The sequence below is a fragment of the Hibiscus syriacus genome, unplaced genomic scaffold, assembly GCF_006381635.1.
Source record: "Hibiscus syriacus cultivar Baekdansim isolate YM2019G1 unplaced genomic scaffold, ASM638163v2 tig00110847_pilon, whole genome shotgun sequence".
Classification (NCBI taxonomy): domain Eukaryota; kingdom Viridiplantae; phylum Streptophyta; class Magnoliopsida; order Malvales; family Malvaceae; genus Hibiscus; species Hibiscus syriacus.
Window position 1 is genome coordinate 334,787 of NW_024062888.1, and position 63,898 is coordinate 398,684.

General features: G+C 34.8%; 4 protein-coding genes, 2 long non-coding RNA genes and 1 pseudogene across 6 annotated transcripts; 4 read left to right on the top strand and 3 right to left on the bottom strand.

Annotated features, from left to right (window-relative positions):
• Nucleotides 1-10,831: 10,831 nt before the first annotated feature.
• On the top strand, nucleotides 10,832-12,225 carry LOC120143407 (transcription factor JUNGBRUNNEN 1-like). The gene is made up of 3 exons (XM_039157736.1): nucleotides 10,832-11,101; nucleotides 11,316-11,638; nucleotides 11,840-12,225. The coding sequence occupies exons 1-3, from the start codon at nucleotides 10,885-10,887 to the stop codon at nucleotides 12,221-12,223; spliced, it is 924 nt and encodes a 307-aa protein (XP_039013667.1). The 5' UTR covers nucleotides 10,832-10,884; the 3' UTR covers nucleotides 12,224-12,225.
• A 6,855-nt stretch (nucleotides 12,226-19,080) lies between these two features.
• LOC120143426 lies at nucleotides 19,081-32,427 on the top strand. The gene is made up of 3 exons (XR_005517934.1): nucleotides 19,081-19,129; nucleotides 19,349-19,426; nucleotides 32,281-32,427. It is a non-coding gene; the product is annotated as an uncharacterized LOC120143426 (long non-coding RNA).
• Nucleotides 32,428-32,539: 112 nt separating this feature from the next.
• LOC120143427 lies at nucleotides 32,540-33,600 on the top strand. The gene is made up of 3 exons (XR_005517935.1): nucleotides 32,540-32,613; nucleotides 32,690-32,833; nucleotides 32,920-33,600. It is a non-coding gene; the product is annotated as an uncharacterized LOC120143427 (long non-coding RNA).
• Nucleotides 33,601-33,853: 253 nt separating this feature from the next.
• Nucleotides 33,854-34,399, top strand: LOC120143357 (receptor-like protein 45). Its single transcript, XM_039157700.1, has one exon. It carries the CDS (start codon nucleotides 33,854-33,856, stop codon nucleotides 34,397-34,399), a length of 546 nt encoding a protein of 181 aa, XP_039013631.1.
• Nucleotides 34,400-36,975: 2,576 nt separating this feature from the next.
• Nucleotides 36,976-44,707, bottom strand: LOC120143358 (annotated as a pseudogene).
• A 1,294-nt stretch (nucleotides 44,708-46,001) lies between these two features.
• Nucleotides 46,002-47,627, bottom strand: LOC120143346 (probable glutathione S-transferase). Its single transcript, XM_039157692.1, has 2 exons — nucleotides 47,281-47,627; nucleotides 46,002-46,716 (listed from the first exon to the last, which is right to left on the bottom strand). The coding sequence occupies exons 1-2, from the start codon at nucleotides 47,596-47,598 to the stop codon at nucleotides 46,369-46,371; spliced, it is 666 nt and encodes a 221-aa protein (XP_039013623.1). The 5' UTR covers nucleotides 47,599-47,627; the 3' UTR covers nucleotides 46,002-46,368.
• Nucleotides 47,628-48,215: 588 nt separating this feature from the next.
• LOC120143468 (ubiquitin carboxyl-terminal hydrolase 25-like) lies at nucleotides 48,216-56,140 on the bottom strand. The gene is made up of 8 exons (XM_039157782.1): nucleotides 55,395-56,140; nucleotides 54,252-54,327; nucleotides 54,043-54,135; nucleotides 53,164-53,250; nucleotides 52,050-53,089; nucleotides 51,579-51,707; nucleotides 48,554-48,680; nucleotides 48,216-48,439 (listed from the first exon to the last, which is right to left on the bottom strand). Exons 1-7 carry the CDS (start codon nucleotides 56,048-56,050, stop codon nucleotides 48,557-48,559), a joined length of 2,205 nt encoding a protein of 734 aa, XP_039013713.1. The 5' UTR covers nucleotides 56,051-56,140; the 3' UTR covers nucleotides 48,216-48,439; nucleotides 48,554-48,556.
• Between the last annotated feature and the right edge of the window lie 7,758 nt (nucleotides 56,141-63,898).

Sequence of the window (63,898 nt, forward strand, 5' to 3'; positions counted from 1 at the left end):
TGCCGATTGTCCTTATATTGAAAAGGCCGAGGGGCTGAGATTACCACCTTGGCTGGTGTTGTTACTGTCATACTTGCCTTAGGGGTAATTATCAAAGGACTAACCTACCAAATCTTCTCTCTGATGATTCTCCAATGGCACAAACATCTGCTTCCAAGGACTCTTGAATTTCATCGTAAAACTCCAGCTCCTTCCGATCCATCATGAGCTGGACTAACAATCTGAACTCTGGGCAATCTTGCACTTTATGCCCTTCTTTGTTGTGGTAACAACAATGGTTACCGTCTTCATTTTTTTTCGTATCTGGATATGGTGCAAGAAATCCTGCCTTTACCATTTGGCTCCATACCCAAGCCAAAGGAGATTTAATTTCCGAAACACTTGATTTAATTCTCCTGTCCCCTTCAGTAGTAATGGCATTGATTCCTGTCTCCTGATGATTGGGCAAGGGATTCTGGGCGACGTTTGGTGCTCCGGAGTTGAAAGTGATCCAATTCTTGTTCTGCATTCGTTGCACAAGTCTCTTGAATGCGATACAACTTTCAATCGAATGCCCCTGCACACCGCCATGGTATTCGCAGTGAGCGCTCTCGTCATACCATTTCAGGTAAGGGGGACTTATTGGATTCATAGGATAAGGCGACACTGCATGAGTGTCGAAGAGCTGTTGGTATAATTCTTTATATGTCATGGGAATGGGTTCGAACTGCTCCCTTTCCCTTTCCCTTCTTGGTTCTCTCTGATTCTGTCTAGAAGTACCGGATGGCACAGCTGCTGTGGAATTTGAGCTTGAGATCGTAACCCCCTTGCTGACGTTGTAGGTGTTTACATTGTTGATCTCTCGCTCTTTGTTTTTCACGGGAGGTTTTTTACTGGAGGCTCCTCCCTCAATCTTTCCTTGTTTAATGGCCAACTCGATCATTTCACCGGCCATGACTAAATCTGAGAAACTTCCCGACGTGATTGCTACCAAGTGCCCGAAGTAAGGTGCCTTCAAGGTCTGTACAAACAACTTTCTAGTTTCCTTTTCATCCAAGGGTGGATGAACTTGCACAGATAAATCCCTCCATCTCTGTGCGTACTGTCGGAAACTCTCATTGTGTTTCTTCTCTAGGCTTTGTAACATAACCCAGTCTGGTCTCATATCGTTGATATGCTTATACTGCTCCAAGAAACACTTGGCTAGGTCTTTCCACGTCTTGATATTAGTTCGACTAAGCTGGTTGTACCACCGAATAGCTGAACCGGACAGGCTCTCCTGAAAGTAATGGATCAGGAGTTGGTCATTCCCGCCATATCCTATCATCTTTCGACAAAACATAGTAATATGGGCTGAAGGGCAGCTGTTCCCGTCGAACTTCTCAAACTCAGGAACTTTAAACTTTGGTGGAAGCACCAAGTCTGGAACTAGGCTCAGCTCCATTGCGTCCACTCCATAATAATCATGGTCTCCCTGGACCATCTTTATTTGATCTTCTAATATTTTTATCTTTTCTTCCATCTATTTGGCTTTATCTTCCTCATCAAAGTCTGGGACATGATAATCATTCGGATGATCGTCAGGGATGATCGTAGAAGTTTGTATCTTCACAGCAGGTGCAACTTTCGCTTTGGTAACGAATGAGTCCCCGGTAGTGCTGCTTTCCCTTTAGTAGCAGATACGTCCCCGGGTAATATTCCGTGTGAGATAACCACTTGCGGGGTTGGTGGTATGGCCACCCCCTCGGAAGAAGTGCCCCCTGATGCACTAGCTTGTTGTAGACCCGACAACTTGGCTACGATTTGGTCAACCAAGGACTCATGATTTTTCTTTATGGACTCCAGAGTACTTTCACTGTTCTGAGTCATCTTATCTTCTAATTCCTTTTGAAGTCTTGCAATGTTCTCTTCGATTTTCTCCATTCTGGCTTCCATTTGTCTCTTTTTTGCTCGAGTATTGTGCGGGTGATGTGTATCTGATGCTTGCGGTGGTAAGCTCGGTGTCTGAGACATGTTCTGTTAGTTAATACGAATGTAAAAACATGGAAAATATAAAATAAACAAACATGGAATATAAAATGTAAGAAATGCAATGTATGATGTATGCAATTGGAGGCATTGATCCAGAAAAGTGTTCATTATTATAAATAATCCTTATTCAGACAAAAATGTTTTATCTTTTTAGAGATATAAAAACAAATTAAAGGTACATTCGGACTAAATCCTCTAGACCCCGAACGGCTTCCAGTAGGTTGACGAGTCTTCTGCCTTCATCTGTTACTGGTTGAATGCCTTGTCGAACCACTCCAGCTTCCCTTGCTAGGTCGTGAAGATGACGGGCTGCTTTTTGCACTTGATCCAGGAAATCTCGGATGGTTGCATCTCTGGCCCTCACCCTTCGCTATGCTTGCTCCCAACGGAAACGCCATTGTAATCCTCCATCGAAGGGCACTATCTGAAGCTCGTTTGCTCGCCTCTTGAACCCATCTACAACAGCTTCCAACTCAGCTATCATCTTGCCATTTTTCTCATGCTGTTTTTCTAAGTCAGCTACCTGAACTCTCAAGCGCTGGTTCTGATATTGACTATCCGCCAAGCGTCTTTGGGCAGTCTTCATCTGTTCCTTCCAAGCTTTCTCATCAGGCTCCTCGAACTTCCTTTTCAGGCTATGAGCTTCGTCTTTCCAGTATTCGGAAGTAACTTTTAACTTGGAGTTATCTTTGACTTTATCTTGATACCCCTTTCTCAGGGCTTCGAGCTCAAAGCGGGCCATTTTCTGTTCTCTTTCCAGTTTATTTGCTCGACCTTTCTGAGAGTCAGCATCAAGCTTCCACTGATAACGTTCAGCTTCAAGTTCCCTTATCCTCTGCTTTAGCTCATTATTCACAGCTTCAAACTCGGTCTTGGCTATCTCGAGTTCAGAAGGGACACGCATGAGATGTTCCTCTATGGTACGGGTGTCTTCATAGTCTGGTATCGAAATATTGTCATTTTTCCTTAACCTTCGCCACTCTACATAATCAGGAGTAAGCATGCTTCTGGCAGCTACAAAATCCATCCGGAATACTTTCCTCCATGAATCAGCTACTTCCTTGATCATCTTCTTATAGCTGTCACCGTGATACTCAAACTCTGATCTAGCTAGTCCATATGTTGTTGGGACAAACTGACGTGCCCCATACTGTCTAAGTGCTAACAATGGGGCATACCCAACTGCACCCCAAAGTCCAAGTAAGGTCACAGTGTCGGAGTCACCACATCGAAAAAGAACATCACTGAGGAATAACCAGGGGGCTCTCCAGACAATATCTCGGTCCTGAAGATGTGTAAAGACCTTCATCCATTTTTCCTTCGAAGCGCCTTCATGCCATTTCAAGGTGATGAATTCACCTAGAGGTGAATAGGTGGTGTTGAAACGGCGGTAGGCAACCCCGTTAGTCTTCCAGAAGTGGCTGTGAATCCAGACCTGAAGGAGCTGAATACACCCGGTAAATCTTTCTCCGCCAGTTCTTCGGTAATGATTGAGAGATCGAAAGGTCTCAGCCAAGATGGCTGGTGCTGGATTGACTCTTCTCGAGAGTTGTTCGAATAGCTCCACTACGGTGGCATCGATGTATCCCAAGGTCTTTGGGAATATAATTAGACCATACAGACCTAATGCAAGCAGGTCTATTTTCTTCCACTCATCGGGATGGTGCTTCATTAGTTGTTTGATATGAAGCCAAGCGATTCCTTCTCCACTACCCTTACATCGAGCTCGGTCAGTTACCCATTTTTCATCAACTCCGGCAACCTTAGCTAGTGCATTTTTGAAAGGTTGACTTTTAATGTGCTTAAGGTAGGCCCGCTCGAGTTTGATGTTTTCACAATGCAGCAGTGTAGTGTACTCTTCTATGGTGGGCACCATGTCTTCCCGGTTAAAGGTGAAGCAACTGTATCCCGGGTTCCAGAATTGAACCAAGGCTCTAATTAGGGGCTCATCAATCTTAACATGAAGCAAAAGTGCAACATCACCGTACCGTTGGCTGAACTTCTGTTTCACCTCATTCTTCCAACTGTCCCAGATGTTCCGGAGCTCTTGTACGTCATTCTGCTTTAGGCTGATCGAGGCGTAGCTAACCAGCTCTGACACATAGCTGTCTTGAAGACTGTCTCCCTTTTCCTTCTGAGTCTTCTCGGACCATAGCCGTACCTCAGGGTTTTTAATCTCTTGTATTACAACACCTTTATCCATTAATTCAGATTATTTTGTGCGTAATGAACGTCTTTTTAGGGATCAATGTCCTCTTGCTATGATGCAAATGCTAAAAAACAAACACAAAGGCAAATAGTTAGTAAAATAAAAATAAATGGAAATAAATAAAAATAACAAGAAATAAATGGCAAGAAAAAACATAAGGAAAAACAAATGGTTAGGAAAGAAATGTCCTAGGTTTTGGAATGTGGTTTTGGGGCAGGCTCTATTTCTTCGAAGTCTCCTGGTTTAGGTTCTAAAAAACGGTACCCGAGTTCTCCTTGCTGGTGCCCCCTTGGGCTTACCAGACCCTTAGTCCTAAACCCATCACAGGCTTGTGTGGACTAAGTTAAACTCGAGGGGACACATTCCCTTATGTCTATGCGGAGAATAAATTCACACGAAGACATAAGGTATATGAATCCCGAAGGCTACTTGCTAGGCATATGCGGTGAATAAATTCACACGAATGCGTCGCTTTCACCCCCACTTAAAATGGGTTCGGAGCTCGGGTTTAGAGCCTTAGATGAAAAAAAGACTTTAAGGAATGAAATCATTGAGAAAACGGTTAGTACAACTATTTACTCGAAAAAATATAATCAAAAGTAAGCAATAAGGATCGAAATGTTACCTTAAAATTTAAACTTACCCTTTTCGTTAAAAAGACAACTGAAAATTACCTTAGCCTGACTCACTTGAGAGTCCCCAGCGGAGTCGCCAAGCTGTCGCAACCGTCTTTCGGTTGGGCCCCAGAATTGGGCTTCGACTTAGATTAAATGTATTGGAGTCGCCACCGACCATTTATTTTATTAAAAATGAGTTGATCGGATACCTTATTTCTTACCTGATCTGCGTTGTACCAGAAACGTGTCGGGTTCGGGAGTCGGTTACGGTCAAGGAAGGATTAGCACCCTTGAACCACTCTTTCGGTACTACGTAATTTCCAGTTGTCTTTATCAAGAAAGTTGTAATTTTAAATTAAAAGGTAAAATTTGATCCTAAATTACTTACCACTGATTAATTGAATGAAGACCATTAAGAAGAAAACGTTACGTTTGGAGTGGTGAAAATAAATAAGATATAACAACCACAAATCCAATGATACAAATAAGAGGAGACAATACAAATAATCTAATGATAAATAAGATAAATAAAGGAAAAGAAATAATAAAAAAATATACTAAATAAATGTATATATACATATATGCATGAATAAAAAAAACATACAAACAAAGAAATGAAAATTATATAAAAACAAAGGAATACAAATAAAACATGTATTAAATAAAAAGGAAACGCAATAGAATAAAAATAAATAAAGTAAATGAAAAAATATAAAGAATATACATATAATAATAAAAGAAAATATATATATATATATATATGTTTATATACGCTATCAATAATACCTAAAATAATAAAAATAATGATGGTTATATATATATATATATATATATATAAATATAAAATAAAATAAAAATGTACATAAGATATATATATATATATAAGGGAATAAAATATAATAATAATGAAAATATAGTATATAATAATAGTAGGGATTAAATTGAAAACGAAATAAACTCAAGGGTCAATTTACAAGGATTTCAGGTTCAATAATCGATTCAGAGGACCAAATTAAATGTTTTTGAAACTGGAGAACCAAAACGCAAATCTCTCGCTTCTTGCAAAAACACGCGGGTCCGAGGAGTTCATCGGGTCGGGTCGTAAGGCTGGAACGGGCTTGATATATGACTCAAACAAAATTTTTTTAGTTTCATTTCTTTCCTCAGAAATCAAAAGCCCCCCCTCCTATTTCATTTCTCTCTCGCCTGTTCTTCATATATGAAGAACACGGCGGATTTCCAGAATCCGGTAACCATACACCGCCTCGCCGCCGCCGTTGAACGGCGACGACCATCGTTCATCGGCGGCAAAACCTAAAAAAAATGGTTTTTCCGAAAGCCCTTCTCTCCCTCGACACGAAAAACACCACCATTTTCTAAAATAAGCCTCGTAGGGGTGCAGATCTAGAAAAGAAATTTTCGTATACCCCTACTCCGGTCATCGGCTTTTAATGTTTTTCTTTGGGGTTTTCAAGCACAAAACGCGAGTAACTACACATGCAAGAAACCAAGGACGAACAAAACGAGGTAAAAACGCTACCTTTATTTCCTTTCAAACGTTGTACAAAGATTCGGCTTGCTTCCCTATATTTGCTATAGATGTGTGGTGTTTGTGTACCAGTCTCCTCCCTTATTTCTTTCCTCTAGATCTCTATTTATAATACAACAAATACCCTATCTTAGAATTTTAATCCGAGTAAAACTCAGCTTGGTTGTTAAAGTCCTAAACTAACACGCTGTCTTGCTTGTTGTTTATGGTTGGCTTCGTGTGCTTTCCTTGCGCCGAGGGGATCGGGAACTGGTACCGAGATAACCGGGGATAGGCTCCTGGTGAGACGTGGGACACGAGGATTCTCGCAAGGGGACAGTTGTGGCGCTGAAATGTGTGAAGGTTAAAACCCTATAATAGGGTCTATTGTGGACCGTTGGATCTCATCTAGATCCAACGGTCGAGGCGTTTGGCGGCTGGGACAAGAGGGAGGCAAGCTAGGGTTTCCAGAAAACCCTATTCCTATGCGTGGTGGGCTGCACTCCAGCGATTTGTTGGGCCTGCAAACGTTTTTTTATTTGTGAAACGGACCTGTGACATGTAAACTAAATGTATGTAAATGTAATAAACTATTATATAATATAATCTATAATGTAAGTATATTATGTAATGTAACGACATTAAAGGATATATATTATATAACGGGACAAAATTTAGTGTCTTCAACAATAACAAAACCGGTAAAGTGCCCAATAATAACAAAACGTATAAATAATAATGTTTTCGGTAATTTTTTACTGGTTTTGTTATTTAAATAATAACAAAATCGGTAGCATCTTTTTTTAGCCGTATATTAAGACTGTCGAACGTGATCATTTTCCAGTCGTCCTCTGGAATTTTAAAATTACCATTTGTTTTAGATTTTTTTCTATTTATTTTCTATTGAAAAAAAAATATTTTCGTCCCCTTGAAATTTTATAAATATGTTCCCTTCTAAAATTTTAAAGTTTTGCCCCTAACATAAAATTATGCATCCATCCTTAAATGTACAAACTTTGTGCCCTAACGACATTTTCTTTCAAAGAGAAAATAAACTTTCCGTTTTGTTCTCGGGAAAGTGACAGATAAAGTTGCAAACGGAGATATTAGTTGTATCTTTAATCGTTTTCTATGATGAATTTTGATAAAAATAACTCGTATATCTCTCATAATTTCAATCTGACAAAACAATTCTTATTATAAAAATTTTAAATATCTCATTTTAAAAAATAACACGTGGTCTACTTTTTTTTTTTAAGACTGAGTTAAAAAAACATAGAAGATATAGATTTAAGTGTATTTAATTGTATAAATGATTAATAAAAGTTTTAGTTTGGTTAAAAAAATGAAAGACGTCAAGTAAATGTTTTAAGAAATTCCTACCATTGTATTAACTAATTATCAAAATTAAAATAATCATATTGATATAAGATTGTTTTTTTATTAGTTTGGGATGAATAGAAAAGATAGTATATGTTCAAAAGATTCTTTAATTATTTAACAATGAATATTCTTATATATCGATAAATGTCGTGTTTGAATCCAAAACCTCAAAAAATAATAATAATCTCTTAATCACTAAGATCGCTTAAGTCGTACGATGTATGTTTAATTTGATACTATTGATGGCTTTGTTTTGTATATGAATTTTCCATTAATGCATACTTTCTTTTTCCCAGTTCTCATACGGCGCGTAAAAAGATGAAATAATATAATAAGAATTATGCTATTTATTAATATCAATAAGAATAACTAAAATCATAAATCACCGGAACATGTGATTTTGAATTTGAACTGTAAGTCGAAGTTTGAACAAAATTCAAAGTCCCCTGTACATATAATTTATAACTTTCAGGCGAGATTTGGGTTTCTAATATCAGTGCCTTCGATGGGCCTGGGCAGGATGGGCACCTGCCCAGGGCCCACAATTAAAAAATTATCATTTGAAATTAATCATTTTTATAATTATAGATTTAATTATATTTTTTTGGGTATAATGTTAGAAATGCCCCTAAAATTTGATTAAATAATGACTCTGATCCTTATTCTTTTTAGAGCAATTCGGCCCCTATCGTATCATTTTGAGGCAAAAGGTCCCCTTTGTAGATGAAAATCATTATTTAACAAACGGTTAACGTTCTAAAATAAGGGTCTTTTTATCCTAAAATGAAATATCAGGGGCCAAAATGATCTGAAAAAAATAATGTGTAAAGTAACTATTCTATCAAACATTAAGTACCTTTTTGTCTTAAAATAAAACATTAGGAACCAAAAGGTTAAAAAACGAATTAAATGACCATTTTGATAAACGTTGAGGACTAATTTTAACATTATGTATATTTATTATTAGAGGTCTAATTTTTAAGTTTGCCCTAGGGCTACAAGAATCTCAGAAACGGGCCTTTGTAAGATTATATAACTTTATTCAGGCGAGAAGTTAATACACAAATTTAAGGACTTTCACGAATGAAAGTCAAATAATAAAGGCCTTATTTAAACACAAAAACTTAATATTGGATTTTATAAGAATTACAGGGTAGAGAAGTACCCCCCAACAAAACAGGGAGGGTGCCGGCAAGTCAAGTCTTTGGTACAAATATTTTATAGGCGTCTCATCTTACTTAAATGGGTATACCCTCTTTGAATTCCCTTGGATATGGGAACTTGTCTTTATTTTTTTCTATTATATTAATACTCTCTTGAGCTCAAATATCTGCACTTTTTATAACGTAAACTAGGTATAAATATAGAATTCAGATTGAACATGTTTTGATTTGATCTGATTTTATAAGATTAGATTTTCTTTTAGACCTAATCTTTCGATAAATAAGGCTAGATTAAAACGAGTTTGAATTAAGAGTGAAAAATCTTCGATCCAATCCGAGACAATTAAAAAGTTTATAAAACTAATTTATGCATCATGTCATCGATCGGTTGTCACTATAAATTTCCCTTTCTTTCTTTTTTTCAAAATCAAATCCGACTAATTCTAAGTTTGCAAAAAAAGACTTGCTCCACCTTCAATTGCATATGTGAAAATAGACGATTAAAGGCGGAAACGAGGACGAATCGGCTTTTTCAAAGAGGGCTTCAAGCCAATTTTGAACATAAACATGTACCCTTTTTCATGTTCCGAAGACTTGTAGTTTTCTTATGTGTTTTCTTTGTCAATATAAAGGGCCACCTCACACACCATTGAATGTTCCGAAAGACTTGCCTTAGGGTTGGGATGTGACCTACTAAATCAATATCTTTTAATATTTTAGAATTTAAATTTTAAAATCTTATGTTCGTACCAACACGTATCTATGATATGTAACAGATGTATTTTGTAGATAAGTTTTTATATATTTTTTTCATTTTGATCTCTGTAATATAAAACTATCACTTGAAGACGTCGATAACTGTTAACGACTTCAACAATATCATCGATAATTATCAATGATATACATGATAGTACGAGATTAATCGTTCAAAATATTTCTTAACTATTAATAATGCAGACACATCCTGCAAACACAACTACTTGAACCTAGGTCTTTTAGGGAGAACAACAACGACGAATTTAGAAATATTTTTTAACGTGGACACATATATATCGAAAATATACAATAGAACCGCTATAAATTAATACTCGATAAATTGATAACCTTTATAAAATAATAATTTTTCTTGATGTCGACTTGGGTCCAATGTCTAAATTAATAATTTCGATAAATTAATAAGATAATAATTTTATGGTCCCTTTAATATTATAAATTAACAATTTTATAAAATTACAAATATAACTAGGACAACTTAGTAAAATATGATATTATTATTGTTTGCTTCTTAAAATCTAAATCTATTTAACTAGTGACATCGTACATGTCCATCATTTAATTAGTTAATACAACGCATATATTTTATGTATGAAGAATAATGTAAATTTGTTGAATCGAAAAATCTATTTAAATTAACAAAATTACGCGATCTCGATTAATAAATAGATATTTTATTGTACATTTTTAATATGAGATGAATATAAATAAAATGAATAACTAATAAAAAAATCGAATCGAGACACTTATCTACCTCAAAACACACCTAGCAATACTTCATTTTACCACGTCTCTTCAATCAATGAATTCAATATACAAGATTATTTCACCAAAATTATTGATATTTTACCGATAAAAGGTATAATTCCACCATAAAAGCAAATAAATTTATCTTATTAATTAGATATTTGCCCTAACATGTATTTGAAACTTGTAAGAAAGACTCTTTCTAAAAGCTGATTTGGCTCTCTGTTTTTGCCCAAAGTCAATAGTTTGACTTGACCTTAACAACAATAATTAATATTCAGAATGACTCCAAAATGGACATTATTTAAGAAGGTTCCACAATATTCAAAGCTAGCTTTCGCTGTATCGTTTGCCGATTCATGCACTTCACCCAACAAACTCAATCAAAATCCATTTTGATTCTTCAAAACCTATGCTCTACTTAGCATCAACAGAGCTTGAAGAAAAGATTGAATGAAGATGATGAACGACGTCGTCCAAGCTTCTTCTGCTGATCATAACAAGGAAGAAGAAGAAGAAGATGATGTTCCACTTCCTGGGTTTCGGTTTCATCCTACAGATGAAGAGCTCTTAGGGTTTTATCTCCGACGAAAAGTCGACAATAAACCCCTCAGAATCGAGCTTATCGCACAGATCGATATCTACAAATTCGATCCATGGGATCTCCCAAGTACGTTTTAATCTAGGTCTTTGATTTTTCAATATGGGAAATCGGTTCGGGTTTTGTTTTGAAAGATTGATAAACAAAAAAAATTCTAGGGTTTTCTTTATATCTGTTTGTTTCCTGTGAAAAATACTTCAAACTTCAAAATATTTGTGCAAACTTTATTCATCTGGAAGCTAATAATTACTCTCTTTATTATGTCTGATGACTAATGAAGCAGAAACCAGCAGTTCCGTGGGAGACGGTGAATCGTACTTCTTCTGCAGACGAGGAAGAAAGTACAAAAACAGCATTAGACCAAACAGAGTGACGGGGTCCGGATTTTGGAAAGCTACCGGCATCGACAAGCCTGTTTATTCGCACCGAGATCGTCGAGGATCGTCCGGTCATCCCCAAGCCTGCATCGGGCTAAAGAAAACGTTAGTGTACTACCGTGGAACTGCAGGGAAAGGCACAAAAACCGATTGGATGATGCATGAGTTTCGCCTTCCCAACGACGCCGACGCCGGTCTTTCCGATCCCTACTCTCCTCCACTAGAAGCTGTGAGAAACAAAAAAGCATTACCTTTACTATTCTCGGAACATATTGTTTTTCACACACACCATATAAATCCAGTTGTTTGAATCCGAAACCTCCAAAAATAATAGCATCTCCCGCATTGTTATCTTTATTATCACGTATGGTTTTATAAATCTTTCATGGTACAAACTTGTCTGATATATTCTTTGTTGCCATCATTGCAGGAAGTGTGGACTATTTGTCGCATATTCAAGCGGAACGCATCGCAAAGGAAATACACACCGGACTGGAGAGAAATTGCAGCGAAACGCAGTTCGACTGCCACGCCGAGAGCTCAAATCCGCAGTCCGGGATCCGACATTCACGAGAATTACATAGCCTTCGGCTCTTCGGTTGCTCGAAGCTTTGATGAGAAGCCGGTTTTCGGAGCTATCAGTGGAAGAAACCAATGGCATGCAGAGCAATTGAGCAGCTTGGCTCAAGCTTCATCAATGGTATCATCTTCGAGCCATCCAGATTGTCCAGAAAATAATGATTTCTTCACTCATGCAAACTGGGATGAGCTCAAGCCAGTTGTAGAGTTTGCTCTTGATCCCTTTAGTGTGTAAATAATGGGCTTTATAGTTTGTATTTTTTTGAAACAATTTATAGGTTGTATTTAAATTAACTTTAATTTTATTGTATTATTAGTTTAAATTATTAAATATCGATATATACCCAGGTTTGGTATTGATTCTTGATAGTTGGTATATATACTTGTAGGAATATTAAGGTTAATTCTATTCTTTTTACCTTATGAAAATATATTTCTGAGATTCCATCGTAAAAAACATATTTAAACCTAAAACTGAAACCTTCCATATAAAAGAAGTTATATAATATTACTGTGGAAGTAGTGGAACTGGTAAAAAGTTAAGCTAGTAATTAAACAATAAGACTAGGCCCCTTAAAGATCTTCTTAATGTTCCTAAACCCCATGGATTGCGCCGTGGCTTTCTCAATTTTGGATGGTGAATTATAGAAATCGACATTAATTCACATTTGCATAAGATTATAACTCATGGCTTGTTTTAATTACTAGCAGTTGCACAGTATGATGATTAAGCGTTCATTGTCAAATAGTTGAGAGTATTTAGAACAAATATTACTTTGTAATCACCTTAGCTTTAGGCTTGTAAATGAATTGAACTAACACGAACGAGGGTATGTTTATGTTCGTTCGTTTAACTTTAACCGAACAAATGAACGAACACAAATATAAACGAACAAAAAATTTCTTGTTTGTGTTCGTTCGTTAAGGAATGTAGCTTGTTCATGTTCGTTCATTTAAATGATAAACAAACACAAATGAATGAACATAAATGAATGGTTATAAACGAACACAAACAAATGAACGTAAACAAACATAAACGAATACAATAAACAAACATAAATTAACATAAACCACAACAACAATAATCATGTAAACGAACATAAATGAATTTATTTTACAACAAGATCTCGAAGTCTTGAAAAAGATTTATTCCGAGGCACTGACTAAGTCTTCTCCGATGATTCAGTGAAGAGCTAGTGTTAGACAACAATGAACAAAGACCAAATAACATAAGGCGTGAGTGATAAGATTGAGATTTGAAATTAGATTTCTTTTCTTTTTTCATAATAGTTTTAGGATTATATTTTATTTAATTGTTTTGGACTTTTTTATTTGTATTTAAAATTAATTGAATTTTAAAATATTAAGGGTATCAGATTAAAATTTATTGGGCATTAAAATTTTAAATAGGTCTAGAGAGATTGGCCTAAACATGAATGAACAAACTTAAACAAACATACACGAATGAATATAAATAAACGAACATTAACAACATAAATAAATGAACATAAACAAACATATTATCGGACGTTCACAAACGTAAATAAACGAACGAGCCATCTGTTCGTGTTCGTTCAATTAATTATATGAACACAAAATCTTGTTTATGTTCGTTCGTTTAATAAATAAGCGAACATAAACGATCTTCCCACTGAACGATTCACGAACGATAATATTATTGTGGTGGATAACAATAATATATTTAAAGGTGGATAACAATTTAGACTTAGTTAACTCATAGCCCACCCTATGATGGTTTATATATATATATATATATATATATATATATATATATATATATATATATATATATATATATATATATATATTTTTTTAAAAACATGTAATTATATTGTTATTATATTTTAAACTAAAAACTTTTATATATACATATATAATAGTCATTTTATATACCTTTTAATCCTATTTATATTAGCTCAATCAATAATAATTTTCTGAATAAGAGTGATTGGAATGTGATTTTTTGAAATATGAGAATCCAATTATAAATTTAGTCATACCACAGTGACATATAGTATAATTTACTCAAAAACTAGTGTTCCAATAATTAAGAACAATGGATTGTACTACACGAACAGTAGTTTGTTTAGCCACCGGAGAAAAAGTTTTGATGCCGTCGAGTCCAGATCGTCGTCCATACCCTTCTTCAACTAGTATGGATTTTAACTTCAATATGAGGCCATTAGAGTCATATTTGAGACGAAAAAACCCACTCACTTCCTATAGCATTTTATATGTTGATTCCATTAAAATTTTTGCTGTATTTTTATTAATAATTAAATTTTATCCCGCTAAAATTTTATATGTTTGTCTCTTAAAATATTGCAAATTACTCTCTTTTGAAGAAATAAGAGAAGTAGTTTGGATCGGCGTTTGTTTCGAAATAGCCAAGGCAGGATCGATGAGGATTAAGCAGTTTTAAGCTTGGTGAAGAAAAAGTTTGCAGGGGAGTGGTCCATCTTATTAGGTGTTGCATCTCCTTGTTGATAATATTGTTTGATTCTCTATTCAGTAGATAGGAGAGTGTTTAGGAAGTTTATTTGTTTTGCAATCCTGGTGATTTTCGTTTGCTGGGTGGATAGTTTGGAGGGAAATCTTCGATTTGGTTGTTTTGGGCGTGTTGTCCTTGTTTATCGGATAGGATGCACTCTTGTCCTCCATTTAAGTTTAGAGAGGTTTTTAACGAGTTATCTTGTTTTGGTTTGTTTTAATGTTTATTCTAATAAAAATCACTTTTACCGAACAAAAAATAATATTGTGAATTCATCCCTTAATATACAAAATTTTACTGCTAAAATGTGTTTGAGGGGTTGGGTTGCTACACACCTTTGTTGGTTTGTGTATCGAAAAACCCATGGAAGAGCAAAGCTAAAAAATTATTGTTTATTTCATGCTGGTGCATTGAACAAGCATCCCTATTTATTCAAGATTTTCAATTCTCATCATGTAAATTAAAGGAAAGGAAAAGAATAAAGATAAAATAATAAAGGTGGAATACACTATACTTATTTGCTGAACTTCCATGGCGTTAAGGGGATCTAGGATAGTTGAAGAATTCCATGATTGAATGATATATGAGGTTAATGGATGAAAATCATTTCCTAACACTAATATAATTTAAACTCCAGCGTGTTAAACTTACGTTTCTGATTAAATTTGTAGATTACAAATTGATTAAGAAGGGTAGTTTGTTAATACAAGTTAATTTACGCATATATGGAGGTTAGGATCCACTTACGATTGTAAAATTAAGAGTTTTACATCTTTTAGATCGAGGGAAATTAAAGACCGATGTTAACTCTTTATTTTTTTTCTAGTGAATGTCTTTTCATTTCATATTGTTAATCACAGCCTTTGATTTCTCTCATTCAATAATCATACCCCTATATATCTAGTGTTAAAATCCACTTACATTGCGTAAAAACTTTTTAATTTTATACCTTTCTAAAACCATTTAATTAAAGAAAATATGAAATTATTTTAAGATAAAAAGAAATTAAAAAAATGAAGAATAATAGAGAAGATAAAAGTTTCATGGTTTAGGTTCTGTTTGTAATATTTTATAAAAATAATACAAAACGGGTAACTTTTCAAATCAAAATTCAATTTGAGATAAATTTTATGTACACGTAAATCATATTGAATTTGAAAATAAACAAAAACAATAATAGTTTAATAGACTTGGGATAATGGCGTTTTTACTAAACAATCACCCTCAAATGTATAGAAACTTCCTCCAGCATAATAGTGCACTCCTTACACGAAAGATGAAATATGTGTATATGGTCTTCACCTTTTAATTAGTGTAGAAATAAGGTTGGGTTCAAGGTTACAATGTCCTTCATATTTCGCTATGTAACCGAAACCAGCATCGACTATACACGACCAGACATAACTCGGTATCTCTAACTTAGAGTTACAAATAAATGGATCTAATATATGATCATTCCCCTAATTAAATAAATAGTATACAAATTAAAATATAAACTAATACTAAAAAATAAATAAGTAAAACATTCACAATAATTAAAATAACACAGTTTAAAATTGTTATTGTATCGTCAAAATGACTCGAGATATGATTATTATCCAATGTTTTTAAAATCGGACCGAACATTGAACCGGTGAAGATACTGGTTCACTGGCTCAACCGGGTTCAACCGCGGTTGAACCGGATTTTATATAAAATAATATTTTTTTTTAATTTTACATAATATTCAAAGCAATATTAATATATATGTAACACTTTTTTTTAAGTTTACAATATTAAAAGGTATAAAAATATCACAAGTCATAACATATATAAATTAAAAACCATAAAATCAAGTGAAACAAAATGATTCAAATCAACTACAACATAATATTTAAGGTAAAACATATTAAATAATAAATATAATTATATAACTATAATCAAAAAAATAAAATTGGGGCTTAAAAAAATCATAACAAATGATGTCATTTGGTTTAATATTTTTTAAAAAAAAACAATCCCACATGGTTAAGAAATATAGAAGAGCATCCCAAAAGTTTAAAAAGTAAAAATATGAGAACAAAACAATCCCACATGGCTAAGAAACATAGAAGAACATCCCAACTTACTTCTATAAATAATAGAGATAATATGACATTCAAAATCATGGAGCCTTTTGGTGAGCACAGAGCGAATTATTCTTTCGCTTCAATTGAGCTCAAATTTTAGGCTTCAATCAAACTTCTAAGTTTTTTTTTGAGTTTGAGCGTTTTCGAGTTCAAGTTTTAATATTATATTTCGAGTTCGAGTTGAACTTGATAATTTTAGCTCGTGAGTTTTTTAGTCGAGTTGAGCTTACTTTTAAAGTTTTCGAGTTCGAGTCGAGCTCAACAACATTCGAATTTGACTTGGCTCGTTGAACAAATGATGTCGTTTGGTTTAATTTTTTTTAAAAAGAAAAAAAGTGAATCGGCGGTTCAAACTGATTTTGCCGGTTTTTAGCCGATTCACCCCGGTTCTACCGGTTTTCAGCCGGTTCATTGCCAGCCCGATTTTGTGAGGTAATCGGACCGGGACAGGCCATCGGTTCACGGTTCAACCGGTTGAACCGGCCAATCCGATCCGGTTTTGATAACTTTGTTATTAACTAAACACAGTTATCGTCCTTCCATTTTATAACTGCAAAAAGGTAAAAAAAATAGTATGGTAAAATATAATAAAATAATAAACTATTAAATGATTATAATATAATAAAAAATTTACCTTCTAAAAATGATAATAAAACTTACTTAAAGCTTGATAAAATGATTGATAAAAAGAAAAAAAAAATTGTATAGTTTGAGGGTTGTATGAGGAAGGTATTTATAGGGGAGGGGGACATACAATATTAAAGGGATAAGTGATAATTAATGGGAGAGGGACATACGGTTGAGCGGTAATAAATGGGATATTGATAGGAGGTGCGCCTCATGATCCACGTCTTCCCCCAAGTATCAGATTTTCCCGCGAAGATATGCTTCATGAGCCGCACCTTTTCACTGTGGCGCCAGTTCGGATATAACCCCATGAAAACGCGCTTCTTGATTTACGCCTTCCGTCCACCTGTCAGAAATGATGTTAAATCGATAATATTTAAAAAAAATGATATTTAACAAGTAATTATTTACGGTGATTTTTGGATAAAATTTAGGCTCAAAAATCATAAGTCAATGATATCTGACTTTAGTGCCAAACGGTGGATATAAGGCTTTGAAATAAGCTTGAGAGTGAGGAGAAAGCCAATTCCCGCAAAATCATGCTATTATAGACCCACGGTAGGACCCGGTCCAAAATTGCGACTTGGCCTCTTTCCATTTGTTTCCTCTTTCAAAGTTACCGAAAAGTATAGAAAAATTGTACTTCCAATACTCAACTTTGAATTTATGTCATGTTGCAATCTATTTTCAACATTTATAATTACTGATTTGTTGCATTGACTGGACTTGATCTTTTTTCCTATCTAAAAAATAATTTAATGTTTTAATTATTTTAAATATTTATTTTAATTCATCATAGAACCAATTTTTTCCCTTATATATGTGCTTCCAAGGCTCACACAATTCTTCTAATAAAAAACCACCAAAAATATTTCTAACATCAGTAAGATAATTTCTACTTGTAACACTACGAATTTACATGAAAAACGAATAGAAAACTTGAAAGGGAGTTCTTCGAGCTTAAACACACTCAAAATCTCAAGTGAACTCGAGAATATTATTTAAGAGGATGATAAGCTCATATTAAAGCTCATGATCCATAAATCATGAATTTTTACTTTGAATTTTCATATTGAAAAAGAAAATGAAGAAAGGTAAAGCCTTTCTCTAATCCCCTTGCTTAGATGAAGGAAGAAAAAGAAATAAGTTTGGAGATAAGAAGAAGAGTGTTTGAGGAAGAGTAGAGAGAAAAATGCCCTCAACGCCCACGTCTAAATCAACCAAAATTTTTCTATATTAACTATGATTTTACTCAATAGGAAAATCATACTTTGGGTTCATCTCCATCCATCTTAAGTTTTTTTTTTTTTTTGGTCTACAGCTAAATAAAGTTCATGTTCAAGTCGTTCATCGAATGGGAAGGCTGCGATGCAGACCATCTGTTCCCTTCATGGATCGACGATCCCCTCAGCGACTGTTGTGGCTGGGAGCGAGTCACCTGCAACTCTTCAACCGCTCGTGTAATCCGACTCTCCCTCGATAATACGGCCATGTACCGGAGATCGTCTCGACTCTGTTTGGTATGTAGACCTCGCCCTGTTTCAGCCCTCTGTCAACCTCAATACTCTAGACTTGTCCTTCAATGCCACTGGTGGCTGGATACAAAATCACGGTGTGTATCTATATCTGAACTCACTTAAAACCGAGCTAAGAGTCACGAGTTAATGGAACACTGATTTTTTTTTAATTTGACATGATAGGAGGGTTTGAAAACTACTTGAGACTTGAACAACTTGAGGTGTTGGATGTTTCTTACAACAATCTGAACAAGAGCAGCTTAAAACTATTGAGTGCACTTACTTCCCTTAATCTCAGAGGGAAGAAGAGTTATTTGTCGTGTGGCAAGGAGAATTGTATCCAACCCATGAGGCACGACAAAACATTCCTGTCCAAGGTAGGTTAAGTATATAAATGTAAAATAAAATCATATAGCGTCCAATTAAATATTCATTTCGAGTCATAAAGAATATTTTAAGTCAAAAAATATTCCTAACATTTTATTAAATAATTAATTTTATTTCTATTCTTTTTAAAATATTTTCCTTCTTAACATTTCATTTTGAAAAAAAAAAACTGTACTTTTCTAATTCTTCATGTCACGTGTCCAATGCAGAATTATCCGTTTTCGAAAAGCTGGGAAATCTGGATTTAAGTTTAAACAGGGTCGGAGGCAGCCCACTGACAGCACAAAGTAAGCAATCATAACATTTTATTATTATTATGGATATATCGTTAATGGTATATTAACTCACTTGATATTATTATTAGATTATTATTATAAAAATATAATTTTTATTATTTTTGTGTTTATGATTGTGAGGTAGAGTCATGATTAAATATAGACATAGTTGAAAATTGATTTCAATAATGCACCGAAAGTGTATTAGTTGGCAACAACGATAAAGTGCATTAGTTGACAGTAATGATTCAATTAAAGTTGACAACAATAATGTTGAAAAGTGGGATGGAAAAATTATACTTTTAGTCTCTATACTTTAGGATATTTATAAGATTAGTCTTTAAGCTTCAACTATAAATACTTAACCCATTTAGCTTCAAAACCATCCCAAATCATTCTAGCTTTTTCTCAATACTAGAGAATTTAGAGAGTTTTCTTAAGAGTTATTTTCTCATTTTTATCAAGAGAGAACTATCATTGTTTTCTCCTTGTTAGATCGAGAGAAGTTATAATTCATATTTTCCCATAGTGAAATTCTTCTACCATTACCCGTGGTTTTTACCCTATATTATTTAGAGGTTTTCCACGTAAAATTTGTGTCTTCTTTATCTTTATTTTCTCAAATTATCAGTTGCGATTTTGCTCTATCCGATAGTCGTATTCCGCAACAATTGGTATCAAGAGCCATATTAGAGTGTGTAATATCTACTTATTGTCTTTTTGGTTGCCACCAAAAGGTGGATCCTCCAACATAAGAAAGTAAGAAGGTATTACTCATTCTTTGAAGGTTCCAGAGAACTATTCACAATAGTGAAATAGTGGGAGCTATCCGTATTAGAAGCTATCCGTATTAGAAGTTATTGCAACGAAATTTGATATTAAAAAGTTCAATGGGAGAAATTTCTCATTGTGAAAATTGAAGATGAATATCATCCTGAGGAAAGACGGTTGTCTAGCAGCTATCAGTGAAAGGCCAGTAGATTTCACAGATGACAACAAATGGATAGAAATGGATGAGAATGTTATGGCAAACTTTCATCTAGCATTAGCAGATGAAGTGTTATAAAGCATCGAGGAGAAGAAAACAGCTAAGGAGATATAAGATCATCTCACCAAACTGTACGAGGCTACATCATTGCACAATAAAATTTTCCTTAAGAGGAAATTGTACACTCTCCGTATGCCAGAATCTACTTCAGAGACGGAACACTTAAACACACTGAACACTTTATTTTCTCAGCTTATATCCTTAAGCTGTAAAGTATGAGAACAAGAACGTGATGAACTTCTACTTCAAAGTCTACCGGATTCGTATGATCAACTCATCATCAACTTGACAAACAGTAATGTCACCAGTCTAGTCTTCGATGACGTTGCAGCTGTTGTTCTACAAGAAGAAAATCGGCACAAGAACAAGGAAGACAGACAAGTAAATCTACAACAAGTAGAAGCAGTGACAACAATGAGAGGTAGATCAACAGAACGTGGCTAAAGCAGCAGTCACAAACATGGTAGATCAAAGTCAATAAGCAAGAAGAATTTAAAGTGCTACAACTGTGGAAAGAAGGGTCACTTGAAGAAGGATTATTGGAGTCTAAATAAAAACTCCAATCCACAAGTCAATACCACAAACACTTCAGATAATGAAGATGATCTATGTTGTGAAGCGTCAACCACCGTGGAAGGTAGAAAGAGATTTGGAGATATATGGCTCATTGATTCAGGAGCAACATATCACATAACCTCAAGAAGAGAATTGTTTCATCATTATGAATCTGTCTCAGGAGGATCTGTGTATAGTTGCAATGATCATGCCTTAGAGATCGTTGGCGTGGGAACCATCAAATTGAAGATGTATAATGAAACAATAAAGTTGTTCGAGATGTGCGGCACATGAAAAGCCTAAAGAAAAATTTATTATCCTATGGATTGTTGGATAATAATGCAAGCATGATTGAAACACGAAAAAGAATCATGAAGGTATTCCGTGGAGCGCTTGTGATGATGAAAGGCGAAACGATAGCAGCAAACTTGTACATGCTGAAGGGAAAGACTTTACTAGAAGCAGAAGCCTCTGTTGCCTCATGTAGTTCAGATTATACAATGTTATGGCATCAAAAACTTTCACACATGTCAGAACAAGGAATCAAAGTCCTTGTGGAGCAAAAGTTACTTCCAGGCTTAACAAATGTATCACTTACTTTGTGTGAGCATTGCATAACAAGTAAGCAACACCGGTTGAATTTCAACAATTCAAATTCTACAAGCAAAAGTGTTCTAGAATTGGTTCATTCTGACGTATGGCAAGCACCATTTATATCCCTAGGCGGAGCAAAATATTTTGTCTCATTTATTGATGACTACTCCAGGAGATGTCGGGTGTATCCTATTAAGAAGAAGTCAGATGTGTTTTCCACTTTCAAAAACTTCAAAGCGCGGGTGGAACTTAATTTTGGAAATAAAATCAAGTGTTACAGAACAGATAATGGAGGAGAATACACAAGCGAAGAATTTAATGACTTTTGCATGAAATAAGGCATCAAAAGACAGTTCACAGTGACGAACACTCCTCAATAAAATGGAGTGGCAGAACGGATGAACAGAACATTGTTAGAAAGAACAAGAGCAATGTTGAGAGCTGCAGGCCTATAAAAATCATTTTGGGCAGAAGCAGTCAATACCGTCTGTTATTTGGTGAATCGAGCTCCATCAACTACAATAGAGCTGAAGATACCAATGGAGATGTGAACTGGTAAACCATCTGATTATTCAAACCTCCATGTATTTGAAAGTATTGTGTACGTGATGTACAACTCCTAAGAAATTTCAAAATTGGATCCAAAATTCAGGAAATGCAAATTCTTGGGGTATGCTGATGGAGTAAAGGGGTATCACTTGTGGGATCCCACTGCCCACAAAGTGATCATCAGCAGGGATACTATCTTTGCAGAAGACAAACTATAAAGAAAAGAAGACGATGATAGCGCTGAAAAGTCAGAGACTACACAGATACATGTGGAAAAGGAGTTTGAACAAGGAAATTCTTCGGAAGCACAACTAGCATATGATGAACAAGAACCAGAGAATTCTGAAGCTCCAACAACTCGTCAATTATATCGTGTGAGAAGAAGTCTCAATTGGCACTCAGATTATGTTATAGAATGCAATATTTCATACTACCTTTTAACAGAAAACGGTGAGCCATCAACATACCGGGAGGTAATAAACATCTCAGATGTTTCACTGTGGATGATGGCGATGCAAGAAGAAATTGAAGCACTTCATAAAAATAATACATGGGACCTTGTGCTACTACCAGAAGGAAGTAAGCCAATTGATAACAAATGAGTCTTCAAAATCAAGCGAAATGGTGATGATCAAGTTGAGAGGTATCGTGCAAGACTGGTGGTACATGATATGCTCAAAAAGAAGGTATTGATTTCAATGAAATCTTTTCTCTTGTGGTTTGACTAACAACAGTTCGAGTAGTATTGGTAATGTATGCTACATTGAACTTATATCTAGATAAGCTAGATGTTAAAGCAACTTTTCTTCATAGAAATCTTGAAGAATAGATTTATATGCTCCAACCTAAAGGTTTTGAAGAAGAATAAAAGAAGAACTTGGTTTGCAGATTGAACAAATCTCTAGACATGATGAACTCTCCAGAGAGTTCTGAAGCTAAAACAACTCGTCAATCAGATTGTGTGAGAAGCCGTCCCAATTGGCACTCAGATTATGTTATAGAAGGTAATATTGCATATTGCCTTTTATCAGAGGATGGTGAGCCATCAACATACCAGAAGACAATAAACAGCTCAGATGCTTCACTGTGGATGATGGCGATGCAAAAAGAAATTGAAGCCCTTTATAAAAATAATACATGTGACGTTGTGCCATTACCACAAGGAAGGAAGCCAATTGGTAACTTCAAAATCAAGCGAAATGGTGACGATCAAGTTGAGAGGTATCGTGCAAGACTGGTGGTCAAAGGACATGCTCCAGCCTGAAGGTTTTGAAGAAGAAGAAAAGAAGAACTTGGTTTGCAGGTTGAATAAATCTCTGTATGGTTGACTAATTCAGATCGGGTACTACAGAGGCGAGGGTTACCCTCCCAACCCAGTTTGCTTCATACACAATCGCCAAGATTCGAACCCCTGACCTTGCTTAAGGTATCTAGTGTCTCATCCTACTAGATCAACCGGTTGTTGGTATTATATTATCATTATTTAGTTCGCCCCATACTTGATTAAATATCTAATAAATTCTTATATTTCTTAATTTAAATACTTATTTTCACATTAACTAAAATACTATTATATTAAAATATATCGAATATAAAATAATTTTACAGGGTTCGAACCCCTTTAGTTTATAAGGAAGCTCCACCCCTAATGATTGGAAGGTAGTTATAATTTAGATATTACACCTAAAAAGAAATATTTGCGAAAAAGTTGTTATTTTTAGGGTAAATAAAATGACGAGGCAGTCTAGCCTAATAAACTTACTCCACCACATTTTTCTCTGTCCAGAGGTTATAAATTGTTCCTAAAGGTGCGACTATTTTGTGGGTTCTTGAATCTCCTTCTCGTCCTAGCTTGGTCATCTCATCAGTAATTCTGTTCCCCTCACGAAGGGTGTGTGCTGCTTGAATATCCCAATATTTCCTTATCACATCAGCTACGTAATATCATACCGTTGATTCAAGATCTTTTTAGCCAGTAGCTTGTAGGTGCTTTTAGACTTTCTTGTTGTCAGCCTCAATGATCATTTTTTTAATCCGAGTTCCCATGCAATTTTCATTCCTTCCAGGACTCCCCAAAGCTCCGCCTCTAGAACTGAGCATGTTATGATAGCCTTGTGAAAACCCATTATCCATTCTCCTTTTTCATCTCTAATCACTCCTCCACAAGCTGTTACTCTGTTTGGTCTGTTGGATATATAAACTGCAAAACTACACCGTTAGCACTGACTGAAAATATAAACAGTAATTAAAAGGAACAGATTCGTAAACCGTGTCATGGTATAACCACTGCCTTAGAAACGAATTCGCCCCGATATGTGTAATCGCTGTAGTAGGCGGACTGTCCCCCGAGGTTAACACGGTCGCTCTGAATTCCGTATACCCAAAATCGGAGTGGACTGCCGGTGGTATTGCTCTTCTTATCGAAAAGCACACAGAGAGAATATTTAGAAAACACTTGGAGAGTGAATTCTGAATGTTGAGACTAAGTTGAGAAGCTGAATATAGCTCTCTATTTATAGGCTAGAAATAGGTTAAAATCGTTCATAAAATTTCAGGATTAAATCTCTTCTTTGTAACAGCTGAAATGTCTAGATGAACCTGACTCAGTAATAGTCCAGGTTCATTGCATCATTATTCAGCTGTTATAACTCCCGAAATTAGATCATATAACCCTTGGAATTAAATCAAATAACTCCTGTAACTCTTGATATTAACAGCTTGTCCCCTTTGTACAAAGCTGGAAATCAGTCCAAATACATCTTAACGTTTTTGATTTAATTTAGGAAAAGCTGTTTAATTTCTGATAACTCTCATAAACCAGCTGTTATCATTTAAATTTAAACAGTCCTCAGCAACCTATAAATATCAGTTAAAATCTTTCACATTTTTCCATTTGTTTCTTTCAAAGAGAAATTCCTCAAGAATTTTCTTTAAAAAGATAGTATCAACGCGGACGTGTCGAAGACACGTATTACCACGACCAGGACCACGAGCCGAGCCGTGCCGTACCGAGCCGAGCCGAGATGGACGACGGCGGTGCGCGAGAGTCCCCCTTGTTCTCTTTCACTCAACAAGGAAGTGGGAAATCCAAACCATATATACCCATTCTCAATAGTATTTCCAATACTATATAGGATTGAGTATTACCAACATTCCCCCACTAATGCGAAAGAATTCTTCTGAAACTCAAAAACAAACTTTCCAGAAGAGCAATAGCGAGATTAGTTGCTTAAGCACTAGTGAACGTATCTAGAACTAGTACATAGTGATAATAAGCAATCCTTCTCTTAGATAAGTGAAACTAGTCTGGAACTTTCTAAGATGGGGGTAAACTCATAACACACAACTAACCCCTTCATCCACCTGAGTCCTCGATGTGTAAGATATATATATATATATACAAAAGTATATATTTGGCCATCTTACCTCAGGATTCTAGTAAGTGTGCTAGAAAAATGGCCCAACATTTTTCATAGAAGGCAGCTAACCCTTCTCACTTATATAGGTTATTTCATCAAGTTTATCTCGATATAAACCACCCTTAACAGGGATATGAAATAATTAAGAGCTTTTATAAAAGCTCAACCTCACAAAGAGTATGGTGACTTTCTTCAAGTTCATTATAAATGAACCACCCAAACTCTGGGCTAAGAAGTCTTTAAGAATAAATATTCAACCTCATTTATCGGAAATTCAATAAGTCCTTCTCACTAGAACCATCCAAATACTTGGATTTGAATTTATTAAGAGTTTAACAAACTCAACATTTCTGTTGGTAAGTTAATTATTTCCTTCTCACTTAGGAATACCCACTCAAATTGGGTTATGAACTTATTAAGAATAGATATTAAGCCAAAATTGGTAAATTCATCAAGTCTTTCTCACTAAGACCACCCAAAGCCTGGGATATAAATTTATTAAGAGCACTTAAGCTCATCCTGGGCATGAACATTATTCGTCATAGGGATAGGAAGTAGGAATGTGCACTATGAGTTTTTCCATGGTTTTATTTGACCACATGGAACTTAGATAACTAAGTTGGGTATCCACCATGAATTCCTCAACCAATGGGCTTGAGACCCATCCCCCTCGACGAATCTAGGACCAGCTTCCGACTTAACCCTTTGGTAAGCGGATCTGCTAGGTTCCTTTCCGACTTCACATACTCTAAAGAGAGCACTCCATTCTTTATTAAGTGTCTAATTGATTCATGTCTTATGCGAATGTGTCTTTTCTTACCATTGTAAGCTTGGTTCTTAGCCACACATATCGCAGCTTGTGAATCACACAACAATGAAACTGGAGGAGTCGGTCTTCCCCACAACAGAATATCTGCTAACAAGCTTCTGAGCCGCTCGGCTTCTTGCCCAGCTAGGTCAAGAGCTATAAACTCTGACTCCATGGTAGAACGAGCAATACAAGTCTGCTTTGATGATTTCCACGATATTGCTGCTCCACCCAAAGTAAAAACATACCCGCTCGTAGAGCTTACCTCATCATTATCATAAACCCAGTTGGCATCTCAATATCCTTCTAGTACCGCAGGAAAGCCAACAAACTCAAATTTCCAATCCAAAGTACCCTTAAGATACTTCAGTAAGCGTTTAAGAGCAATCCAGTGCTCACCACTCGGATTATGAGTATATATACTCAGTCTACTCACAGCATAAGCAATATAAGGCCGAGTATAGTTCATTAAGAACATTAAGCTCCCAATTAATTTAGCATAGTCAATTTGGGAAACGCTACTTCCTTTATTCTTAACTAGATGTATGCTAGGGTCATAAGGATTTCGAACAGGGACGACATCAAAACTGTCAAATTTATTTAGCACTTTCTCTATATAATGTGCTTGACATAAAGAAAATCCCTTCTCAATTTTGGTAACTTTGACTCCTAAGATTACATCTACTTCTCCCAAATCTGTCATCTCAAACTTAGTGGACAAGAAATTTTTAACTTTGTTAATGGACTCAATGTTAGAACTGAAAATCAACATGTCATCAACATAAAGACTTATGATAACACATTCAGTGTCAAACATCTTCGAATACACACAAACATCCGAACCATTCATAACAAAACCAAAACTAAGAATAGTTTTATGAAATTTCTCATACCACTGTTTAGGAGCCCGCTTAAGTCCATAGAGTGACTTTTTGAGTCTATAGACTTTGCCTTCCATACCAGGTGCTTTAAAACCTAGTGGTTGCTCCATGTAAATCTCCTCATCTAGATCTCCATTCAAGAAAGCAGTCTTAACATCCATTTGATGTACCTGCAACTTATGAATAGAGGCTAGTGCAAATAATGCACGAATCGTTGAGATTTTTGTAACGGGAGAGTATGTATCAAAGTAGTCTAAACCAAACCTTTGAGTGAACCCTTTGACGACTAACCTTGCCTTGTACCGCTGAATCGAACCATCTGGCCTTATTTTCTTCCGGAAGACCCATTTGTTGGAGATTGGTTTGAATCCCTTAGGCAAGTTAACTAATTCCCAAGTATGATTAGACATTATCGATTCTAGTTCATCATTAACATCGCTTTTCCAAAAACTAGCAGATCTTATAGTTTCTTCAAAAGTTTTAGGATCCTCATCTAATAGAAAATTTTGAGCTATAGGATCTGAAATGGAGTCTAAATCATTTATTTCAGAAATAAAGGAAGTAATAAAGTCTGGTCCAAAAGAGGTTTCAACTCTTTCCCTTTTACTTCTTCTAGGCTCAAAATCAATTTGTTTAGAAGACCTAGTAGGATTACTAGAAGAAGTTGATGGAATATATTCTATTTGTGTTTCAATATTTATTCTCGGTTCCTTTAAAGGAAAAGTATTTTCAAAGAAAACAACATCCCTTGACTCACAAATAGAATAGTCTTGTAAAAGCGTGAATCTGTATGCAGTACTACTCGTAGGATACCCTATAAACATTGCATCAACGGTTTTAGGTCCGATGGTGGACTTCTTAAAGTATGGCAAACCCACTTTAGCCAGACACCCCCCACACTTTCAGGTATTGTAAATTAGGAGCGTATCCTTTCCACAATTCATATGGGGTAGAATCTAATTTCTTATGAGGAACTCGATTCAAGATATGAGTTGACGATAGAATGGCTTTCCCCCACATGTTATCAGATAACCCTGAACTTATTAGTAAAGAATTCATCATCTCTTTTAAAGTTCTATTTTTCCTTTCAGCTACATCATTCTGTTGAGGAAAATAGGGGGCTGAAGTTTCATGAATTATGCCATTCTTTTCACAAATATCTTTTAAGAAATTAGATCCATACTCACCACCTCTATCAGATCTAACCCGTTTGATTCTCCTATCTAATTGGTTTTCAACTTCTGTCTTATAAATAAGAAAAAAGTTTTCAACTTCATCTTTAGTCCTCAGGAGATAAACTTTTGTATATCTTGAATAATCATCTAAAAAAAGTTATGAAGTAGTGTTTTCCTCCTTTACTTTCAGTGTTTCTAAAATCTGCTAGATCAGTATGAATAAGTTCTAACAACTCAGTCTTTCTATTAGAAACAGTCTTAAAGTGAGGTCTAGTATGCTTAGCTTCTACACAAATCTCACATTTGTTAAAGCTAGTTGTGTCTAGTTTAGGCAAAACATTCATATTTATTAATTTCTTTAAAGAATGAATATTCACGTGTCCTAATCTAGCATGCCACATATCAATGGATTCAACAATATAAGCAGAAGTGGTAGCTTTATTTTCATTAAATTGAGTTTCTATGACAAATAAACCATTGCTTAAAAACCCTTTCCCAACATAATCACCATTTCAGGAAAGTACAAGTTTATCTGCCTCAAAAACTAACTTAATGTCTGCCTTATTCAGAAGCCCACCACTTATCAAATTTCTATGCAAGGCATGTACATACAGAACATTATTTAAAGCCAGAGTTTTACCAGATGTCAGCTTGAGTAAAACCTTACCTTTGCCTAACACTTCAGAGTTGCTAGAGTTCCCCATGTACACACGTTCACATGCGTTTCCATCCTCGAATTCGGTGAAAAATTCATTCCTTGCGCAGAAATGCTTTGAAGCGCCAGTGTCAACAACCCATTCCGAACTGTTTTCCATCAGATTGACTTCTGAGACCACCGCAACAATGATCTCACCATCTTCTTCTACAACGTGTATCTGTGGCTTGTTTTCATTCTGGCGGTCTGAGCGGTGTTGGCATTGGTAAACTTTGTGGCCGGGTAAACCGCAGACATAGTACTTGAGCGTCTTTCCTTCAGGTTTGTCCTTTTCTGACTTCTTGAAGTTGGTAACCTTCTGAGGTTTCGTCTTTTTGTCTTGATTCCCACATTTCATGATCTTCTTAAATTTAGACTCAACCAAGTTAGCTCTAAAAGATAAATTACTCATAGAATTAGTAAGCTTATCTTTTAAACGGTTGGCTTCTTTAATCTTCATATGGCCCACGAGCTCTTCAAGCGAAAATTTTCTCTTTTTATGCTTAAGAGAGGTTCGGTAGTCAGACTAGGACTTGGGCAGCTTCTTAATGAGAACATTGGCTTGCAACACCTTGCACATTTGCATCCCTTCGGCGATGATGTCAGCGACTAGGTTCTCATAGTCATAGACTTGATCCATTATCGGCTTGTCATCAGTCATCTAGAATTTGAGCCATTCGCCGACAATGTACTTCTTGATGCCAACATCGTCTGCACCATACTTTTTATCGAGAGTATCCCATATTGCCTTGGCACTCCTTTCTCTAAGGAACATATCAAATAATTTATTTGACATGTGACTGAGCAGATGTCCTCACACCGTTTTGTTGTCTTTCTCGTATTTCTCGTAGGTAGTGAGCGCAACAGCGGCAGTTGCTAGGGCATCATCATTGAGGACCGCATCAGCATCATTACCGGTAACTGGGGTTGGCGGTATGGTAGGTGGTGGCTTGAGCAACACGTAGTCAAGATCAAGTAGCTCGAAGAATATCAGGATTCTTTGGGACCACCTTCTATAATTCTTTCCATCAAGTGCATCAAGCTTGGAAAGATCGGGTATCAATTTGCTCAAAGGTGTTGACATGATTGCAGTATATAGAATTCATTTCTAAATTGTTGGATATATAAACTACAAAACTACACCGTTAGTACTGACTGAAAATATAAACAGTAATTAAAAGAAACAGATTCGTAAACCGTGTCGTGGTATAACCACTATCTTAGAAACGAATTCGCCCCGATGTGTGTAATCGTTGTAGTAGGCGGACCGTCCCCCGAGGTTAACACGGTCGCTCCGAATTCCGTACACCCGAAATCGGAGTGGACTGCCGGTGGTATTGCTCTTCTTATCGGAAAGCACACAGAGAGAATATTTAGAAAACTCTTGGAGAGTGAATTCTGAATGTTGAGACTAAGTTGAGAAGCTGAATATAGCTCTCTATTTATAGGCTAGAAATAGGGTTAAAATCGTCCATAAAATTTCAGGATTAAATCTCTTCTTTGTAACAGCTGAAACGTCTAGATGAACTTGACTCAGTAATAGTCTAGATTCATTGCATCATTATTCAGCTGTTATAACTCCCGGAATTATATCATATAACCCCTGGAATTAAATCAAATAACTCCTGTAACTCCTAATATTAACAGCTTGTCCCCTTTGTACAAAGCTAGAAATCAGTCCAAATACATCCTAACGTTTTTTATTTAATTTAGGAAAAGCTGTTTAATTTCTGATAACTCTCATAAACCAGCTGTTATAATTTAAATTTAAACAATCCAGATGTGTCGAAGACATGTATTACCACGACCACGACCACGAGAAGTGTCGTGCCGAGTCGAGACGAACGGCGGTGGTGGCGGTGCGCGAGAGTCCCCCTTGTTCTCTTTGACTCAACAAGAAAGTGGAAAATCCAAACCATAAATACTCATTCCCAATAGTATTTCCAATACTACGTGGGATTGAGCATTACCAACATGGTCTACTCACGGATCCATCCGAGTTAAGCTTTAGCCAGCCTGGTGGTAGGGGTTTCCATATGATCTCTGATCGATCTTATCAAAAGAATGTATGAAAAATTTTCACTATCTAAACATCAAAGTAATAATTCATAAATGCAAAACACTAATAAACAAATAGTAAATCAATAGATTAATAAATTAGTAATAATTATTGATTAATAATTTACCATCTTTTTGTTATATGATAAAAAATAGTAATTATTATTTAGATTTTTTAATGAAATAATTTTTAAGTTAACTACTAAAACATTATAAAAATTAACGAAATACTTGTGAATTTATCGAATCAAATTAGATTTTACTCGCTTTAACTCATTAAAGTTTGTAGCTGAGTTCGAGTTCAAATTAAATCAACTTTAATCGAGCATTAACCAAAATTTACTTAATCAAATTCAAACACCTCACAAAATGCTCAACTCACTAATCACATGTGTCAATATTTCACTACTTTTTGGTCCACATTTGTTTATAGACTTGGCAACTTTTTTATTTTTAGTAAGGTATTACAATTTAAGTCTCATATCGTTAAATTATTAAAAAGAATCTAAATTTAGAGATTAATGTGGGCTAACAAAATTTTTTAGATATTAAATTAAAAAATATCAATTTCAAAGAATAAATAACTTTTAGCAAGTTCTCAAGTTCGAGTGCTTGTGTATGTAGAACATCCCTGCTGGGAGATTCACTCACCAAAACCATATGTGCAACGCGGGTTGGTATGGATTAATCAAGGCGATACTTTAAAACCGGAAGGACAACCAAAATAATATATATATATATATATATATATATAAATTTAATATCATAGAAAAAATTTATAATTCATAACTTTTAAAAACAACAAACTTTATTTCAATTTTAAACTATTAAAATTAAATAATTTAAACTGCAATTATTATTTAAAAAATCTTAAAATGAATAAATGATCAATTTGAAAGATTTAATATATTTCTGTTTATATATATTTCTGTTTATATATATATATATTTGTAATTCATCTCTACTCATGAGGTGAACGTGGATTTGATAACATGTTAAAAGAAAGAACGAATTAATTAAAAACTATCTTCTAATGATTAAGATATTAAGCTGCTCAATTGTTTTATCATTTTATGTGTGATTAGATTCTAAAATCTGTCTAAGCTTAAGAAGCTCAAGTACCTAAATCTGAGCCAGAATGCCATGAATAAAGAAAGTTTGAAGTTCTTGGGCCTACTTCCCTCCCTCCTCTACCTTGACCTATCGCTCAACAACATTGAAGGTCCCCTCACTGATATAGGTACGTCTGCACTTCCTTTTACACTTTAATTCGTAAAATAAAATTCGACCCGTCTCGATATTTGATGCTAGTTTTGACCCTGAACTATTTCGGTTCGTCGATGCAGTTGGCTAATCTAAAAACCTGGAGGTGCTTAACTTGTATTGGAATTACCTCTATGGAACTTTGCCCGTCCAAGGTATTCTAAGCCTAATGAATCTTTGGTATGCAATTTTTGTAGTAAGTGCTGCACAAATTTACGTTTCCTTTGGCAGAGCTGATGGGGTTTAGTAGTTTGGAGATACTAGATTTTAGCTACAATAACTTTGAAGGCTCCATCCCTCCAAGTATAGGGAACCTATCCACCCTCAAGGCCTTCTCCGTTGCTCATAATTTACTCGAGGGTTCTTTGCCGTCCGGTACGAGTTTCTCGACAGACTTATTGTTTTTTATTAATGTTACGGTCGATTGAGTCCTAACTCGATTGGTTTTCTCTTTGTCACAGGTTTGTGTGAATTGAAGAGACTACAAGAGTTGGATCTCAGCCAAAATCACTCTGGAGGAACCATTCCTCCTGTCCTATTTAATATCTATTGAGTTGTTAGATGCATCAGATAACAATTTTAATGGAACATTTTCAACGTCTTTGGTGCACAACCTCACGGCGGTATCTTGATTTTTGTTACAACGATTTCGAGGGTTTATTCTCGCTGAGTTCGATCGAAAATCACTCCGAGCTCCAAGTGTTTCAATTGATAAGCAACAATGGCAGGTTGCAGATTGGTACTGGGAGTCCTCCAGGGTGGTTTCCTTCGTTCCAATTGAAGGTTTTGGCACTATCCAACTGTAGTCTGAACAGTCATACCAATGTTGTTCCTAGCTTTCTTCGCCACCAGTTCGATTTGCGCATAGTTGAGTTGTGCGAAAGTTTTCCTGGTTGGTTACTCGAAAACAATACCAACCTTGCAACTCTGTTGCTAAGGAACAACTCTTTCTTCGGGGAATTTCAGTTACCTCCATTCGTTTTGATCAACACTGTTATGGTGGATGTATCGAGCAATCGAATTCATGGTCTTCCGATGAATATCGGAAAAATCGTTCCACATCTGGAGTATCTGGATTTATCCAGAAATGCTTTCGATCAAGACCTATTGCCCTCCATTGGTGACATGAGAAATTTGCAAGTTCTGGACTTGTCTTATAATAATTTCTCCGGAGAAATTCCCGAAGAACTGATCGCTGGCTGCGGTGATTTACGCGTTCTGATATTATCTGGTAACGAACTTCATGGACAGATTTTTCCCCAGCTCTACAACTTGAGTCAATTAAGAGTGCTGCAGTTGAATGACAATTACTTCAGTGTGAATATGTCGAATGTGTGACCAGAAGGAAGGCTACTAGGCAGACTTTATTTGTTGGACATTGGTTACAACTTCATGATGGGGAATATCGGTAGCTGGATCGGTAATGTGACATATCTGGACATACTCGTGATGCGGAACAATTATTTAGAGGGTCGGTTCGAGTGTGAAGCCGTTTCGCGTTCTTTGTATTATTTAGACCTGTCTCATAATCACTTTTCCGGTCCATTGCCTATATGCTCTCGGTTGCAGTATTTACACTTACAAGGGAACAGATTCAATGGATCAATATCAGATGCGTTTCTCAACACTTCACAACTTTTGGTGTTGAACCTCAAAGATAACGACCTTTCCGGGAACGTTCCCGATATGATCGGCTCGCTGAGTAGCTTGAGGGTTCTGCTGTTGAGCCAGAATCGCCTGACCGGTTTGATTCCAGAGGAATTATGTCGATTGAAACAAATAAGCATGATGGATCTTTCCATCAACTCCTTCTTCGGGTCAATTCCCTCCTGTTTCCGGATATCGGCTTCGGAAAGATCGAGCCTCGGTATTTCGATATTTCACATGAAAAAGTTTCTAATGAATGGGATTACACCACATATTTCAGATATGGAACTTTAAAGAAGGAATACAAGCTACATAGCACTGCTGAACAATCTGTTACACTTGTGGAAGTTGATTTCTTGACAAAACATAGATCAAGCACCTACAAAGGCAGCATTCTAAGTTTCATGTCGGGCTTAGATCTGTCATGTAACAATCTCTCCGGTCGGATCCCGAATGTGATCGGAAATCTATGCTGGATCCACACGCTGAACTTGTCCTACAACATGTTCACTGGACCGATCCCGAAATCTTTCTCCAATCTCACCCAAATCAAAAGCTTAGACCTCTCCCACAATGCTTTGAGTGGAGAAATCCCTTCGTCGCTGATCAATCTCTACTTCCTCGAAGTGTTCAGCGTGGTGTGCAACAACCTGTCGAGTAGAATTCCGGATTCAAAAGCTCAGTTCGGGACGTTTGATCGCAGCTGTTACGAAGGTAATCGATTTCTGTGCGGACAGCCATTGAACCAGAACTGCAGCACCGAATCACCACATCCCTCCGATAAAATCCGTGGATCAAAGTATGGAGAAATGGTATGGCATTGATGCTATAGTCTTCTACGTGACTTTTAGCATAACATACATCATTTTCTTTCTTACGTCCATTAGATTTTTTTCATTCGTTTATAGCGCAATAGTTTCAATTAGAATTTTTTTTTGTCCCTTTCTTCAGCCTATAAATAGGGAGGCTCCCTAAGCATCTCAACTCACACTTAACACTCATAAAACCTCTCAATCAAAAGCTTTCTAAGCTTCTTTTTCTCTATTGTTATCAGAAGAGCAATACCACTGGCAGTCCACTTCGATTTCGAGTCCACTTCGATTTCGGGTGTACGAATCTCGTAGTGACCATGTTAATCTCGAGGGACGATCTGTCTATTGCAGCGATTACACATATCGAGACGAACTTGTTTCTTTGACAATGATTTTCACCATGACACGGTGTCGGTTGTTCACTTGCTGATTATAATTTTTATTTGTCATGTCAGTGCTATTAGTGTGATTTTGTAGTATTCATTTCCTACCATGCTAATATGAAGTTTGCATTCATATTTTCCGCGAACGTGTGATCCTCGGTCGGCATAGAATGAGATTGTTAAATCAGAATTAATGGAGGAGTTCATCCGAATGGATTTGGTGCAATGTGATCACATGCAGAGATTGGGTATGTGCTACATGGAGACAAACATGGCTATGTCTGCAGGAAGCTGGTAGTTTAGTTTAATAGTTTTTCCCATTTTATATTCAACAAAAAGAAATTATAATACCAAAATCCAAAATTAGGTAACATAAAAACTACATTAATTCCAGTCCTTCAAACAAAACAAGTACCAAATCACCATCCCAACTAAGTGTCCCCGTTTATTTCAAAACATAGTTAATAACAACCAAACAACCAATTGGTTTAGTGGGATGCAATGTTTTCAAAACCGGACCGGACATTGAACCGGTGAAGGTACTGGTTCACTGGTTCAACCGAGTTCAACCGCGGTTGAACCGGATTTTATATAAAATAATATATTTTTTTAATTTTACATAATATTCAAAGCAATATTAATATATATGTAACACTTTTTTTAAGTTTACAATATTAAAAGGTATAAAAATATTACAAGACATAACATGTATAAATGAAAAATCATAAAATCAAGTGAAACAAAATGATTCAAATCAACTACAACATAATATTTAAGGCAAAACATATTAAATAATAAATATAATTATATAACTATAATCAAAAAAATAAAATTGGGGTTTAAAAAAATCATAACAAATGATGTCATTTGGTTTAATTGTTTAAAAAAAAAACAATCTCACATGGCTAAGAAACATAGAAGAGTATCCCAAAAGTTTAAAGAGAAAATATGAGAACAAAACAATCTCACATGGCTAAGAAACATAGAAGAGCATCCCAACTTACTTCTATAAATAATAGAGGTAATTTGACATTCAAAATCATGGAGCCTTTTGGTGAGCACAAAGCGAACTATTCTTTCGCTTCAATTGAGCTCAAATTTTAGGCTTCAATCGAACTTCTAAATTTTTTTTTGAGTTCGAGCCTTTTCGATTTAAAGTTTTAATATTATATTTCGAGTTGATAATTTTTAGCTCATGAGTTTTTGAGTCGAGTTGAGTTTACTTTTAAAGTTTTCGAGTTCGAGTCGAGCTCAGTAATACTCGAATTTGACTCGGCTCGTTGAACAAACGACGTTGTTTGGTTTAATTTTTTTTTAAAGAAAAAAAGTGAACTGGCGGTTCAAATCGGTTTTCCCGGTTTTCAGCCGGTTCACCCCGGCTTTCCCGGTTTTCAGCCGGTTCTTTATCGGTTCTGTGCTAATCCGGTTTTGGGAGTTAACCGGACCGGACAGGCTACCGGTTCACGGTTCAACCAGTCGAACCGGTCGGTCCGGTTTTAATAACATTGGTGGGATGAGATATTAGGTCCCTTAAGCAAGGTCAGGGGTTCGAATCTTGGCGATTGCGAATGAAGCAGACTGGGTTGGGAGGGTCGCCCTCGCCTCTGCAGTGTCCGATCTAGATTAATCGGTCAATAGATCATATACCAGTGATTAATTCTTTGTTTCCAAGCTCTCATTCCAGCAGTTTCAAGCCCTCGACGAACACTTTCTTTGCTGCTTCTTGCCCTTCTCCCTTTGCTGTCCATACTTTCCAGCTCTCAGGACCACAAATCTTCATTCCATTCACCAAAAGGCACAAGTAACTACCGTTTTATTATTTGATTCAATGATTTGTGCGTGGAATATGGTTATCTAATTTTTTTTATAATCATGGATGATACTTGTTCAAAATAATGGTTAGGCCTGTAAACGAACCAAACGCACACGAACGGAGGTATGCTCATGTTCGTTCATTTAATAAATAAACGAACAGGAACATAAACGAACAATTTTTTTTGTTCATGTTCGTTTATTAAAGAATATAACTTGTTCATGTTCGTTCATTTAATAAATAAACGAACATAAACAAACACAAACATAAACGAACACGAACATAAATTAACACAAACATAAACGAACATAATATTGAGCTCGAGTATTGTTGAGCTCGACTCGAACTCGAAAACTTTCAAAGTCAGCTCGACTCGATTCGAAAACTCGCGAGATTAAAATTATCAAGCTCGACTCGAACTCGAAATATAATATTGAAACTCGAAAACTCGCGAGCTTAAAATTATCAAGCTCGACTCGAACTCAAAATATAATATTAAAACTCGACTTGAACTCGAAAAGACTCGAACTCAAAAAAAAAATTAAGAGCTCGATTAAAACTCGAGACTCGAGCGATTGAAGCTTGATTCTGAGCTCGATTCAAGCTCGACATTGCCCCAAGCGCAAAGATGCTTAAACCTATTCTCCCCCATCTTCTTTTATATAAGTTACCAACCCCGAGCTGCTTGTTTGCTACTGATGTGGGATTGCATAACGTTCCTCCACTTTCTTTCTTCCTCCCTCCTTCAACAACAGTCGAGATGAACACAAATTGTGTTTCATGTGATTACCGACCTTAATCCTTGGGGATCAAACAAACATGTCCTTAGCTTCGTGCTATGTAGAAGTTGAAAATTGGGAGATGAGAGAAGTAGGTTGGTTTATTGTTCACACCAACTCATACATCAAAAACCATTCTTTCTCGGCTGGCTAAACTTCCATAACCGGATGGCGCACAAAATTTGTTTGATGAAACGCGTTAAAGAACATCTCAACCTATGGAATAAGGCCTCACCATTATTGGGTTATTGAGTTCAAAATAAGGTGACTTGAGTTGCTGGTTGATCACTATTTACTTGTAAATTCGAATACTCCATTATATATGAAAGAAAAGAAGATTATTTGAGTAGAAGAAAAGGTGAGAAAAGGTGCTTAATATTTAACATCCCTTCCGGAATCCATCACCTTTGGACTTGGTTTCGAAAGCAACCGGTTTCTGGGACTCCTCTTTGCTCATCGGATAACCAGCTAGTGGTGCAGTCACAGGGTTTCGACGCAGTGGATGTTGACGGTGTTGGGTATGCAGCTTATGGATCGTTCAAAAAGAACTAAACCATGTTAATATTGTTGGGTTTTCCAAATAAAATTGGGTTAATTATGGAATTGGTCATCAGAATATCAGATTAATTAATATTTTTAAGATACTTACAAATTGGTTACCAAAATTGATTTAAGAAGATTGAGTTAAACATAATTGAATGAACATAAACGAACATAACCGAACGAACATAAACGAACATAACCGAACGTTCACGAACGTAAATGAACGAACGAAACCTATGTTCATGTTCGTTCATTTAATTAAACGAACACAAAATCTTGTTCATGTTCGTTCATTTAATAAATAAACGCACATAAACAAACTTCCCGGTACACGATTCATGAACGGTTCGCTGAACGTTCAGTTCATTTACAAGCCTAATAATGGTCATTACGCTATATAACGGTGGCGACGAAATTTGAAATCGCTATTACTAAAAATAGAAGTGTAAAGTAGAATCACACAAATAATAGTTACGGCCGCAATTTGACAAATAGCAATCATTTACCGCAATAACAAACCATTATTCCCGCTACTCTTCTATTATTCTATTTGTTTTAAAAAAATCAACTTCTTTTTTAGAAAAAATAATAGGGTTTTATATTATGATCAAACTTTTAGATATTTAACAGACCATTATTCCCACTATTATTTTATTATTCTATTTATTTTTTAAAAAATCAACTTCTTTTTTAGAAAAAATAATAGGATTTTATATTATGATCCAACTTCTAGGTTAGCAGGCCTAGCGGAATCCGAGGATTCACGGCGTGTCTCCGGTGGCTTCAAGCTTCTTTTGTTCTATTACTTCTGCTCTTCTGGGTTTTGATTTCCTTTTGTCTTCTAAGTGTCCCAAGCCATATGAATTGGAGGAATCTCTTCGGCTGTACTGAGGGCCATCACCTGGATTTCTTTCCTCCTAGGGTTCGCGATGGTATCACTTTCGTCCAGCCTCCCCCTGAAGTGCTTGAATCTGGAATTTCAGAGTGGAATTCTTCTCTCGTGGGCCAATTCCTTGGAGTAGCTCCTAGCTTTGCTTCAATGAAACGAATCGTGGAAAATTTATGGAATAAACCCTTATCCGGGAGAATCGTTCAGGTAAGTTTTGCTGGACAAAACCTCTATGTTTTCTCTTTCGCGTCTGTTTTTGATAGGGACTATATTTTAGAGAATGGGCCATGGCATATATTGAACAAACCTTTGATTCTTAGGAGGTGGGAACCGAACCTTAAACAATTGAATTTTAATTTATCTAAAATCCATGTCTGGATTCACCTCTTTAATGTTCCACTTGAACTCTTCGGTCTGAGTTATTTTGCGAGTGCCATAGGCTCCCCCCTCTCTATGGACTCGATCACAGCTGCGAAATCTCATCTCGAATTTGCCAAAGTTTATGTTGAAATAGGGGTTTTTGATGTTATTCCAAACTTCATTGAAGTAGTTCTCAACGATGGTCATTCTGTTTTGGTAAAGGTTGAGGTCCCCTGGTTTCCACCTCGTTGTCGTTCTTGTAAAATCTTTGGTCACTCAGATAAGGGCTGCAAGGAAATGAAAATTCAAGCCCCTGCAAAAACTCAAATTTGGAGAAAAAAAGATGGTTTTTCCAAAGAGGTTGAACCAGCCGTTGGGGGTATCGAAATGCTGCAAGACAAAGAGAATCCTATTCCCCAAAACTTGTCTGACCCCAAGAAAGCTGTCGAACTTAATGTTTCTACTAGTAATTAGATTGATATGGAACCGATTAAGCCTTCTATTGGGACTCTTGACAGTTTTGAATTACCCATTTCTATTACAACTGTTAACGTTGATAACCCTCAGGCAATCACTGATTCTATTCCCTCTTCAACTGACAAAGGATAAAACACTCCTGAGGTGTCTAAAAGATGTAGAGGTAGACCCTCCAAAGTTAAAACCACTGCTTCTTTTTCTGCCTCTTCGAACAGATTCAAAATTCTTACTGGAGCAGATGAAAACATTCCTGCACTTGAAGGCCATACTCGTAAACCTCGTTCATCTTCTTTAGGAGTCTCTGCCATTGTACATTAATTAAAATCCAAAAAGAAAGAAAAAATAGGTTTCACTAAGAATAGTACTGCAGGAAGCAGAGGGGTTACCCCCGATACCCCTTCCCAATGATCATTGGATTTTGGAATGTTAGAGGACTGAATTGTCCTCAAAAACAAGGAAGTGTTCTTAAAAGGGCTCTTCAAAATAAAATTGATGTTCTTTGTTTTCTTGAGACTAGAGTCAAAGTGGATAAAGCTGAAAGTATTCTAAGTAGGAAATTCATTGGTTGGAAAGCTTGTTTCAATTACGACCACGCTGTTAATGGTAGAATTTGGATTTTATGGAAAACTGATCTTGATTTTTCAATCTATCATTCTTCTTATCAGTGTATTTCCATCAAGGGCTTTCACTCTGGCACTCCTCTGTTCATTACTGCGGTGTATGGCAGTAATGATGATATTGTGAGAAGATCCCTTTGGCAGCAGATTTAGAAGGGAATATTGGTCAAAACCCTTGGATCTTAGGGGGAGACTTCAATGTTACTTTGCAACCCCACGAGAGCTCTGACACTGAGATTCTAGGTCTAATCATTTCTTCTGATATGAGAGACTTCCAAGATGTCTATTATGAGTTGGATTTCATTGACCACCCGTTTTTTGGCCCTAATTTCACTTGGAGCAACAAACAGAGGTCCTCTTTCCTTGCTAGAAAACTCGACAGAGTCCTTATTAATCCGTATTGGGTAAATTCCTTCAACTCTTCCCACGTTGAATTCCTCGCCCCTGGTGTCTTTGATCACTGCTTGGCGTTGGTCTGACTTTTCAAAGATCTCCAAATTAATAGACCCAAGCCTTTCAAGTTCTTTAATTTTTGGACTCAAAATTCTGAATTCTTACGTGTGGTACAACAGTCTTGGAACAGCCCTGCCCATGGTAACCCGATGCTGATCCTCTTTTCTAAATTAAAGCGCCTGAAAAACAACCTTAGAAGCCTCAATCACTCTTGCTATAGTAACCTTACTGCCTGTGTTAACCAAAAGAAATATGAGCTTGAATTCCAGCAGATTAAATCCTTAAGAGGTGAGGATACTATTGAGAAGGTTATCAATCTTCAATCAGAGCTTAAGATCTTAGAAGATGCTGAGTGTACGTTCTTAAGACAAAAGACCAAGGTTTTATGGCTTAGGAAGGGGGATAAGTCCTCTAGATTTTTGCATTCTGCTATTAATCGTAACCATAAGCGAAATACCATTCGAATTCTGACTGATGAACAAGGAAATCGGCTGGAATCATTTGACTCCATGTCTAATGAGGTGATCAATTACTTTTCTAAGCTCTTTGGCACGAATGATCCTGAGGTGAATACTCCTAACCCAATTGTTCTAAAAAAACATCCTTCAAGTCTCTTTGTCTGTTGACAGACTTGAAAACCTTGTTAAGAAAGTCTCTAATGAGGAAATTAAAGATGTTTTCTTCTGTCAGGGAAATGACAAAGCTCCTGGTCCGGATGGTTACTCTCCTTTATTCTTCAAAAAGGCATGGCCTATCATCAGTCAGGATGTCTATTCGGACATGAAACAATTCTTCCAAGATTTCTCCCTTCTTCCAGCTTTCAATGCAACGATCATTGCTCTTGTGCCTAAAATTCCAAACCCCGGTACTATTAAAGACTTTAGACCGATTTCTTGTTGCTCTGTTTTCTATAAAGCCATCTCTAAGATTCTGGTTAATAGGCTTACTAGCATTCTTCCTGATATGGTAACCCTCAACCAAACCGCTTTTGTTAAAGGTAGAAGTATTGTTGACAACACTCTTTTAGCTCAAGAACTAGTTAGAGGTTACAATAGAAAAAGCATTTCGCCTCGATGTTCTTTGAAAATTGACCTCCACAAGGCCTTTGACTCTTTAAATTGGGGATTTATCTTGGCTATTTTGAAAGCCATTGGACTTCCAAGCATTTTTGTTAACTGGATTGAACTTTGCTTCTCCACTGCTAGATATTTTGTTTCTCTCAATGGAAGTTTAATTGGCTATTTCAATGGAGCAAATGGTATAAGACAGGGTGACCCTTTATCCCCTCTCTTATTTGTTCTCTCGATGAACGTCCTCTCAAAGCTCTTAAATCTTGCAGCTGCTAAAAACATCTTTGGTTATCACCCAAAATGTAAAAGAATTGGTCTTACTCATCTTTCCTTTGCTGATGATCTTCTTGTGTTTTGCAAAGGGTATGTTGACTATGTGCTTGGGGTAACAAGTGTTCTTGATGTGTTTTATTCAATGTTTGGCCTTAGGCTTAATTCCTCTAAATGCGAGTTTTTTGCTGCTGGTATGAACCTATCCACTCTTGAAAACATTAACCTCCTCACTGGTTTTAAAATTAGTACTCTTCCAGTTAGATATCTTGGGATTCCTTTACTCACAAGGAAAGTCTCTGAAAAAGATTGTGTGGTCCTCATTGACAGCATAAAGGCTCGGCTGCATCTTTGATCTACTAAATCTCTTTCCTATGCTGGCCGATTGGAGCTAATCATAGCTGTTTTATTTAGCATCAGTAGTTATTGGTGTAGACAGTTATTTCTGCCCAACTTTGTTCTCAAGCGTATTGAACAATTATACTCCCGATTTTTCTGGAAATGAGCCGATAGATCTACTTCTGGAGCCCGTGTAGGATGGAAAAATATATGCTTGCTGAAATCTGAGGGGGGGCTTGGTATAAAAGACCTTCAGACCTGGAACAAAGCTTGTATGCTCCTACTTATCAAGAAAATTTTTGCAGGTGAAGGCTCGCTATGGATCGCCTGGATTAACTGTTATGTTCTTAAAGGTAACAATTTTTGGGCTGCAGAAATTAATCCTTCGAGTAGTTGGAGCTTAAGGAAATTATTTAAATTGAGGCACGAGGCTTTTGCTATTATGTCTGCTGTTACTCCTTCAGTGAAGAACATATGGGATGAAATTCGGGTAAAAAGGCCCCTTGTAATATGGCAGAAAATTATTTGGTTTCCTCTCCATATACCTAAATATAGCTTAATTTCTTGGATGGCTTTACTTGATCGTCTCCCTACTAAAGATAGACTTTTTCGTATAGGGCTTATCAGTGATTGTCAATGTATGTTTTGTGATGAACCATTAGAAACTAGGGATCACTTATTCCTCTTTGTCCTATGGCTGACTTCTTGTGGAACTCTATCTTCTCTCTTTCTGATCTTAGATTCAGAACTCATTCTTGGGATTCTTTTTTGACTTGGGTCTGCTCTTACTGGAAAGGTAAGTCTTTGCTTACTTCCATTTTGAAGCTTGCTCTTAATGCTTTGATTTACTTTATTTGGGAAGAAAGGAACGAGAAACTGTTTCAAGGCCGATCAAGAGCTGCGTCTGATTTGCTTCGAGCCATAAAGGACACTGTCGGATCTCAACTTAGGGGTAGAAATTTAAATAGCATTGATAGTGTTAATACTAATCTTTGTAAGCATTGGGATATTTTTTGACTCTGATTTTTTGTATGTATTTGTTCCTGATGCTTCTTGAACACTGATTTTTGTAACAGATTCTGTTCTTGGGTAATAAAAAATTGATTATCCAAAAAAAATTATAACTTTGTATTTCTAAAATTTTAATATAAATTTTCAAGTTTGTACCTTTTACATAAAGTCCTACCTTCGTCTCTCGATGAATTTATAAAATTCTAAAGATGAAATCAGATTATCAATACAAATATGAAAAAAAATATGTAATAATTAAAATTTTAAAATGACATGGAGATTTAATTGTTTGGACTTAATTTTTTTAGAGAGAAAAGTATTATTTTAAGGGAGAAATATAAAGAAAAAAACCAAAACTATAATTTTGACAGAAAAGTAATATTTTTTACTAATGAAAACTCAAAGAAAAGATTATGTAAATATATGGACTGAAAACAGGGCTATGAAGACTAAAAGCTCAGAATCAAAGGAAAAATACCTTCTTGTCGATGAAATCAGCCCAGAATCTAGCAGTGGCTCTTTGGTAAGGATCAAGAGGGAGCAGAGGAGATTTGTGAGGCCAAATCTCGTCAATATACTCAACCACAAGGAGCGACTCGCAGACGGGTTTCCCTTGAGGACGAGTTAGTTTTTAAGAGCAAATCACTCTTGTTGCTCAAATCTTCTTCCCTGTGCTCGTAGTTTATCCCTTTCAAAGCCAAAGCGATCCCGGCTCTCATCCCGAAGGGGCTTGCCCAGAAATCCAACAGAACCACCTCTTCTTTTTCCATTTTTTTTAAAAAGAAAACCTCCTACAGATTCAAAGGTTTACGAATCTAAAATGGTTTTCCTGTTTGTTTGTTTTTTCCCCTTGTGATGTGTGAAGCCGAAGGGTCTGGGGGAGTGCAGAGTTATAGTCAAAGATTAGGATCAGCTTCCTATGACTTTCCTAACATACAATTCAATACATGATTCTCGGAAAAGTAAACCGCAAGAAAACAAGGAGGGAAAATTACATCAATTTAGTATCTTTTATATATATTTTTTTGTTTGAATTAATCACTGTTATCCGATATATTGATCGACTAATCCAGATCGAGTACTGTAAAGGCGAGGGGCCCTCTCAATCCAATTTACTCAATTCGCAAAGGTGATGATGAATTCTCTCTTCTAATGAACCAAACGTCCATTTACCAGAATTATCACAACAATTTACCTATATCTTTGCTAATCTTCACAACTCCACCTTCACAGTATACTCGTACTCATTTAAATCAAATGTATCACGAATTAAGATCTATTTTTAAGTCTTGTACGTGTCTTACATCACCAAACGTTATGATGAATATTATAATGTATCTTAATTTTGATTGCTCGATACCTGTAATTCTACACGAAGAGATATTTCTCATCAAAACACCAACTTTAAAAACTGTTTCATATACTATAAACCAGTCCTAGTTAGAATACCTAAGAAAAACGCAATCAGAATCGAGAATTCATTCTTCACGTGCTTTATAAGCAATTAACAGCTCCTTGTTACTGTGGTTATTTCCCGTTTTGCTTTGTAGTCTTCTATTTAATTATTTTTATTTTGCAACTTGTACACTTAAACTTGATGTATCATTTTTCTTATAAAAATTTTATATTTTATATATTTTTATTTTGAACTACTTTTTTCCTGTTGAGTTTTCTTCTTCTTCTCGGGATTGTCAATCGTTCCATAAGCAACGAGACCCTTCATTTGAGACTCGGAGGCGACTACAACGTGTCTCATCTTATTATGCGAGTGTATGAAATCATATACTTTACTAACTGTAATGATTTCCTGACTAATTAAGGTGATATCTTTGAAGGATGAACGAAAATAAGACAGAAGGTAGTACAATCAACTCTAAATCTTCTTTTAAAAACAATTAAATGACTTTTAAGAGACGAGTTTTCGCTCGATTTAACCGAATAAAGACATTGCTTCATATGTAACTTGTTGGTTAGTGTTTTAGTCCTGCGTAGTTGCTCTAATTTCACCCCCAAATAAAACTTGCATAACAAAAAAATCTACTCAAACTATGTTTCATACTCCCAATCTACAAAAAAAATAGAATAGACTTCCTACTCTCAATCAAACTAAATTTCTTACTTTTCTCAATCAATTTTAGTTCCACTCCAAGCAAAACAAGTACCCAGGGTTTTAAATAACGGTCCGTGACCGTGATAGCGTCCGCGAAATAACGGTAACAATGCCTTCCGATATACTCGCTACACCAGTAATAGCGCCCGCTACGGTCGCAATAGCGCCCGTTATGGCCGCAATCGCAGTAAACACGAAATGACCGAACGCAACCGCGACCACGATTTGAAACCCTGCAAGTACCAAATCACAATCCCAAAGCACAACTAAGTGCCCCCATTTATTTCAAAACACAGCTAATGACATAGTCTGGCTCTTGTTGTTCTTGTCTTGAACTTTACTCATATCCAGACCTTTTCATCAATTGCAAAGCATGCTGGTAGATTTTGTCTTGATCAGGCAGGGACTTGCAAACACTCTCTTGCTCGAAGCACCTCTTTGCCCATGCAATCAGCTTCGGACACTCGGTTTCGAAGCTGAAATTCCCAAACTTTTCGTTGGTATAAAACCAACTATAAATCGGCACCAACACAACATCGACATAACCGAGATGTTCCCCACCGAAATAAGCCTTGTTTCCGAGCTCTCCTTCCAACAGTTTCAAGTTCTCGATGAGCTCTTCCTTTGCAGCTTCTTGCTCTTCTCCCTTTGCTGTCCGTATTTTCCTGTTCCTAGCACCATATATCTGTATTTCATTCACCAAAGGGATTCATCTCATTTACTAAGAAGATCATATTCTTATAATCATATCTGAATATTTACTTATGGAATAATATAGATTCCCATAATATAGCTATCAGATCTCTTCATAGTATTGATAGGATCTGCAATTATTCTTGACATTGCAGGCAAAGTAGTAATATTTTAAATAAATAAACACCAAAGCTTTTAAGGTAGATAAATTGACCGGAAAGAAACAATTAATCATTTTCAACTTGTCACCTAGATGTTGATGCGAAACCTAGATTAGCTTATACATACTATTTAGCATAGGAGACAACCACCATTAGAGTTCAAAAACTTGCTCTCTAAGGTACTATTTCGAGTAGCTTGAATTTCACATCATTAAAGGTAAATTTTGATAAAGGGATGTACTCTGCTCCATAGGGAAGGCATTCATCAATTACTGCATATGATTTCGAGCAGATTGAATTTCATAACCAGCAAAGAGTAATCTAAATTTATGGCCTGTAATAACTAAAAAAATTAATCAGAATCTAATCATGTCATATCATCAAGAATAAAATACCTTCTTGTCGACGAAATCAGCCCAGAATCTTGCAGAGGCTCTTTGGTAAGGATCAAGAGGGAGCAGGGGAAATTTGTGAGGCCAAATCTCATCAATATACTCAACAATAATGAGTGACTCGCAAATGGGTTTCCCATTGTGGATGAGAACCGGGATTTTCTTATGAACAGGGTTGGTTTTTAAAAGCAAATCACTCTTGTTGCTCAAATCTTCATCCCTGTGCTCGTAGTTTATCCCTTTCAAAGCCAAAGCGATCTTGGCTCTCATCCCGAAGGGGCTTGCCCATAAATCCAACAGAATTACCTCTTCATTTTCCATTTTTAGAAAACCTCTAACAGATTCAAAGGTTTATGAATCAACTCAGAAACTTTTCTTTTCTTCAAGCTGAAGGGATTATGGTTGTAGTCAATGTGTAGGGGATAAATTACACATTGAATCACTGAAATTTACTCTCTGTTATTTCATTCACCATACTTTTCAATTTTTCCAATTTACTCAGTAAAATTTAACATTACTCCTGTTTTGATCACTGATCTTTTCTTTTGTTTTAATAATGATCTCTTCCATTGATCACTGATATTTTCTTTTGTTTTGATAATGATCTTTTCCATTGATTATTAGCTAAGGTACACTCTTTTTCTTCCCCTTTTAGGAATGTTTTGATAATGGTCTTTTCCATTGATCATTGGCTAGGGTATACTCTTTTTCTTCAACTTTTAGGAATAGAGGTTTTTAATGAGAATACTAACAATGCAAGTGTTCTCATTTATACTAATAAAATTATTCACCTTTCAAAAAAAAATCTTTTCCATGAACCAAGCAATTCATATTTACTCAAAGATAGCTCAATTTCATAGCTTTCATTATAGACACCACAATTTTTATGGGAAAATTGTCATTTATGCATCTATGAAAAATCAAGATTTTAACGATAATAATTTGTATTCCGCAAAAATGCACATCTTACAAAATGAATTAAAGACTCCTTTGCCAGAAAAAGAAAAATCAACTTAGTGGTTGAGTCTTTCGGCAATATTTGAACTCGGGTATCGGGACAACAACAGGCATCGCAGTAAGTTGCTCAAAGAGAGGATTAATGTACACCGGCTAATGTTCTCTCGCTACAATACCGATCTACAATACAGATTATACACCACGACTGCAGAAAGCATTGGCAAGAATGTAAGTTGTTAGCCAAGTTCATTGCATCAAATAATTACCAGAATTCGGAATAAAAGGATACTGAATATTTAAAAGTTATTTGTCACATTACCAGTCAAGGAACTGGAGATTCTCCGTTTGTTTGGCTGAAAGATTGGAGATGTTTAATTAATACCTCCTTCAGTGACTCGGATATTTGTGGAATAAAGGTTGGCTTTGCATCTGCAATCAGCTTCTTCCTGCATAAAAGTAGTTAAGGAATGAACCAAAGTTCTATTTATAAAACAAAATAATTACGATAAAGCCATGTTACTCAAATTTGGAATTCAAGTACGCCCTTCATGTATGTAGGTCTTTGAAAAGTCATATTTCCAGAAAAAACATTCACATGTGTTAAACATTGGATAATTTACTTTCTAGATCATGGAGTCTGACTTCAACTTTCATTTAGATCACAAACCTTCAATTCAATAAAATTAGATTATTCAACTTTTATTATTAATATAAGAAATCACTTATTCTAACACCGTTAAATAGCGGTGAGCATTCGATCGAGTCGAGTCGTGTCAAAAAATTTTGAGTTATTCGAGTTGACGAGTCGTATTTTACAACTCGAACATAACTTAAAATTTTTTCGAGTCGAGTTATTCGAGTTTATGTACTAATTTTATTATAATTATTTATAGTATTATGGCAATGATTTGTTCCAATTTTTTTGACTTTATATATATATATATATATATATATATATTATTCTTTCATATTATGATGTTATTTAATATATCAAATACAATAAAAAATTATAAAATATATTCATAATATTATATTTTAATGAAAGTATATTGAGGGTAAAATATTGATAAGAGTATAAATGAGTCAAGGAATTGATGAGAAGAAAGAATTTACAAATAATTGTAGTCAAAAGACCAAATTGAGTAAAATGAAAAGTTTAGGGACTATATAAAAAAATAGTATATCTTTAGTTAAAAAAAAATAACAATTAAAGTTACATAGGTATTTTATTGTAGTATATGAGCATGTGGTTCAAATTTGGTAAAAAAGTAACTTAAAATAAATCACAAATTGAAGGAATAAGGAGATTATGAAAAATTGAAGGACTAAATTGAAAAATAAAAAAATTGTTATCAAAAAGAGGAATTGAAAGTACACATGTAATCTACTATAGTTTAGGAGCTTATGGCTCAAATTTGGTAAAAAAAAGAACTTAAAATAAATGACGAATTGAAGAAATAAGAAGATTATGAAAAATTGAAAGACTAAATTGAAAAATATAAAATTTGTCATCAAAAAGTGGAATTGAAAGTACACATGTATTCTACTATTGTTTAGGAGCATGTGGTTCAAATTTGGTAAAAAATGGACTTAAAATGGAGGAGGAATTGAAGAAATAATAAAATCAGACTAAATCGTAAAACTATCAAAGTACTTGGTCAAATTTTTTATTTTTGAGTAACTCGAAAATTCAAAATTTCAACTCGACTCGAACTCGAAAACCGAATTTATAATTCAAGTTGACTTGAATAACTCAACTTGAATAACGAGAAATTGAAAAATAAAAATCGATTTTTCAAGTCGAGTCGAGTTTTGCTCACCCTACCGTAGAACATATCATCATCAGATAATGTTCTTTTTCCTTTGGATTTACTTGAATGAAATGTTCGAGAAAAATCTAACAAAAATTATTGAAATTATCAATTAAACGTTATTCGACAATGATATGTGAAAAACATGTTAGGTTGAAGTGTCAATTTAAGTTTTTTTGTTAGAACTATTTAAGGGTATTAGTAGAAGTGACTGACTTTATTAATAATAAAAGTTAAATGGTCTAATTTGATATAACTAAAGGTTTGTGATCAAAATGAAAGTTGAAGTTAAGTTCCATGATCTACAATGTAAATTACACGTTAAACCTGAGTGTTCAATAGAAAATTTCGGTTGAGAAAAATGAATATGAAAATATATGAGATTTGGATAGTGCATCGAGAAAAGGAAAGAAAATAAAAGCATTTTTTAATACTTTAATGAAATAAATGAAATGCACTAGAAACCTATGTTACTTAAAATCGGGTGTTGTGTGCTGAATGCGAATATGGTCATTTTGTCCTGAGTTTTTCCTAGGAATGGCAACGGGACGGGTTCGGGGCGGGTTTTGCTCCCCCGTCCCCGAAATAAATCCCTGTCCTCGCCCCGATCCCCGTCGAGTTTTTTATTGGGGCGCCCATCAGGGATTTTTTTTGTCCCGTCCCCGACCCGAAATGTTATACCCAATCCCGAGAAAAACCGTATTTTTCATTAAAAAAATAGAAAAAATATAAAAATATTATATATTATATATAATTAATATAAAATATATAAAATATTATATATATATAATTAATATAAAAAATATAAAGTTATATATATATAATTAATATAAAAAATAAAAAAAATATTTTATATATATATATAATTGGGGCGGGGCGGGGATACCTTGCCCCGAACCCGAAAAAATCTCCGAATTTTACCCCGATACCAGATCCGACCCGAACTTGGCCGGGTTTCGATTTCTCCGTTGGGTTCGGGTCATTCTGCCATCCCTTTTTCCTTGGAATATCCCAAGGAGGAAATATCTCCATATCTATGTATAGGACGTTAGTATAGTATCAGACAGGGATGAGGGAAAAGAAAAGGCTGAAGCAACTTAACTTGGGGAAGAGTACCTAAAATTGGTTCATGACACATTTTGACTTCTCTACTTTGACTACCAATTTCAGAAAACTGGGTAGCACACCTACATATATTCAATGTGTAATTGTTTCTGAAAAGGATTCAGTTACGTGTTGTGATGAAAACAGAAATACTGTGATTTGTTAAAAAGCGTTGGAAATCAATTTCTTTACTCAAAAGCTATTTGCGCCAAATCCAATCAGCATGGGTTATTCAAAAAAAGAAACTCCATCCTTTATATGTAAGTTGTAACTAATTTAGATGGGAAATCTACAGCAACTCAAATGCATCAAAAACTAGCCACAACAAAGAACATAAATTCCTAAAGAAAATCAAGCATACTTGAAGTGCAGATAGAATTAAATTTTGCACATAAAAGACTGTTACTTAACAGTATAAGAAAGGCTTACTCTAAATCATTGTCACTCTGGGTGCTTCCAGTCTCCTGTGCATATGACTGCTTCTTTGAATACATGAAATTGTAAACATCAACATACCAACCACAAGATCGCAAAACTGAGGAAGCTTTGTTTTTCAACCTGGTAAATTTATACCAGAATCAAGCATGTAAAAATATAAAAAATATTAAGATGAATAAAAGCACAACTTCTGATGAAGTTAAACACAACCCAAGTAATAGGTGGATAGTAAAGAAACACTACATAACTTTGACAAGTTTGAGCTGGATAACTACAGCCAAATGTGGTCAAGCAAAACACCCTAGTTCGAACTAATTGAACTCACAATTCAAAGACATATCAGGCATGAAAAACCACAAAAAACAATATATTAAAAGAAAGAGAACCTATTAAGTTACATAGAACATGCAACATCTAGATAAAAGGCATCCCTAGAGCAATTGAGATAAAAAGGTAGCTTACATTTCTTTCATCTTTTCAACTTCTGCTTGAGATTGAGCATCCTGGGAAAGCAAAACACAGGATTTTCCCTTTAGCATCGAGAAATCACCAGTGTCTTCTGTTTTCTTTAGCCCTGAGTGATCACACGAGTCTTTAAATTTTCTGTTTCCCCCTACGTTCAAAGAGGAGTCTTTCGGCTTTGTCATTGGAACAAAGTTATCAATAGTGTCATCTGATTTTCTTTTTGGCCCTGGTAAATTACAGGAATCTTCAGATATTCTCTTTGTCCCCGAGAAATTACAGGAATTTTCATATTTTCTCTTTGCCCCAGAGACATCAGAAGAATCTTCGGATTTTCTTTTTGTCCCTAAAATATCATAAGAATCATCTGATTTTCTCTTTGGTACTGAAATAGCACAAGAGTTTTCTGAACTTTTCTTTCTTCCTGAGTTATCAGAGGCATCAGAAAGCATAGTATTAATCTGCCCTCCGACCGCCATGCTCCTGGTACCATTAACTACAAAAGAATCTGGTTTATTTCCATTGGACCATGCAAATTGTTGGTTATTTCCACCAGCAACAACATCAACTTTTCCAATTTTGTCTGTACCATTCCTCTTCATCAATGACAAAGTGTCTTTCTCATTCTTCTCCATACGAATTGAATCCATTGAAACTCCATTCACAGAAATGGTCTGAGTCTTATGGAAATCAACTTTTCCATCACTCTTAAGAGGAAGATTTCTGGGACCAGGCTTTTCAGAAATATTGAATTTCACACACGGGCTAGAAGACAGTTTTCCAACCTCCTGTGAAGATTGCTCAGCCTGAGGTTTTGTTTGGACTGGTTTCAATTGAGCCGCCTTCAGGATTTTGGATGCCTCACTTCCATTAGAATCACGTGGTTTAACTCCATTAGAAGAAACAATGGTACTGTGAGACCCTGTCCTTTGGTTAGCACGAGAGAAGAAAAGAATATAAGCCTTCTCAGACAAGACCTCCTGTAAGGTTGAAAGTGAGACAAAGGAGTCATTGCAGCAATACCACCTGCCCATTGCATCCTTTACAAATAGAGAACTAATGTCAGTAACTACTCAACATCGGTGGCATTGAAGACACAGGAGAACATAAGCACCTTAATATATGCATAATAATGCCCAGATTCTGGTGAGTATCCTGAGTGCACAATTGTACCAAATAGTTTATACACTGGCTGTGGATTCTGCATTGAAAATACCAACAAAATCACAAAAGAAAAAAAGTAATATAGGATATACGGAATACAACCAGTAGAACTGTAGAAGAGAATACTTTATGCAGGATAACAAAGAACATGTTTTTGAGTGCATTAAATTCAATTGATAGAACCATGCATAAACTTCAACAACCAAATAATGTAATCCTTATCAATCACTAACATTCACTCTCCTTCCTCTACGGTAATAGTGCAAGACTTATTCAACATTGAAAGCAAACCAATGACATGATTGAACTAAATGTAATATTTATTTCATAGTACCACTCACCCACAGAGAGTACTGACCCAAAAATAGTACCCTGTTAAATATGACAGCTAGTTGAGATATTCAGGCACGTTATTATCCTAGAAAATCCAAAAGATAAGCATTGCTAGCAAACACATAAAGATACTATAATTTCCCCCAATCATTTAGTAAAACAAGCACAAGGCAGGTTCATAGCTACTCTACACAAGCTAAAAAAGCTCATAAAATATAATGCTAATATGACATCTACAGAACTCTGACAGCAGCAAGCAATTAACCTGTCCCAGGAAATAAATTATTTGCAAAGAACTCATTTATAACATCTCACCTAGAAATATTATTATTTGACTTGTACTTTTCAAAAAAATATTTGACTTGTAACTCTTACTATATCGTTATCATCCACAAAATCAAACTCAGATTCTAGAATCCGTAGAATGCTGCAAGCATGCAACTGTAACTTTTACCGACTGAACAAACTTACATGCAAAATTAACAACATAACAAACCTGGCTTGCTTTGGACATGAAGCTTGAAAGAACCAAAACTTCATCAAATGTAATTAGCCTATCAATCTTCGCACCAAGTATTCCCTCAAATCTCTGCCATAACAATCTAACAATCATTCACTTACTCCAAAAATAATAATAATAATGAAGACTAACGTAAGCAACCATATAAATCAGAATGGAAACATAAACGAAATTCTGTAACTTACCTTCAGTTGAATAACAAGGATATTTGGTGCTTGTCCTATAGACAGTTGCTTCCTTGCTGCAGCCAATTTCTTACAACTAAACAACCATAAGTTTCTAATTCAAAACAAAAAAAAATACAAGCAAAGTGTTTAACTAGGCTCAATTCAGTTTGTTTCTTTCTCTTGCATTTTTTCTATTTGTTTTTCCTCATAAAGAGTCGAAATAAAGTCAAAATTTGGATAAAAAGTTACAAACTCACTAGAAACACTACATGCAACAGTAAAATTTTGTTATCTAGAAACACTATATTACTAGTTTTTAAGTTCTTCTCATCCCTATCCCATTCTTCCAAAATAAAAGCATTAAACAAAAGAAAACAACAATACATAAACAAGACCCCATTTTTTTTATAAAAATGGGAGGTCTCATTAAAAACCCCCCTTCATAACCATCAAGCTACCAAAATAGCTCAACGGAAATTGGAAGGAGAAAAAGAGTGCCTCAAGAATTTTATTCCTGTAATAACAAGACCCCATTTCATTGTTACTTCAGACACTTATTTATTTTTTTCCTATTTGTTTTCTGATTCTTGAGTGGTTATTAACGGGTAAAAAGTCGTACTCTTCAGAAGTAATATTGGTTGTTATTCTAACTGGAAAGCCACAAAAGCAAGTCGCAAAAGTAACAATGAAATCATAGCCAAACAAAATAATATCTATGTAATGCAATTAATTGAACCATGAACTTACTTCTCACGCTTATACTCATTTTTTCCATCCAAAGCGTTGATTATGTTCACTAGAAACAAACGGCTGTGAAATTTTGTTCTCTAGAAACACTATATTACTATTTTTTTCAGTTCTTTTCCGTCCTGTCCTATTTCACCAAAGTTCAAGCATGTAACAAAAGCAAACAACAATACACCAAAAAAACAAGCCACCATCTTATTGTTACTTTTGGCACTACTTTTTCTGTATGTATTCTGCTTAAATGGATTCTTAAAGGGTAAAAAGTAAACAACATGAAATGCAATATTCTTCAAAAGAATTGTTTGCTGTTATTCTAACTTGAAAGCAAAATACCCAAGTTGCAAAACTAACAATGAAACCATACCTAAGCAAAAATAATACTGATAATTCAAACAAATTGAAACACGAACTTACTTGTCACACTTGTACTTATTATTTCCATCCAAAACCTCAGGTTGGAAAAACTTGTGCATAGCTTCTTTAAGTGAACCACTGTTCAAAATATCAAGACTAATATCCATAATCTCATCAACTTTATTCGACTCCCCACCACACCCCAAGCACTTAACCTGACTTTGCAAAGCACCCCCGAAGATCTCTTTAACTACGGTATTGCCATTCACTGCTTCTCCCCCGCCTACACCTCCCTTTCGCCGCAATTTCTTTAAACGAAGACATGTGTTATGGCAAGCGTCGATGACGTACCTCAAGAACTCATGGGCGTCCTCTTGTCTGCCGAACCGGAAGTGTTCAGCGAAGATTTTAATGCAGCTTTGGATCTTGGAAGGCGAGTCGAGGGTGAGATCGAGGGTTAAGGAGCGTGCAATCCACGCTTCAAGGATACAGAAGGGGCACTCGCGGGGTTTTTTGGAGGCGGAGGCGTCGCAGGAGGAGGAGTGTCGGGAGCGGAGGCAGAAATTGGCGAGCGGTGGAGTGTAGGTGAGACACTGAAGAACGCTGTTGAGGTAACACGAGTTGCCGAGGTTTCTTAAGCCTAAAGGGGGTCCCTTCTTCCGTTTTTCACTTAGTAGACTCGGCTGCCAAGTCATTTGTAACTCGACAAATCCCATCAACGACGATGATCCTCCTTCGACGATCTCTCATCGGACGGCCACCCACACCGCCAGAATCGCATATCCTTCAATTTTCCGGGAAAATTTGCTCTCAAAATCAAAATCCCCCCTTCTCAAAGGAAATAAGAAAAATCGCGAGGGCTCGTTGCTTCAAAAAAAAATATTTTATTTATTTTCTTTTCAGTTTTCCCTTCTCTTCATCTTCGATTTTGGGTTTTTCTTTTATGTTAAGGGTCCATCGTTTTGTTTTTCTTAGGCTTTTAGTATTTTGGGCTTACTTATACCTTACTGTCAAGCCGATAATAAAATAAGTTGTAATTGGGGAAAATATATTTAAAGGTAAAAGAACTAAATTAATAAAATTTAAAGCTCTAAATACAAGTTTTCTTTAATATATTGGCATAACATGTGAATGAGAAGAAATAAATTACTGTATTTTTTAATTAAGTAAAAGTAATACATTAAAAATAAAATTTTCAAATTACTATTTAAATAATAAATAAAATAATTTAAATATAATGTATTATTACATTATTTAAGTTAATTTTTTTTTAATTATTGACAACGTACACTTTATAAGTTCTGTTGTATAAACATGATACTTCTAAAGATAATAACACTCTCTATTACCGTCAAGTACGCTTATAGATTCAACTCCATTTAGATTACCATTTAAATAATGGAAATATTTTACATAAATTTAATATGATGATAATAAATAACATATAAAAAAAAGGATATTTTCATATTTAATGTAATTTTAAACAGTAAAACGAGCTTTAAAGTCTATTTAAGTTTGGGTAAATAAATTTTTACTGTTTAAAACCAAACCCGAGTCAACATGAGCATGGACCTCTAATTCGATCCAATAAAGCAGAGTACATTTAAGACGGAGCAAAAGCAAAAATCATAGTAACACTGTAGTTTAAAACAGTCCAAGTATTTCTTTACAGTTATTCTACTTTACCTCATCCCAGCAGGGCGATTTCTCCAATTAAAACTGCGACAAATCTGTAATCGAAAAGTCGGGACATGGTTTTTTTTTGCCTGCAGTGTGTGATGAACATTCCGAAATAAACAGGGGCGATGAGATTAACTGGGGGTTCCGAGTAGCTTTGATTCTTGCAATTATTTTATACTTTCAACACCATCTTGGCAGATTAGTGTTGAACATAACTATCTGTTCGGATTTGAGGATGTAGTCATCGGAATGGTCTGCGCATCTTGGGCGTCGTCGGAGATATTGCGAGATGCTTCCCTTTTCAACCTATGATTATTGTATGCCGCCACGCCAGAAATGGCTACAAAATAATAACAGAAAAGAATCGGAATGTTACAACAAAAGCTAGAAATTTATTCGAAATTTATGACAAAACCAAAGCATGAGTGTTGATAATTGAGATTTAGAGAAAGAGGAAAAATTGATCGTATTATTTCAGATAAGTTTCTGGTAGATACAATCCTTTATACACTGTCTAGGAAGAGTTTGGTTAAAACTAAACTACCCTGTAGTTATCTTTATCCATAAAACTTTCCAAGAGTTGGTATTATATTAAACAACTAATATATACAAAACAATATTATCGTATAACCAACACTCTCCCTCAAGCTAACGAGTAAATGTTAAAAAGACCCAGCTTGGATATGATCTCATCAAAGGTAATTCTTAAAAAGTGTCTTGGTGAGAATATATGTCAATTGATTTCTAGTAGGAACATAGTTGAGCTTTACTAATCTGCCATTTACTTTTTCAGAGATAAAATGTCTATCAATCTCTACATGCTTTGTTCGGTTATGGTGAACTAGATTCTTTGCAGTGTTGATTGCGGATTTACTGTCACTGTGGAGTTCAAAATATTTATTATCACATAATCCCAACTCAGTTAACAATTTTTGTTACCTAATCCCTCACAGATTTAAAGTGTCATTGCTATAAACTCTGCTTCTGCACTACTTCAAGAAACCATAGCTTGTCTTTTACTTCTTCAAGTGACCAGATTTCCCCAAACGAATGAACAATAATCAATTGAGGATCTTCTATCAGTTAATTCTCCTGTCCAACTTGAATCTGAGAAAATTCTCATTTTCAAGTATCTTAGAATTCGGTTCACAGCCTCTACTTGTTCTTTCCTCGGATCATTCACATATTGACTCACTATATTGATAGGAAAAGCTATAACAGTTATAGTAAGTGACAAATATATTAGTTTACCTACTAACTTTTGGTATTTTTTTCTTTGTTCACAGGACTTCTCAATTCTTCCCGTCTTAGCTTAAGATTCTGTAATACCCCAAACATCGATTAAGTGACTATAGTGTAAGAATTTAATATTTGGTGGTTTAATTTTAATAAATTGAAAAGTTCAAGGACTGATTTTAGAAATTTCCACCTGTTTAATAATTGATGTATTATGTTGAAATTAAAACTTTGAATGCTAAATTTTATGTCTAGATGGTGATTTGGATTAAATTGAGAATTTGAAAAATTATAAGGAACTATTTGAAATTTTTTGAAAAGTTAGGTACTAAGTGCAATTATTTAATATATGGTATAATACGCTGAAATTTAAAAGTTAGAATGTTGAATTTGATTTTAAAATGTGAAATTGGACTAATTTGGAAATTTGTTAAAGTTTGGGAACTAATCATAAATTATGGATAAAGTAAGGACTTAAGTGAAAATTGTGAAATTATTAAGGTGTTATGTTTTAATTAAAATGATTGAAATTTTGGTTATATTAATTAAAGCTTGAATTCAAGTTAAATTTGTAAAATTGTTAAGATTAAAGGTTAAATTATAAGTCGTGGGTTTGAAATGGACATTGGTATAAGTTAATGAATAGAAATTGAACATGTTGTTGGAATATTTAAATTTGTTTTAGAATGCTTGAATTTAGTACTAAATGACAAAAAGGACTATATTAAATAAAATAGAAAAGTTGAGATGAAAGACTAAAAGAATCTACCCTATGGTTAAAATTATGATATTATGGATTTATAATCGAATTTGGAAGAATGTATATGTTAAAGGACTAAATTGTAAATATAAAGAAATTAGGAATTAAAATAGAAATTGAGTATGAGATGATGTGTAATGTCTAAACAATTATTAGAGGGACTTGAATAGTTAATTTGGAATTTGGCTCAATATGAGAAGTCATATAAAATAATTGAAATGGATTTAAATTGAATATTAAGGAACTAATTTGTTTATATACGAAATATTGGATTTATAATCGAAAGAAAAGTTTATTAGTGTTAAATGTGAAATGCTGAAAAATCAAGTGAATGATTGTAAAAATTAATAATAATGATTATTTAAGGGACTTAGAAGGATAATTTAATAGAATTAAAGTTAGTTTCAATTTGGTAAAAGAAATTAGTATTGCATATACGTTAATAATATTTTTAGAATATTTATACGACCATGAGTTATTAAATTAATTAAAGTATTAATATATGTTAAAATAATATATGAAGTGATTGTTTAATATTGTACAGATCACTCAATGAGACTCATGTACTTTTTTGGTGCATGAGGTGGAGTGATAATTGAGTACTGCACATATCACCCAATGAGACTCATGTACCTTTGTGGTGCATGAGGTGGAGTGATAATTGAATACTGCACGGATCACTCAATGAGACTCATGTACCTTTGTAGTGTATGAGGAGGAATAATAATTGAATATTATACTGATCACTCAATGAGACTTGTGTACCTTTGTGGTGCATAAGGTGGAGTCACTATATGATACATGTTTATATGGAACCTATGGTGTAATTTTACGAGGCACTTTCGAGTGCAAATACATCTACGAGACACTTTTAAGTGCATTCAAGTGTACACTCAATGAGACTTGGGTATCAAATATTCTCATGATTATGTACTAAGCTATAAAATGAAAATAAAGAAATAGTACAATAAATGATATAGTATATGAAACTGTACAGTATAAGATATATAACAGTATAAGAGAAAGGAACAAGACAGAAAAGAGAAACATTATAAGAAAAAGAACATTATAGGAAGAAATACACAATATTGATTTGATGTTCGATTTAACATGGAACGGTTATAGATAAAAAATTGTATTATAAATTAATTTGTATATGAAATGAGTTGGACAAATCTTAATTAAATGGATTTATATTATTTGTTATACGATGGTTTGTAATAATATATAAGTTGCATATTATAGTTATGTGATTTAATAAGTATGAGTTAAATAATTTGAATACGAAAGTAAATTTTATGATTAACAGTAGTTTCTTTATATGTGTGTTAAACTAGAACGAAGAAGATATAATACATCAAATATGGGATGTCTATATAGTACCTTATCAAGAAGTAAGTGGTAACTATCATAGTAAGATAAATTTTATGTTTATTAGTATTTCTCATAATTATATAGTGCATGCTTAATCCAAATTGTGGATAACTAAGGTTAAAAGATAATTACTTATCTTAAGGAAGTTGATGCGTAGGATGTGAAATTATGATACTAGTTGTTATCAGTGGGTGGTCGTGTGGCGGTAAACAACAATCAAAAGAAATTTTCATTAAATAAATCGATTACAGACATTTCATATGTTTACATGTGAACACGAGAGTTATATTAAAATGTGAAATAAAGTAATATGGGAAAATATCATAAAAGAGATGGAAATAGAACAAAATGTTAATTGTACGAGTGTAATAATATATTTAAAGGTTAATTGATAAAAAATTTAAATTATGTCGTTTTAATTGTGATATAAAACATTGTTAAATTGTCTAGTGGTGGCCTAAAAACTGATGTAAATTGGAAAATAAATAGTATAGTATATTATGATTTTATGTGATCAAGTAGTCTGATAATAAATGTTAAATTAGGATATTTTAAAAGAAACAAAATTTTCGTGGTTTCGAACAGGAAATGTTGTACATAATCTTTGTGACATCTTTAATTTGTAATCGGGTATGAATGCAGGTTAAGAGTGTTACATGACCAATTGACCACCACTGTTTTGGCTTCAAGATATCGATGCCTATCATGCTTCTTGAATGGTGGGGTGAGGCAAGCCTTTGCTTTGGGAGCCTCTGGTATATTTGTAAGTATATTCCTTCCTAAATGAAAGGCAAATTACGCATTACAGACAAGGAGTCTTCACTTCAAACTCATGTCATAAATAGCGTTAGTCTCAGATCGGACTACTGATGGTGTTTTCATTGGCCGTATAGGAGGAAGCCAGTGTCAGGAAAGTACATTTGATGTTGGCGCAAAGAGTTTGAACCAACGATGGCATTGAGCAGTTGCCCTTCTCTCGATGAGATCACACAACAGCACATCGTGACGGACTGGGAACGGTGAGCGGCCTCGAGTGGCCCCGACGTTATAAACGATGGGTTGGTTGTCTCTTGTTCCCATATGTAATGGGGTAAGGGGGAGGTAAGATAGTAGGCTGCCCCAACACCAAGTTGAGAGCAGTTTCCGTAGAAGACCTCCAAATTATGAAATGCCCTCCGTGAGACTCGATCCCACGACCTCAAAGTTAAGAACCTTGTACTCTACCAACTGAGTTGGATAGTCATCTCGACGTTATAAACGATGCATTGGCTCAAAAGTATTTAGCATCTTACAATGGCAGTTGTGGGGTGAAAATTGATGACGATAGATACGTCTGTCCATCTATAATGGCGGTTTCAACATAAGGGGATTTTGAATAGAATATCAAGATTTCACTTTTAAAAACTTTTGGAGTTAACACCTTTTTAAATAAAATATCATGATTATAGAGTTAATTTGTGATATTGTATTAGTTTCATATATTTGGAATTTTTTAGAGTTAATTGCACCATACATCCTCCAACTATGACTTCCATTTCAAATTAAATTAGTCTTTAAACTTTTGAACATTTTGATTTCATCCTTAAGCTACGAATCTCATTCTAAATTAGTACTCAAACTTTTGAACATTCAAATAACCCTCTTAAATCATTCAAAAGTTTGGGGATACAATTAAAACATTAAAAAGCTCAGAGATCAATATAAAACAAGGGTCATAGTTTGAGGATGAATTTGGAATGTTCAACAATTTAGAGGTTAATTTAGAATGAGAACCGTAGTTTAAAGATGAAATTAGAATGTTTAAAAATTTGAGACTAATTTAGAATGAGGACCATAATTTGAAGACTTATAATAAAATTAATTATTTTTTATTTTATAAGAAACAATCGTAATATCATAAATTTTTATATTTTATAACTTTACCTTATTATAAAATATTTGGGGCCTCATTGTAAAAATTAATACAAATTCCGTACACCTTTTTGAACGGACGTGGTGATAAATTGGTTAATTCCACTTGGATTCAAAACAGACTGCCTTCTTATTCGGAAACTACGTTTCTGGTTCAATGTATTCAAGCTTTTTTACTGATTATCAATGGCTACTATTGCCTTCACTATAAAAATATTTTGACTTAGTAGAAAAAATAAATGTCCAAATTATATCATTTACTTACTTTAGGTGTCTAAACTATTTTTCATTCAAGATAGATGCCTAATATTTTTAATGTTGATATTTTAAGTGTATGATCTGTCACAACATTTAAAAGAATCGTTAACTAATTAAAACGTGACATATGTCATATTTATAAATTATTAAATATTTCATTTTAAAATTTAAAAAAATAATTTAAAAAACTCTAATTTTTTCTAAAACAATAAAAAAATCAAGACATTAAAATCTCTAATTCAAACTCATTACATCAACCACTATAAAATTTAAAAAAATAATTTAAAAAACTCTAATTTTATCTAAAACAATAAAAAAATCAAGACATTAAAATCTCTAATTCAAACTCATTACATCAACCACTACTTCCTCTGAACAATTATTTGTAGACTAATCAATCGCCCTTTTATTATTATTAGAGTTAATTGCATCATACTTCCTTAATCTATGACCTTCATTTCAAATGGGTTCCTAAACTTTTAAACATTTCAATTTCATCCTTAAATTATGGCTATCATTTTAAATCAGTCCTTAAACTTTTGAATACTTTATTTTCATTCTCAAATTGTGATATTTACTTTTAAATTAGTCGCCAAACTTTTTAAATATTTCAATTTTATTCTAAATTATATGGATATAATAATTACATCTCTTGTTAATAATATCATTACGCCAAGTTATATTATTATATGTTTGAAGAGAATGAAATTTAGGTTAAACTATGGTTGAAATTGATTACATATTTGGATGAATTTTGGGATTAAAACGGAATATCTAAAAGTTTAGGGACCAATTTAGAATGAGATTCATAATTTAAGGATAAAATTGGAATGTTTAAAAGTTTAAGGACTAATTTAGAATGAGAGTCATAGTTTAAGGATGAAATTAGAATGTTTAAAAATTTAAAGACTTATTTAGAATGAGAGACATAATTTAGAAACATATGATGCAATTAATTCATATTATTATAATCTCCTAAATTTCTAAACTTAAATCTTTAATTTTCATCTTCGGACCTTTATCAAATCATGACAATTATGTGCTAAATGAAAATTCGTGAACTTATGTAAGTTCTATAATAGATAATAAAAGTTATTATTAAAAGTCATCTCTCATTGTGTGTTAAGAATTATTAAATTTAAAAAATATTGTTTTAGAACAGGGTTAGTTTGAGTTCTCTCATTGATGTGTCACTCATCTCTTTTCTTTTTCGTCTTTGTTGATCGACGGCGACACCAATTTTAATGTTGGTTGTCGACCGCCAATATTCTTTATTATCTTTTTATTTCCTATATCGTGTCTTTATTTTTTTTATTTTCAATAAGTCTATCTATATTGCACGTTT

What these genes read in the sequence shown, in the direction of transcription:
- LOC120143357 (XM_039157700.1), top strand. Translation starts at nt 33,854, where the DNA reads ATGGGGAATATCGGTAGCTGGATCGGTAATGTGACATATCTGGACATA.
- LOC120143346 (XM_039157692.1), bottom strand. Translation starts at nt 47,598, where the DNA reads ATGGAAAATGAAGAGGTAATTCTGTTGGATTTATGGGCAAGCCCCTTC. An exon ending in CTGATTTCGTCGACAAGAAG is followed by an intron (nt 46,717 to 47,280) that starts GTATTTTATTCT and finishes AATGAAATACAG; the next exon opens with ATATATGGTGCTAGGAACAG.
- LOC120143468 (XM_039157782.1), bottom strand. Translation starts at nt 56,050, where the DNA reads ATGGGATTTGTCGAGTTACAAATGACTTGGCAGCCGAGTCTACTAAGT. An exon ending in TCATGTCCAAAGCAAGCCAG is followed by an intron (nt 53,251 to 54,042) that starts GTTTGTTATGTT and finishes TTTTCAATGCAG; the next exon opens with AATCCACAGCCAGTGTATAA. An exon ending in GTTGAAAAGATGAAAGAAAT is followed by an intron (nt 51,708 to 52,049) that starts GTAAGCTACCTT and finishes TAAATTTACCAG; the next exon opens with GTTGAAAAACAAAGCTTCCT.
- LOC120143407 (XM_039157736.1), top strand. Translation starts at nt 10,885, where the DNA reads ATGAAGATGATGAACGACGTCGTCCAAGCTTCTTCTGCTGATCATAAC. An exon ending in CGATCCATGGGATCTCCCAA is followed by an intron (nt 11,102 to 11,315) that starts GTACGTTTTAAT and finishes CTAATGAAGCAG; the next exon opens with AAACCAGCAGTTCCGTGGGA. An exon ending in ACTCTCCTCCACTAGAAGCT is followed by an intron (nt 11,639 to 11,839) that starts GTGAGAAACAAA and finishes CCATCATTGCAG; the next exon opens with GAAGTGTGGACTATTTGTCG.